The 72089-nt window shown below is 35.6% G+C and overlaps 2 protein-coding genes, 1 long non-coding RNA gene and 1 pseudogene across 3 annotated transcripts; 1 reads left to right on the forward strand and 3 right to left on the reverse strand.

Moving 5' to 3' along the window:
* The first annotated feature begins 10740 nt into the window (after positions 1–10740).
* Positions 10741–12256, forward strand: LOC141828909 (uncharacterized). The gene is made up of 3 exons (XR_012601857.1): positions 10741–10798; positions 11031–11416; positions 12149–12256. It is a non-coding gene; the product is annotated as an uncharacterized LOC141828909 (long non-coding RNA).
* Positions 12257–17497: 5241 nt separating this feature from the next.
* Positions 17498–41746, reverse strand: LOC141829289 (putative gamma-aminobutyrate transaminase 3, mitochondrial). Its single transcript, XM_074716731.1, has 19 exons — positions 41687–41746; positions 35438–35568; positions 35252–35336; positions 33300–33372; positions 33030–33127; positions 32647–32739; positions 26896–26969; positions 26756–26794; positions 20508–20596; positions 20354–20430; positions 20193–20267; positions 19222–19269; positions 19008–19091; positions 18832–18919; positions 18645–18723; positions 18177–18267; positions 17968–18046; positions 17767–17882; positions 17498–17662 (listed from the first exon to the last, which is right to left on the reverse strand). The coding sequence occupies exons 1-19, from the start codon at positions 41720–41722 to the stop codon at positions 17585–17587; spliced, it is 1533 nt and encodes a 510-aa protein (XP_074572832.1). The 5' UTR covers positions 41723–41746; the 3' UTR covers positions 17498–17584.
* Positions 41747–42580: 834 nt separating this feature from the next.
* LOC141829883 (uncharacterized) lies at positions 42581–51443 on the reverse strand (annotated as a pseudogene).
* A 14804-nt stretch (positions 51444–66247) lies between these two features.
* On the reverse strand, positions 66248–66778 carry LOC141830106 (uncharacterized). The gene is made up of 2 exons (XM_074717594.1): positions 66665–66778; positions 66248–66590 (listed from the first exon to the last, which is right to left on the reverse strand). The coding sequence occupies exons 1-2, from the start codon at positions 66776–66778 to the stop codon at positions 66294–66296; spliced, it is 411 nt and encodes a 136-aa protein (XP_074573695.1). The 3' UTR covers positions 66248–66293.
* Between the last annotated feature and the right edge of the window lie 5311 nt (positions 66779–72089).

Here is a 72089-nt window from a genome sequence, read left to right on the forward strand (position 1 = left end):
CTATGCTTCAACCAAGTGACTCCAATAAACCCGGAACTCAACCTTACAAGCCAGCAAATCCTTACAATCGTGGTTGTAATCCCATTAGTCATTGTAGAATTGGATGAACAAGGGTTTTCCATTATCAAAGATTAAATAAATGTTTTAATCCAAATTTTATTGGATTAAATACCTATTAAGGATTTAAATTAATTTACCATGCATATTTATTAATGTTGTTTGGATTGTTGTTATGAAGACAAGTTTCTTCAGATAAATAAAATATACATTAACATAAAATAAAAAGTGGATACATAAGAGAGAGTATATTTTTATTTTCTGATTGCCAATGTGAAATATTATAGTCACACTTCATTTTTTTTCTTTTGGATCAAATAGAAAAAAAATTACCACGCATATAAAAGATTTTGTGTGGTATTTGAGTTTAATGCACCTTTTTCCCTCTCTTCTCTCTCTAAACATCTAAATTTTTACAATACTTAAATTAATTGTGACTTCTCCTCCTTAACCTATAAGATTATAAGAAACTCAAGTCAATTAAGACTGAAGATTATGCAATGAAATGCATTAAAAATAATATATTTATATGTTTTTAATTCATAAAAATATATACTAGTTCTTATCAACCATGATATACTTGACTGTCATAATAAATTATTTACTATGCATAATAATAACTATTTTTTAATACCTTAACTACACTTTGTAGTAAGACATGAATAAAGGTTGTATGAATAATTCAATTGTACAATATCATACTTACACATGATAAAAATTTACTACTTATCCATTAAGATTTTTATTTTTCTTAATTATATGTACAAATGATTTATATATATCTTATATCGACCAAGTTATATATTGACAATAATACAAGAATTAGATTTTTTTCAATGGTAAAGTGCTATTTTTTTATAGATAGAACCTTGCTGCCTTATTTTTTAACACAAGTTTCTTTGTCCAAATGTATCCAAAATTTTCCTTGTTAGCTATCTATATATTTGATAGAATTTTTAGTACTTATCAATATAGTATTATATAAATGTAGAAATTAACTCGATATTGTACACTTCTCCTTTGTTTTTTAAAAGCTTATAAGAATTGAGCGAACTAGAGGGAGTGAATAGTTCTGATTCACATCGATGGAAGATTTTGCACAACGGAAGATTTTAACACGCAATCGCTAACTTACTTGATTTTACTTGATTGGCTGCCTCCCAAGCTTTTTCAGTGCATGTCTCGTTGTTGTTTTATCTATCCTGTTGCAGCTTCTGTTGTTTCACATTGTTGATAGTTGATACCTTTGATAAACATTACTTGATACTTACCTGTTGACTTCCATTATGATCTGTTGCTATTCCGTGGCTACTCCTGCTATCTTGCTAGATAACAAATTGATACTTTTGTTAATTATGTCAGTTACTCTGTTGATACTAGTGTTAGATGTTGTTTGACACACGTTATCTGATCCTGATATATTTAAATCGGATTGAATCAACATTGGCTCCCCAAGAATCAAATTCACTATCTGACTAGATCTTGTGTCATGATCCCAGGGGAGCTAATAGAAAAACTATCATGGCTAGACAAATTAATGGTTATGTTTTATTTTTTAAAGTTAGATTGAACCTAGGCTAGATAAGGATAAAAGCTTGACTGACACTTGCCCAACCTAGTACTAGAGTGAGGCGAGATGATAATATGTTAAGAAAACTTGGTCTAGGTAGCCAAATAGGGTAAAGAGTACCCTACTTAGTTTGCTTACCTAAGTGGAATTAACTAACGATACCTTGCCAAACCCTAAAATAGTTAGACCAAAGTTTTTCATTAGGTTAACTAAGTATATAATTTCATGAATTAACTTTGTCTTAAAAAGTAGTTGTTGCTCCAACACCCAAGAAGGCCTTTGTGCCTCCCTACAACTTGGAAGCTAAAATCTTAAATGTATACTTATTTGATCAAAGGTCAAACTTGAAGCTGGTTTTCGGCAACAACTTATTCTAAGTGCCTCATTCCGGTCCTAAGTAACTTTATCTTTAATAGTCTTATGAGTTTTATTGGATCAAGTTTGCATTTGAGACTCAACAACCCCTCAAACTCGATTAGTTGAAGGTTGTTGAGTGCTTTGGCAATCGGGAGCACAACTGCTAAGTGGTTTAGCGTGACTATCAAGTCATGTTGAATGGTTTCGACAAAAGGATGTCGAATGGTTTTGGCACGAGGATACCAAATGAGAGTCAGGATGATGATGTCGAGTCAGACTCAGCTAATAGAACTCGAGTTTCGACTTAAGAGTTGGCAAATCTCACTCAAAATCAACATGCATAACTAGAACTCAGGATGACGAGTAAATTCAACAAAACTAGTACATAACTAACATACTGAGTGATTGTTCGTAGAACAACTCGGACTCAGTTGGCTTGCGAAGTTGGCATTGTCCACAAATTGAGTGACTCTGGTATACCAAGTAGGTACTCGGACTTAGTTAACAACGTAACTTCGGTTTGCTGTGTGGGAACGCTGGCTGAGTCATCTGAGATGTACTACCAAGTCAGGATGTTAGTCGAGTTGTTTGAGATGTACCAACTCGGATTCAACTTCGACTTCAGGAGTCTATTTTTGATCGAACTTGGGCAAACGAAGTACAGTGACGTTCGAGATGCTCGGGAGGAGTTGGTTACACTCGAACCACTCGAGATTCAGCTTCCAGAGTAAATGGTCGATTGGTCAATCAATTGAGTTATCATCAGTTGACTGGTCCAGTGTACCAATCGACTGAAGCTCCTAAAATCAAAAAAAATATTATTCTTGATTGCTTATGTGTTCTGTGTGTTAGTTCTATGCATATTTTGAATTAGAATGAGCTTGTTTTGTTACTAGTTAGTCGATTTTGTACTGACTTTATTGATTTCAATTATAGATGGCTCGGATGATATGTACTATGACTCATCATGATGTGTTGCGAAATAAGCTGAGGGAGACTATCGAGAAAATAATATATGATCCTACTAATGGAGTCAGAGAACACATTGGGAGGTTTGATAAATTATTCTGGAGACTCGAGTAATAGGATTTTTCTATCTTGAATAATTATCGGATCTGGGCTCTGGTTCAATCACTGCTGAAACACCTCAATGAAGTAATACACCATATATTAGAGTGTTATGAAGGGTGCATCATATATGTAGAGATGAAAAAAGAGCTACTTCATCATCTAGTCCATGTGGATAGTTATGGACCACCTACCCAAGAAGATCCTGAAGAAATTGAGGTGGATCCTGAAATGGATCCAAATGTGAATTCAAAGAATCAAGAAGTCGATTTGTTTGAGAATGTCCTAGCTGAGTCTAGAAAGATAGGGATTGTGTTGATTACTATTGCGCTAGTGTCTGTCCTAATGGTAACAGTAGTAACCTATCTAGTTTCTTACAATTGTTTATGTTATGTACTAACATAGAAATGTGACTATGAAAAAGTATGTAATGTGTTGACAAATTTGAAAACAGAATGTTATGTGTTAACAATATATTCATTATGAATGATTTGTTCATTTAGTTTTGAGTTCATTTAATGATTAGTTTATGTGATGGGATGTGTATAATATGATTGATTAATATTTATTAGATTAAACCATACAAATGATGAATGAAAATATAGTTATCACTTGATTTGATATACCAACTCAGATTTATATTAAGTCAATAAAAAATTATATATATATGATTTACACTAAATAACTAAATAATGAGTTTATTTATAGTATATTATGGCAACTAAAAATATCATAGTTGAATTCAATAAAGAAGATAAATTAAATGAGGACGATTACAAAATATGACATCTCAAGATACAATATGTTCTTGAGGAACAAGGAGTTTTAGAGACTGTCAATCAAGTTATGACAAAACATATTGATGATCTGGCAATACAGAACAGATGTGATATTGATGCTTATGAGGTATGGAAGAAAAAGAACTCTATTGCTAAAGGTATATTAATTAGTTCAATGGTAAATGAGCTGATTTCCCTCTACTCATGCTATCTAGGTTGCCCTTATAGAAAAGTAAAGTGGAGTAAGTCTTAGTAAGCTTTGTTAGCTGACAATTAAATTTGACAATTACAAAAATACCTGAATGTCTCCATGGCCCAATATATAAAGGAAATGGCTAATATAATTCAGAAGCTAAAGATGGTCATGACTTAACTGATGAACAACAAGTTCAGGCAGTAATCTGTTCCCTTCTTGATTCTTGGGAGACGATGAAATAGAATCTAATACACAGTAAAAGTATCAAGACTTTTGCTGATGTCTCACACCATGTTAAACTAGAGGCAGAGAGAATTGAATCCGCAAGGATTTTTGGATAAGCTTTTGTAACTGAAGGTTCTGTAGAACATCTAGATCTAAGAATAAAAAGAAATTGTTCAAGAAGGGAAAGGAAAAAGAAGTTAGTGCTACTGTTACTATGTTGGACCCAAACAAGAAGCAATTTAAAGAGAATAAACATGGAAACAAACCTAAAAGAAAATTGACTTGTTTTAACTATGGCAAGAAGGGCTACTTCGCTCGAGAATGTACTGAGCAGAAAAAGGTATATCCATGTTTATCTTCCATTCATGAGTATTATGTTGCTAGTACAATGTTGTTAACTGATTCTTATCCTTTGTGTATTATAGATTCAGGAGCAACAAACAATGTACCTCGTGAGCGAGCTACATTTATAGAGTATTGTCAGGTACTAACTGGCAACAAATGGATATATGTAGGAAACAATGTAAAGATTGAAGCCAAAGGAGTTGGCACTTGCAAACTCAACTTATGTGGTGGGCTTACCTTGCTTCTACATGATGTCCTTTATGCTCTTGAGATTAGACGGAATTTAGTTTATGTTAATTGTCTTCTTGGATTGAGATATTGTATTAACTTTTATAGTTGATGTGTGAAACTTTGAATTAACTCTGTATTAATAGGATATGATGTTTTTAACGAATGATTTTATGGTTCTTGATGTAGAACCAAATACTGATTATGCAATTGATGGTTGTTTTTAAAATATTATTCTTACTAGTGATATTGATATTATTGATGAAGTTTGGCATGCTAGATTAGGGCATATTAGACAAGAACAAATGAATACATTAGCTAAAGAGGGCCTACTAGGCATTCATGCTAAGATAAACTTATCTATGTATGAACATTGTCTAGTTGGAAAAATCAACTAGGATACCATTTGATAAAGCTATTAAAGCATAATTACCATTGTAATTAATTCATTCGGATATTTGCGATCCGATGAATGTGAAAACTAGATATGGAGCTTCCTATTTCATTACATTTATCGATGGCTTCACACGTTTTGGTCATGTGTATTTGATTTCTCATTAATATGAAGCATTAGATTGCTTCAGACGTTATATGAATAGATTAGCTAAAGAGGGTCTACTAAGCACTCATGCTAAAATAAACTTATCTATGTATGAGCACTGTCTTGTTGGAAAATCAACTAGGAAACTATTTGATAAAGTTATTAGAGCTTAATCACCATTGCAATTAATTCATTCGAATATTTGTAGTCCGATGAATATGAAAGTTAGACATGAAGCTTCTTATTTCATTACATTATTGATGACATCATTTGTTTTGATCATGTGTATTTGCTTTCTCATTAATGTGAAGCATTAGATTGATTCAAACATTATATGAATGAAGTTGAGAATCAATTTGGTCGTAAGGTTAAAACCACATGCACTGACCGTAGAGGTTAATATTTGACTGATCAATTCAAGACGGTATGTAATGATAAAGGGATTATTGGACAACTAATGATCCTAGGAACTCCACAATAAAATGGAATTGCTGAAAGAAGACATTGAACTCTTCTAGATATGATTAGGTTTATGATGGCTCAAATTAATTTGTCAATTTCCTATTGGGGAGATGCATTATTAACAGCAACCTATATACTTAACTGAGTATCTTCTAAATATATTCCCTCTACCCTATATGAACATTGGATAGGAAGAAAACTAGATTTGAGTAATCTGAAATCTTGGGGTTAGCTACTTATGTTCATGATCATGCTTATAAATATGGAAAACTAAGACCTAGGGGTATGAAGTGCATCTTTATAAGGTATTCTGAAACTTCCAAACGTTATATTTTCATTGGTGAGTAACAAGATGGAACCATTTCCAAATTAGAATCGAGAGATATAACTTTTCTTAAAACTAAGTTCCCAACAAAAGGCGACGTTGATAAACTATTCTACTTTTTGAAGAGGATGATCCTTTGTCAACAATAGAGGTATCACAAGAGATGCTTGAAGCTAGTCAACCTATAGGAAGTGATTTGTTAATTAATGAGATGATTTCTCAACAGTTTAATCTATTAAGTATTCGTAAGATTATTCTCGAAAAGGTTTGATATTGAGAATGAGGCATAAATAATTCTCTCAGTTGACGATGAAGATCCTTAAATTATTGTGGAAATATTGAGATACCCAATTAGAGAAAAATAAAAAGTTGCAATGGATGAAGAAATGGAGTCAATGAAAAAGAATCAAGTTTGAAAATTAGTCAATCTTCCTCCATGCCAAAGGGCTATTAGGAATAAGTGAATTCTCAAAATTAAGAGGAAAGTAGATGGATCGATTAATAGATGCAAAGCTTGTCTAGTTGTAAAAGGATATACCCAACAAGAGAGTATTGATTTTGAAGAGATATTTTCTCCTATTACAAAATTTATATTAATATAGGTTATTTTAGCTATTGTAATAAATTTTGATTTGGAATTATATCAGATGAATATAAAAATAATTTTTTCTTAATGGTGAGCTTAATGAGGAAATCTATATGGCACGGCTAGAAGGTTATATTGCTGAAGACCAAAAGAATAAAGTATGTAGACTTAAAAAGTCTATATATGGTCTAAAGTAAGCGTCAAGACAATAGATCATAAAATTTAATGAAGTCATTTTATCTTATGATTTCGAAATGATCAATGAAAATCATTGTATTTTCTTGAGAAAGAAAGAATAAAAGTTTATCATTTTATCATTATATGTTGATGATATATTAGTAATTGAAAATAACATAAAGTTTGTGATAGAAGTCAAAACATGACTTCCATCATAATTTGATATAATAGATATAGGAAAAGCTAAGTACATCTTAAGAGTAAAGATCATAGGAGATTGATTAAAAGGACTTTTGAATTTGTCTCAAGAGGCTTATATCACTAAAATGCTACACCATTTCAGCATATCAAATCGTAACATTGAACAGATATCTATAGCAAAAGTTATTGTTCTGAGCAAGAGTATGTGTCCCAAGACTCTAAAAGAAATAGCCGAGATGAAGAAAAAATTACATGTCAATGTCATTGATAGTTTAATGTTTACTATGTTGTGTCTGTACTAATATCAATTATGTTGTTGGTTTGATTAGTTGTTTTCAATCAAACATAGGATCGAGACACTAGAAAACGGTTAAGAGAATATTCAGATATCTTAAAGGGGCAACATATTATTATCTCTATTTTCAATGATCTAATATGAGCTTAAAAGGCTACATAAATGCAAATTGGGTAGGGGACCTTAATGATATAGAATTCACATCTGATTATACCTTCTTGCTGAATGGTGACGTCATCTCATGGAACAGCAAAAAATACACTTGTGTAGTGTTGTCGACAATGGAAGCTAAGTATATGACTTATTTAATGGTTATGTAAGAAGTCATCTAGTTAAAAAGGTTCCTAAAACATTTGAAGATTACTAAGAACGGTGAGAGTCCTGTTAAGTGTATTGTAACAATCAAGCTGCTATAGCTTTTTCTAAGGATCTCAAATATCACAGCAAGGACAAGCACATAGCTATAAAGTATAACTTTGTAAGGAATCTAATTGTTAAAAAAAATAATTCTTGAGTATATATCTATACGTGTTATGTTTGCAAATCCTTTCACTAAGATATTGACTAAAGAGTCATTTCAAGAACATATGAAGTCTTTGAGACTTCGTAGAATATAACATGTTGTACGATAATTAAATAATGTAAGATGATTGTTTATAAAATGTCCAGATCTATTCAGTCTATATGTCTTTGTTACACTTAAATAAAGTCTCGATGAATATGTTGGTAGGTTGAGATTGACCCTCTCACATGGACAATCATCTCTATTTGTTAAGTATAAATAGAGGTAAGACTATTACTTATGAGACATCTAATAAATCTATGAATGAAGATATACTTGTAAATTAGAGTCGTCTTGATAGTTGTATCAAAATGATATCATTTGTGAATTAATAATGATTGGAGTAAACACCATTTACTATATCTGCAAGAAGTTAGATTATAATTCATGAATTGAATTCAAGATTAGACATTATGAATGTCTAGATTGAAATTTATATGACGTTTGAAAATAACATGCGCTCTTTATTAGTAAAAAGAATAACATCATAACATGTGATTCTTACCACATGTGTTATAGAGACAATAAAGGTAGTAGGAGAATGAATCCCTACTTCTCTACTATATGAGATCCTTGAGATTATAAGTTAATCTCAGTTTTACCCTAAGTGACTATTTAGCTATTTACATGAAATTTTAATTAGAGATTGCTAGTTTAACATGTATCCTATTAACTATAGATGATTCGGTTTATAGAACATGACTAGGAAAGCGACTAATTAACATGAATAGATTCTAGCTAAAAAAGAAGATTGAAATAGATTTACATCTTTAACATTTATTCAATAGTCGGCTAATTATATTTTTTGTTAAATACCTAAAATGTGATTGTGAATAATTATATTGATCGAAGATATTGAATATACTCTCGATATAATAGTGATTATGAAGGATTAGAGATATTCATATTAATGTAAATAATTTAATCTAAGGTAAATGCAAGATGTTAATGTCTCCAATTTATTTGAAAGAACGGATATGCAAGGTGTAATAACTTTCTTAGCATTAATCGCTCAGAATGTTTGCTGTCGTATGAATTATTTTTTCTTATATATGAATTGGACGTTCTATTTAGTCTTTGTGACTAATTGGTCTTCATGGCTTAACTTAGATGAGTGAGAGATGTTGGTAGTGGGAGATGTGGGCAGTTACCAAAATTATCCACTTACCCCATGACTTATCCCAATAATCTCTCTTCTATTAAAAGAATGCATCCAAGTGAAGCGAGATGATGAAGGCTAAGATTTCCGCGAAAAAAGAACATCTAATATCGAGAGGAATTTTGTTCGTGTAATCTGGAGGGTTGTTCGATTTCGTAATGTCCTTCAAACGACAAGCATGAGGATCATCTGTTGGACACGAAAAGTAAGATCAAGTTTGTAAGACATCAATCACTGTAAGTGTTTAATTATTTTTTATAATATACAAATATTCGTTCATACATATCGATCTATCTACAAGGTCATATTATGCATCATGCCATTATATATTCCTACCTTGATAAGTTGCACATCTTTTACTCATATATTGTGACAAAATAAAAAAAAAGTGAGACCAACTCAATGCTTGTATGGATGGTGATGAGATTGTTAAGAACACATCAGCAAAAATGAAAGGAAGTAAACATTATTTCATGAAGTCTCATAGGATTGATTTTATGGAGTCTCTTATCATAGGATTAATAAATCATGCAATAGTACCTATTTGTAAGTTTACTACATATACATTGTTTTCTATTTTCATAATTGTATGAATTCAAAAATATTTTCATAACTATAGTTTACTAACTATAGTTTTAAGTTGATTGTAAATATGTAACATAATAAGTTGTTAGTAACTAGCCCTTTGGTGTGATAAAACTTTGTTAAGTTATTTTAATACACTACAACAAATATAACTTTCCGCAGCGCGTCATCAACGGCGCACAATTAAAGTGTGCTGTTAATAATAGCTTTTACAGCGCGCCTAATTAAGTGCGCTGCGAAAAATATTTCATATTTTACAATTAACAGCGCATAAATAATAGTGCGCTGTAAATATTATTTTTTACAGCGTACAAAAATTATATGCTGTTAAAAGGCTATTAAAAAAATATTATTAATAGCGCGTATTAATGTACGCTGTTAAAAGTCTGAAAAAACTTAATATTGACAGCGCGTAAAGGTATTTCGCTGTTAAAAAAAAATCTGACCCCCTTTTTCCTCTGCTCGCTCGCGGCCGCGGACGTATTTTCGCCCCTCCTCCCGCTCGCAGCTTTTCCTCCCGCTCGCAGTCGCGAAACCCTTCTCCTCCCGGCTCCCGCTCGCGAATCGGCGCTCCTCTCCACCGGCTCAGGCGACTCGGCAACCTCCCGCTCTCGAACCCTTCTCCTCCCGCTCGCGAACCCTTCTCCTCCCGCTCGCGAATCGGCAACCTCTCCACCGTCGCGAGGCGAATCGGCGTTCCTTCTCCTCCCGCTCGCGACCCGCGACTCTTCTCCTCTCGCTCGCAGTCGCGAATCCCTTCTCCTCCCGCTCGCGAATCGGCGTTCCTCTCCACCGGCTCAGGCGAATCGGCAACCTCTCCTCCTGCTCGCGAATCCCTTCTCCTCCCGCGTGGGAATCGGCAACCTCACCTCCCGTTCTTCTCCACCGTCGCCAGCGGAATCACAGCAGGTATTCTGCTTTTAGGGTTTTAAGTTGAGAAATTAGTGTTTAAGGTTGCATGCTGATCATGTTTTTGTTGTACATTAGAAAGCAACAAACATGAAGGCAAATGACAAGTATGTTTTTGTCATGCCCTTCTTCCTATTCGGCGTTGGCGTTTCGGTCGCTTTGGTCTTTAAGGTGCGCAAGGGGGGATTACCATTTTTTATGCTCTAATTCACTGCTTCTTTATAAGTCCCTGCGGTTCCTACCTACTTAGTCGGGTGTTTGTTAATTCCTCCTAGTTTTACTTGCCTGATTGCCCCGTTCAACTTTTCTCGGTGTCAATTGTTGTCTCATGCATTTGCTGGACTATTATAATTGTTTTGATTCTCTCCAAAGAGTTACTAATCAGTGCTAAGGATGTAAGCAGAGAACTCCAAGCAAGGTGGCTGCCACGAAGAAAGTTCTGTTGAGGACGACTAATCTCTTCCTCTTGGGTTTCCTGCTGCAGGGTGCATCAAACTTCCTAATCTGACTATCAGTTTACCATGCACATTCTTCATCCTATATTGCATTTGCACGTTACTGCTTACCGCGCACGTAGTTACATTTCTGTAGCAGTCCTTTTAGTTTTGCCCAAGTTGTAGCATCTCTGTTTCCTCCTTCCTATTCATGTAGCAACTACTCATATATGCTTCTTTGTAATTTTTTTTTCTTATTCACATGCTTTTGATTTAAGGTGGATATTTCCATGGCCGTAATAATTTGACATATGGAGTCGACTTAGATCGAATACGCTGGTTGGGCATATTGCAGGTAAATACAGAGAAAGGCATTGTGGTTACAGTAAGTTTCAGATTGCTTATGCTTGTGTCTAATAGTTTTTTTTTCGAACATTTTTTTTGTTATTTGAGTTACAAAAGTTGTATGATTTAGTTAGATATTATTGGAATATGGTATAAATGTTTAAGATATTTTGTTTTATTTAGTTTTTTAACCTTTCTTTTTCAAACATATGTATGTGTTGCTAACATGTGAAATTTTCTATCAAAGGTGATTATGCTAGTTTTGCCAATACAGTTACTTCCTTAAAAAATCAATTACCACGATTAAAAAATATCCACAAAGATATTGTTCATTGCAGTTTTTTTCTGGAAATAATACAGTTCCCACCTTCATCCTGTAATAGTTCTAGATTCTAGAGGTTAAATTGGTTAAGCTGAGTTGGGAATATGCTGTAATAGTTCCTTAAAGTTTGTTAAAGATCCATAGCATTTTTTTTTCAAATTTATCTGTGTGCTTTAACCTTGTTGAGAATATGCTGAGCCAATGTATTTGATTAAAAGAAAGATTGTTCTTAATGCTTTCCTTTGCACAAACTGGAAGTGAAATTCACATTTGAGAACACCCTTTGACGTTCTTATAGTAGGCAGTTGAGATGATATACTACTTTCTACATTAGTGGTTAATTGTTAGCATTTTGTGTCAAATTTTACATTTTTGTTGCATGCAAACTTTCTGATTTTGTTTTTTTTAAAAATTTTTTAGAGGATATCTATTGCATATCTCTTAGCAGCATTGTGTGAGGTCTGGCTGGTTAGCGACGTTTCTGTGGATTCCACAGTGTCATATGTGAAGAAATATTACATAGAATGGTCAGTTATTTGTAGTCCTTTTATAGTACTTAACATTTGTATTCTGAGACATTTTGGATGCTTAGTAACGTAGAATGGACAGTGTCATATGTGAAGAAATATTACATAGAATGGACAGTGTTAGCAACTCTTGAGTAAGTTTATATTTTTTGCACGAACAATGTTTTCTTCACAAAATCAACTGCTGCAGGGATTAGGTAGCTAAGATTTGTACACGTACATGAAGGCAAATGACAAGTATGTGTACATGCCATCATCATCATGTTTTCAGATTGGAATGCTCTAATTAGTGTCACTTTACAAATCAGACAAAACACATGCATGTAGCTATACTTATTGGGTCATTTACTTGCTTTCCATACTTGCTTTTTTATATCAGTTGGAAAATTTATCTGATATTGGGTCATTTACTTGCTTTCCATACTTGCTTTTTTATATCAGTTGGAAAATTTATCTGATATTGGTTTGTAAAATTAGGTTGGTAGTGGTGGCATTGGTAGCGGTATTGGAAATTCTATTGGTGGTGATAGCAATGTTGCACCTCAGGTAACTATCTTACTACAATATTATACTCCTATTTTATTATTTATAACATGCTTTATTATAAAAATTTGTTTAATCATTAATTATTTTTTATTGTTATACAGTCAAAACTAAAGAATGTGATTGCTGGAAATATCAATGTTAATGCTAGATGTAAGCTGCTTCATTGGTCTGTTGATGGAGCTGTTGCAGAAGGTCGAATTGCATCCACGGATCCAAAAGCAAAAGTCTTGGTGGATCTTATTGGAAAGTTTGGATTGATAGAGTTTTCGTCGAGAAGGTGGAGCTAATTCGACCAAACGAAGAGATGTTTTTCCTTGAGGATGCAATAGGAAGCACAGTCGCTTGGGCATCAATGTTTATAGTTTTGTCTGACTGATATAGAGACTATTGATTTGATCTTATACTTTTTGTAGTAAAGATGAATTTTTGTTACTCTGATATATATTATAATTGTTTGAGCTCTCATTTTATAATTGTGAATGTGATATTGTATGTAGTATTTGTCTGTTGGATTATAAATGTTAGAGATATGATTTTATAATTATTTGTATTTTTATTATATTTGTGTATATAGAAATATTTAGTAGCCTGCAAAAAATGCGTATGCATTTTTCCGCAGCGCGCGAGCACATGCTGCAGATGCACTTTTTCGCAGCTTGCATCGGCGCGCTGCGAATGTACTTTTCCGCAGCTTGCACCCACGCGCTGTTGAAAAGCGCAACCGCAGCGTGCGCCTGTGCGCTGTGGAAAAGTGCATCCGCAGCGCGCGGGTGCGAGCTGCGGAAAAGAGCATCCGCAGCGCGCAGGCGCGCGCTGCGAAAAGTGCTTGACTTTCAACAGCTTGGAGTTATGCAGCATGCAAGGTGCGCTGCGGATAGACTTTTTGTGCGCTGCGAAAAGTCATATTTGTTGTAGTGAAAGGAGGTTGTCTAGTTTGTTTGTGATAATTATTATTTTCTTACATTTTGTGATTGTAGTCACTCATGCTGCTACAACAAACCAATTTGAGTCCAAGGTTAATCATCGCTTCCTCAAACTTGGATTTGGAAATGGCGTCCTTCAACCACTTGACCCCAATAAACTCGAAACTCATCCTTACAATTGTGGTTGTAATCCCATTAATCATTGCAGAATTGGATAAATAAGATTTTTCATCGTTTATAAATCAAATAAGTGCTTTAATCCATTTTTTATAATGGATTAATATACCTGTTAATGATTTAAACAAATTTGTCATTCACTTTTATTGATGTTGATTGGATTATTGTGTTAAATTTATTGTGTTTTAGATAAACAAACATATGTATAGGCATAAACTAAAGTGAGTGCATATGCAAGGGCAAACTGTGCTATCTTGTTGTTAATGTGGATTATTAGTCACTCCTATGTTTTCTCTCTTGGAACAAATGAAAAAAAGATCACATACACATGTACAAAAGAGCACTGTTTTTTATTCATATTTTCCAAAGAGCCCCCCTCTTTCAAAACTTATCAAAATAATACCCTACCCATAATTTGATACCATAAATACCCTTATACACTCTAACTTATAGTTGTTTTGTGCAAAGTAACTCCTAGGATTATCAAACCGTAGTTCATATTTCTACGGTTAGACTAATAAAAAAACAAAAGGGCATTTTGGATATGAAATAAAAGTTTGGGTGCCCTTTTAATAAATTTTGAAAGAGGGGCATTTTTTTGATGATATGGATAAAAAAAAGGAAGGGGAGCCTTGGCGCAACGGTAAGGTTGCTGCCATGTGACCTAGAGGTCACGGGTTCAAATCCTAAACAGCCTCTTGCCAAAGGTAAGGTAAGGCTGCGTACAATGGATCCTTTCCCCGGACCCTGCATGGCTGGAGCTTCGTGCACCGGGTTGCCCTTTTTTTATGGATAAAAAAAGAGCACCCTTGATTTTCTAACAAAATTGTATAGGGTAGTGTGGCTCTAATACACCCTTTCCCTCTCTTTATCTCTTCAAACATCTAAATTTTTTACATTACTTAAAACTAACTGTAACTTCTTATCCCTAAGCTACTAGCTTGCAAGACAGTCAAGACAATTATAAAACAAGATTACACAATGAAAGGTCTTGAAAATAATGATATTTATATGTAGTTTATTCATCAATAATACTAGTTCTACTCACCAAGAATACTATATGAGATTCTCCTAACAAATTGTTCAGATATCTTATATTGATCATGTTATATATTGAAAACATTAAAAGAATTAGACTTTTTAATAGTAAAGGTATTTTTTCTACAACTACACTATAAATAATTTTATTGTGCAAATAATTCAAAATTGCCCCTATCATCTTCTGCAAAGGTGGATCCGCCACCTTAGCGGCCCCACACGGTCGGCCCCACGACCATCTATGAGGAGGTAAATCGAGAAAGTGCAGTTGGTTACGACGCAGGAGGGCCCTATCATCTATTCTATATATATATATATGTGATGCAATTGTTGGATCTTATTTGATCCTAAGAAAATATGATGTTGAGCTGGTTGCTAGTGTGGAGGGTGAGATGGGTTCCAGGTCAACCGAATGTACATAGCTGATTGCAAGACCAGTACTAAGGTAGAGGAATGATCTGAACTGCACACATAAAGGAAACATCAGATCGTGTTTTTGAGGTTGTCTCTGATAAGGCCCTTCCAATAGTTAAATCATTACATGTAGTGAAAAAGGAGAAAGTAGAAGAATGGATAGAATTCAAAAAATCTAGAGTATAAAGGGTTCACATACCTTAGTATTTATAAGAGAAATCTCTATGAAAATTTGCACACAACAATCTCCCAAGAAATTTAAAATTGTTGTTTGTTGTAACTGTCGATCTCAATGAAACTATCATTTATAGCGTCAATTACTCAACTGTTACAAGCAACATATAAGGATGTGGAGGGACCATCATTTGAATTGTGGTCATGCCAACTAGATGATTGTTAGGGTAATGGTTCAACCTAGATGAACCCGTGGATGAGTTTCAAATGTAGCTTGCTAAGTTTGAGCCTTGGAATCTAGGAGTTTGATCCATAAGGAAGCTCAGGGTGCTTGAACTGATTAGAAATTCTAGTGTTGAGTCAGTCACACAAGGATCTCAAAAAGCCAAGTCGCATAGGGAACTCGATTGACTAAGTGAAGTTTGGTGTTGACTCGCATGGGAACTTGGAAAGTCAAGTTGTATGAGAAACGACAAAGGCTAAATTGTGAGGGGAATTCAAGAAGTCGAGCTATATTGAGAACTCAAAAACCCCCCTAAACCCACAATGGAGCACATAAGACTTATCTGATGATCTAGAATGTATCATTATCAAATAAAAGTTATGCAAATTGAGTGCGAATGTAGAAATTAACTATGCACTTCTTATTTCATTACTATTTTTGTAAAAGTAAGATGGAGAAGGCAAAATTGGCATGGAATAACAAAAGACATTGTCTTTTTTCCTTCATGGAGATGATTTTCCTATTGCTCTTTGTCAACATTGTCATGCTTGTTGCTAGCGAACTTGAGTCGAGTTAGGTTGTTGCTTCCTCAAATGTGGTTTTAAATAAACCATTCCTTATCAACATAACCCATTTAAATGTGAAATTTGTTCATCCAAGCCATGTGTGTTTGATGATTTTGGATGATTTGCTATTTTTTGAAATTAATATTTGTATTGAATAAATAAACATAGACATGACGTAAACTTAGCATAAATAGATGCAAACATACAAAGTCTTATATACAGGCTTAACTAATCTTGTACATTTATGTGATTCTATTACATTGTGTACTTTTCTCTCTCTCTCTCTTCTTGATAATAGATAGATGATTTTTTCTCTGATTTGCCTATCAAATAAATCTAGAGTACAATTTATATACTCTCAGAAGTCGAATACTAACATATTTATTCCTAGTGTGATTCAAAATATTTTTAAGAAATAAGAAATAAATCACATCCACTTATAAATGAATTTATATTAATGTTCTTTTAATTCATCCTTTGCACTATATTGCACTCTCTCTCTTCACCCCTTCACACTCTAACACTTAAGTTAATTCATAAACCTTAACTTTCCTTCCCAAGCCACCATTTTGGAGTATATTCATGAAAATTAAGATACAAGTAAAAAATTATTTGTAGAACATTAATCATCAAAATATTAAAACTCATTACAAAAAATATTATATGAGACTTTCCTTACAAAATGTTCATTATGAATATCAACTGTCTATATAGATTGGAATAAGATGAAAATTTATGCTTTGGTTGAAGGCTTTGTAAGTTTTTCTAGAAATTTAGTTTAGAAAGGAGGAAAGACAACCTCTTGACCATGTGTTAAATTTATATTTGTAGTAGAGCAATCTCTCATTTTGTGAAGCCAAAGTTTTGAACTCAAAATCTTGGTTTTGGATTGGCCGTGCTTTTCCAATTTTGCCTATAAACATTAATTTATGGTGTTTGCAATCCCATTAATCAGTTCATAATTGAATGAAAAACAAAGATGTCTGAACTCGTTGTTTGCAATAATCCAATTTGTATATATGACAATATGCATTTATAAACTTCAAATATCAATCAATTAAGGAGATAAATTTTACTGCCTATCTGTTATGAAGAGTAAATCTTTGTTCTTATTTAGAGATGCTTGATGCATATGCAATTTCGACAACAAAAAAATCACAATATTCTTTGTCTAATAGCAATATTCTTTGTGCAGAATATTTTTCATAATCAACAACTCACGGAGAGATCTATGCTACTCCATCCAACTACACACTAGAGATGATTGCCTAACAAGTTACCTTAGATTTCAATTTTGCTACCTTCTCCTCTGTGCTCTTCAGAGCTTCTCCATAGATGTAGATCAACTAAAACAATGGAATAGTTAAATTAAACAAGATCGAAATTGCTTAAATTAATGAAGACCGAACGGTGGATGGAGTGGGCATTTAGCTTGAAAGGAATAACTTACTTTATCTATCTCATCTGGAGTAATAATATAGGGAGGGGACATCATTATGCTGTCCCCAGCAACTCTAATTAGCATTCCGCGCTTTTCACATTCTGATCCAAAGATCGCACCTACACCTGAAATCAGCAGAAAACTTATTGCAAAAATAGGTCACAAGGCATCTAAAACAGATGAAAATTGTAAACTAGACATTTAACATACCCCACTCTGCAGGAAATGGTTCATTAGGTAACTTGTTGTCAGTGAACTCAGTTCCAAGAATCAAACCAATCCCGCGTATCTACAGAAAAATAGTTGTCTCCACAAAATCTAAAATGGAAACTTAAAAACAAGCAAGAATAGACACCAATGTCGATAGGATTGGTGATTCAAGGATAATATAGCCACAGGGTTCCTACTAAAATTTGTACCTCCCCAATGACGGGGCTATCTGAAAAAGCTTTGATGCCCTCTTGGAACTTTGGAGCAATGGCTTGCACTATCTCAGTAATGTTTCTTTCCCTGCAAAATATGAGACTATATCAAATTTCTGAAATAATCAAAATATGATCAGTAGTATCATCTCCAGTTGTAATTATTTTTCCAGTACATAAAGATTTCCCTTCAACTTATTATATATTACCTTTAGTTCACTATTAGCTGCCAACATTATACAGCATTTTTCAGTTAGTATCAGCATTATGAGATCAGATGAGAGATATTAGAGAAAGGTTATTAGAAAATACACAGTTGGATTAGAAGCTCTTAGTTTAGATTCTGATATAACCTGGGAAGTGAAATGGAAGAAAACATTCGCTAAAGCCATTTCCAATTATTAGGAAACTATGACTAAATGATGCATCAGTCACCAATTGAAGATGGAAAAAGAGAATCCATACTTATAAATCTTAAGAGTTTCTAAAGCAACAGCGCAGGAGACTGGATGGCCCGAATATGTGAATCCATGAGAAAATGAACCTAAAAAAGACCAATAATGTTTAAAATGTGAAAATCATTGGATTTTAGCTGGTAATCAGTAATAAATTATGACACAATCTATTTCAATCTGATTGGTTATAATCATACCAAGTTTGTTACTTTGAGAATATATAACATCTACAATTTCTGGGCTAACAAGTATTGCACCTATTGGCAAGTATGCTGATGAAAGAGCCTGCAATATAAAGAAACTTTATGCTTGTAACTGGACATTGAATTGATTATACTTCAGAACTAAAAGGAAGATTATAGTTTAAACTCACTTTAGCAATGGAGACAAGATCAGGCTTGATATTGTATTTGTCACATCCAAACATTGTCCCTAACCTTCCAAAAGCAGTAATGACCTGAACATATATAAAACAATTAAATTGTTTTGGAGTGTTTAATGTCTTTTCTCAATGAAAAATCTTCCATTGTTTTCATTAGATAGGAACGAGTACATAAATTTTCTCAAAAAAGTTAGGAATTAAGAACCTCATCAGCAATAAATAATATATCATACTTCTTCAGAACAGCTTGAACCTATGGAAAGATCAAAAAGGAAAAGATGTGCATCAAATCAAAAGACAGCAAGAGAAATATACAGCATAGTTGTGTCTACATTGTAAAAGAAACAGAAGAAAAAATTATGAATCTCAGACAATGGATATATACTACGAAGCTAATATGGATTAACCCATAAAACTAGTAGCAAGTGGCTAAACCCATTGAAAGTAAATATATTATCCATTATTTCCGCAAGTGTATGCAGCAGAATCAGTGTACACTTAAGATCTAAGCAAAAGAAGAAGATGGGAACCTTATGCTTCTTTTCTGAAAAGGCTTTTATCTTTGCTGAGAATAATGCAAGAAAACAAAAAAATTGAAGAAAAACTATAAACCATTGCAAAAAACAGTTAGCAACATAGCTACAGCAGTTAGAATCCTAACCTCCTACACATGGATACATTGTCGGATGAAAAAAAAAGGTAGAATTTAGTAGTCTGGAGATCATGGGAAACTAATTCTCAGATGATGCAATGACAGCATAAGGTTGAAATCCAATTCAAGTTATTTAATTTTCACAAAGGGGAAATTTTAAGTTATAGACAAGTGTCCGACAAAAGTGTTAAGAGTAGAAGAATTTCTAACAATCTAGGAATCTAGCTTCTATTCTAGAATACTCTAAAAGAAACTCAATCAACAAATAAAAAATTCATTAAACAACTATGTGATAGGCATTTGGAAGCTGTAGGAAATGATATGATGAAGAGATGACAAGAAAAATCCCTAATTGTAGGAACAGGAAAATCCACATGAAAAAATCCTTCAAAATGTGAAGGATTTCATTATCTTGCTTGCTTCTTTGCAGGAATTCTACATGTTATATTTTGATATAAAATGATAAATAAGTAAAAGATAAGCAGAATGCTGAGCAAACTAAATTGTGATCCAACAACACTGACCTTTTCGAAGTATGTCTTTGGAGGAAGGATAACACCTCCAGCCCCCATAACTGGTTCAGCAATAAATGCAGCTATCTGAGAATAAAATGTGATAATGAGCACACTCGTCTTCAATAACAATTAAAGCTTCCACCTAGCCAGTGAGAAAAAGAATTCTTTACTGTGTCTGGCCCTTCTTTTAGAATAAGATTCTCCAAGTTATTAGCTAATCGAGTTGAAAATTCCTCCTCTGTCTCACCTAATATTCAATTTGCAAAACTAAATAAATAAACAACTAGAATTTCACCATAGACATTCTTCACATAAGATAGATACCAGGAAGATGGAAGCGCCAGTAATGAGGACAATCAGTGTGCAAAACAAACGGTGCTGGGAGATCGAACTTCTGGTGCAATGCTGGAAGTCTGTAAATGAAGCAATAAAAAAACAAATGTCAAAGTGCATCTATTGCTACAAAAGAGAGAATTTATAATGTAGAATTTGGGAATAGAAAAAATATTGTATTCTTTACAATAAGTGCAAATGTACCACATGTATATATATGTTAATTATAAAATTCTTTAATTTAGAACTACTAATGTGTGACTATCAATACCTAATAAACTCAATAATTGGGAACACCCTAAAATTGGAGAATAACTACTATTTATCCAACTTGTTACATAATTAGAAAGACAACTTGGTTAAAAATGATAAAACAACATAAAATTCATTTAAATATAAATGAGTATATAGGAGAAGATTGAGCTCAATGATGTATGATATTTGAGATAAAAAAAACAGAATACCTTTTATTAAAAGATGACGTATATTTATATACAAGACTAGAAATCTATCTTAGAGAACTAATTATGTTGGTTAATGTTAATAGATATATACTGCTATATATATACAACTAATATGGTATATATATACGTCTAATACTCTCCTTCAAATTGGAGCATATATATTAATCATGCCCAACTTGTTACAAAAATAATCAATCTGAATTACATTTAAAGCTTTTGTGAATATGTCCCCTAGTTATTTACCAGTCTTCATATATTATGTAGAAATCAAGTTTTGTTGAATTTTTTTACGAACAAAATGATAATCAATTTCAATGTGCTTAGTTTGCTCATGAAACACAAGATTCGATACAATATGAACAGCAGCTTAATTATTACACTATAGTTTTGATAGTATTGAAGGCTTAAGTCCTACTTCAATCAAGAATTGATATATTCACATTATTTCACACACAAACTATGTCATAGCCCTATATTCCGACTCTATATTGGATCATGACACAACATTTTGCTTTTTTACTCTTCCATGAGACTAAATTTCCTTCAACAAAGATACAATAACATGAAGTAGATTTTCTATCCATTTTGGAACCTGTCCAATCTATATATGAAAAACATTCAATATGAGTATGTACATGATTTGCATACATGATATCTCGTCCAAGTGCTGCTTTCAAGTAATACAAAATTTGTTCTACCACTGTCTAATAATAAACTGTTGAAGAGAACATAAACTGACTTACAACACTAATCGAATATGCAATATTTAGATGAGTTACAGTATGGTAATTCAATTTCCCAACCAATATCTCTCAGGATATTCGAATAGTTCCTCGTCTCCTGTGAGATGCATGTTCTGAGTCATCAAAGCACTACAAGGCTTTGCTTCCAATTTTTCTGTCTCAGTTATTAGGTCGAAGATATATTTTTTCTAAGATAGAAATATACCTTTTTAATCTTTGTAACTTCAACACCCAAGAAATAGTTTAGCACCCCCAAGTCATTCGTGTGAAATTGAGTATAAATAAAAGACTTAAAAGATGAGATTCCCATAGCATGGCTTCCAATAATAATAATATCATCCACATACACAACTAACAGAATGATACCAGCTCCTAATTGCTTATAGAACACAAAATGGTTAGTGGTTAGATTTGTTTTTCATCATATTAAAATTTTCAACCTGACTAAATTTTCTAAACCAAGCATGATGACTCTATTTCAAACCATACAAAGACTTTTAAAGACGACGAACTCGCCCTAACTCCTGAGTAATAAAACCAGGAAATTGTTTTATATATACTTCTTCCTGAAGATTTCCATGAAGAAAAGCATTCTTGATATCAGGTTGATGTAAAGGCCAATAATGAGTAGCAGTCATTGAAATAAACAATCAAATAGATATCAATTTTGCAACATGAGAAAACGTGTCAGAATAGTCCAAATCATAGATCTGAGCAAAGCCCTTTGCGATAATACAGGCTTTCAATCTGGCAACTGACTCATCTGGGTTGATTTTAACTACAAACACCCATTTGCATCCAATAGTCCATTTTGCTGAAGATAAATCGACCAAGTCCCAAGTATCATCGTCATCTAAAGCATTCATCTCATCTATCATTGCATCACACCAACCAAGATGAGATATAGCTTCACGAATAGTTTTAGAAATAGAAATAGAGTCAAGTGAAGTAATAAAAGAACAAGAGGAAGACGATAAATCATTATAAGAAACAAAAGAAGTAGGATAGGTACACTTATGTTTATCTTTGCGCAACACAATAGGAAGATCTCACACGGGACTAGATTTGCTGACGAAGGAGGTGCAGGACCTGAATCAAGAGGTCATCGCCTAGAGTAGACTTGAATAATAGGAGGCTTAACAAGATCTGATTCCGAGATTGGTGCGGAGGATTTGACAGGATATATCAACAAATCATCATCCTCTCCCTGACGAGTCATAATAGATGAAGATCGAAAATAAGGTGTGTTTTCTATGAAGGTAACATTAATTGAAACAAGATATTTGTTAATACTAAGACAATAATACCTATATCCTTTCTGAAGACAAAAATAACCAAGGAAGACACACTTCAAAGACTTAGGGTATAATTTAGTGATATGCAAGAGAACATCTTGAACAAAATAGATGATACCAAATATCCTAGGGCTAATAAAAAATAATGACTTATTTTGAAAGGGATCTTATCATGAAGAACAAAGGATGGCATGCGGTTAATGAGAAAACATGCTATAAAAATTGTATCAGCCCAAAATGCTTTGGGAACATTCATTTGAAATAAAAGGGTCCGTGTAGTTTCAAGAAGATATTTGTTTTTACATTCTGCTACTCTATTTTGGGATGGAGTATTAACACAAGAAGTTTCATGAAGCATGTCATTCTGACCCATATAAGATTGGAATAAATCGGGCATATATTCTTTGACATTATCACTTCGCAAGGTACAAATGGACACATCAAACTGAGTTTTAATCTCAACACAAAATGCACAAAATAGAGAAATAACTCAGAACAACTTTTTATTAAATATAATCAAATTACACGAGAATAATCATTTACAAAAGTAACAAAATACCTAAATCTAAATTTAGACAAAATAGGATAAGGATCTCAAATATCAGAATGAACTAATTCGAAAGGAATAGTAACACGTTTATTTACTCTAGGACTCGAACTAAGACGGTAATGTTTTGTAAATTGACACGACTCATAATCTAATGAAGATACCTTACTATATTGTGGATAAAGCTTCTTGAGCAAAGGGAGAGATGGATGACCCAACCTATAATGAGTCTTGAAAGGAGAAGTAACACTCGAGCATTTAATGATAAAACAATATAAAATTCATTTAAATATAAATGAGTATATAGGAGAAGATTGAGCTTAATGGTGTAGAAGGATTCATATAGCTAACCACACTTAGTGGGAAAATGTTTGGTTGTTGTTACATAACTAAAAAAGTTTTCATAAACATCAGAGGATATCACCAATGAAGATCATGAATATGAAAATTAAAGTCACAATTAAGCAAAGCTATAGAAATTTTGATGGAGTTGTAACTAAATATCCCTTGTACACAACCAACGATGTCTTTAACATCAAATCAGCAAAACAACAAAGAAAAGAGGACATAAACAGAAAGGAAGAACTAGAACAAGAATGAAAAGATTTCAAGAACTAATCCTCAAGTGGACTTCTTCCTAAAGTGATGATTTCATTAGCATATAATAGACACCATGGGAGAAGGAAAACACTCACGAGTCATAGAGGAAAAGAAAAGCAATCAAGGTCTTGGAGGAAGGAAAGCACAACTCCACCCTTTAGTAGACTTAATAATAAGAGAGAAGGCATTTTCTCTATTCAAGACTGCATGGGAGATAAGCTCAGGTTGACCCTTTGCTGGATATAGTAACATGAAAAAAAAGACATTTTCTATCAGGTTTTTGGTGCAGGAGGATTCAAAGTTTTTATTATTATTTTTGATAATTTTTATTTTTAGCAATTTTCAGGGTTTTAGTATTTTAGAGTAGTTTTAGAAATTTTTATTTTTTATATTTTAGAATTTTAAGTCCGTTTAGGATTTTTAGGATTTCGAATCTGTTAAGAATTTTTCCATTCTGTTAGGATTTCTTTCCTTTCTTTACAAGTTAGGGTTTGGGTCTATATAAACCATTGTCTAGTTAATATTAGAAGAAAGTTTTTGGTTTAATAATATTTTCAACAGTGCCATTTATTTCCCTATCTCGTAGTATTCTTCCGAATTAATAGATTTTAGAAGATTGATTTTCGACGTTCGCAGTCGATCAACGGAATCAATATTACCCCTGGATAATCGTTATCCCGCCCGACATCAGTTTTCAATGGAGATGGATAGTACAGCTTAACACTTTGCTAGACAAGAACTAGAGGTTTTCTTTGTTGCGCATATGCAACACACAAATAGGATAGCAAAGGAAATGATGAAACGTGAAGAAGGAAGAACAAAATAAACGCTAACCGATATTTATGGAAAGAAGAAAAAAGGAGATAAATGCCATAGGCTCCTTCACGAAGAAAACAAACATTGAGAAATATAGAGAGAAGAAGCTGAAGCCAATATTTGGAGTAGAACTACGAGAACAAAAAATATAAATATAAAACCCATCATTAAAAAAAATAAACAAAGTAACCAATTTATTTGATTTGGAATCTAGAACATAGGGAAATAAATAAAAATCCAGAATATCTCAGTGAAGAAGGAACAATCCATAAATAAAGAAATCTCTCAAGCAAGACCAACATAATCCTATCCAAAGTTCAAAATCTCAAGTATTGCTAGGTTTCAATTTTCGAATGAACGATATTATTTCAGTATCATGTTGATGTTACAATTTATGGTGTCAATGGCAAATTCAAGGTAGAAGGACAAAGGAAGTAAAGGAAAAAAAAAAAAAGAGAAGAAGATAAACAACTATATACTTAATTCAGACTTTGTGTTTCATCTTAAATAATTCAATTTTGACATTATCTTGTATAAATGCAAGCTATAAGAAAAATAATAGCATTGTCTCAAGTCATCTTTACCTGTGTTGTAGCATGCCAAGACGTGCCAAGTGTACGATACAATATTCATCAATAAGATTAACATAGAGAATAGAGACATAAAAAACATTATGTGTTAAGTAGTATTGAATTTCTATAATTAATCGGAACTATAATTTTAACTATGCCAAGCAACACAAAACACGATTTCAAACCATAATTCTATTATAAGGAATTGACATTTTTGGTTATCATCAACTAAAGAGTTAGATTTCACTACCTTTAGTTTATGGTAAGAATCTAAGTTCTTGTCGGGTATCCATCGCAAGGTGTCATATCAATGAGCCCCCCCCCCCCCCCCCCCCAAACTTCACCTCAATCTCCTAAAAGAGGGATTGTTTTATCCTCATTGTTCTTCATTAGTCACAAAGAGGAAGAAGAACCACAACATGGAGAAGGTGGTAATTTAGGAACTAAAGATCTTGAAGTGCAATCCACTAAGATCAAGAATCAATGATCTAAATTTGGGCTAGCTTGTCTTGAAAGTAGTCATTAGGATGGGACCATTAGAGTTTTAGGAGTTGGGCCTAGATGTGGCGCCTCCAACAATAGAAGTAGCAATTCCTTTTGTTGGTTGTGAAGGGTCATTTGTTGGGATAGCTCATAGCTTTCAGTCACTTCCTAATGTTTTGATGTGCAAAGATTGCAATGCAAAGAAGGGAGGGGAGAGCTCATTGTTGATCCCTTCTTCATTTGGAATCCTTACCAAATAGGCTGGTGGAGGTCAATACACTCACAAATGTGGAGGCTACACAACTAATGATCAGCTAAGGTCACATGGCTACCAAACAATGGAGGAAGAGACGGGAGAAGAATTGCTAAGAAAAGAAGAGGTCGATAAGGAGAGTAGCCCTTAGGGGAATTCTTCATTGAAAGCCTAACCCTGATAAGGGGCTTAGATACCAACTTAGGATTTGAGGATAGGGAAAAAAATGTATTGCTCATTATGTTTGGAGATAATTATAGGAAGAAACCCACTACACCAATAAGCAATACCTAATAGACTCAATACCTTTAACATATAACTTACCAATGAGTATGAAGAGAAACTAGAAAGTATAATGCATCATTTATATAAATTTTAATAACATAGATCATAGTAAAGTTAATAATCTGTAATTCTATGCTAGAAGATATCTCCTACAAGAAAACTTAAACTGGTTAGTAAGTACCCAGAAAGACTAGCAGCTACCAATGTTGATCCGTGATACCTGCATAAACACAATGATTAAAGCTTCAAATCTCTTCAAGATCAGTTGGACTTCACTAGTACAATCTGCATGTCAGAAGTACTACAAAAATCACATCATACGATTTATAGCGTGCTATAATTTTCTTCTTGTTTGGCCTGCCCAATGCATTGTTATAGTACCAAACCAGCTTTACCTGAGGAAGGAATTCCCAGTCAAGCAATAGAAACTACTACATCATTATCTTGCATGTAACTAGTTTGAAGTTTGACCCACACATGGTAAAATAGAGATTGCATTTGCAAGGATCAAATAATTGAGATATTTTAGTAAATTTCAGAGCATAATTATTAGAAACAGTTAGCTTGCAGGTAGTTAAACTTTAAAATATGAGAAAAAAAAAAGAGACAAGAAAAGCATAATGTTTAAGAATGAAAAGAGAGGCATTGTGATGGAGACAAGTGGCATTCTCCATTAAAAGTTTATAAATGCAAAAATAAAGATTCTAAAGAACAACTTTTAATTTGGCATACCTTAGAAGATGATAAAACTACTTGGGAAATAATATAAAGTTCATCAATTTCAAAGGGGTGAAGCCAAAGTTTCAAAAGTCAAAATCAGTCATAAATGTCCAACAATTCCAATATGTTTCTAAGTTCCAACGCGTGAAAAATCGTAGCATCTTTATGAGTCCTTTGTGCTTCCTATGCAAGCCTTTATGAGTCCTTTATGTTCTCTATGAGTCTTTATGAGTCCTTTGTGTTTTCTATGAGTTCATCTACTAGTATAAATATGTATGATGTTGTAACTATGGGATATGGAATAGATATTAAGTTTTGAGAATTTTTTAGGTTGTGTGATGCAAAGTCCCTATGGTGTGATGCCTAGGAACCCATAGATGTGGTATCTAAGGTTTCAAATTTCGAGTCATATTGGAGTTTTGATTTATGATCGGAATGATATAGTTTTATCAAATCGTGCCGTGCCGAAATGATTTTAATGTTTTTTAATGTAAAATATAGTATATGATTAAGAATAATCTAGTTCAAAATTTAATTAAAATAATAATATATTTTATAAAATTAATTTTATTTATTTATTTATTTTTAATCTTTATGGAGAAAATTCTTAGTCTAAAAAGGAAAAGAAAAGCTCCTTGTAAATTAGGGGAAATAAAAAGGAACATAAATAAAAAAATTAATAAATGAAAGAGGAAATGAAGAAAACATAAAATAAAGAAAAAGGAGAAAAATAGTGAAAGAGAAAAAAAGGAAAAAATTAGTAGAAAAGGAAAAGAATTAGTAGAAAAGAAAATAAATATGAAAAGAGAAAGTAATCAACTAGTAGGAGAGAAAAAGAAAAAAATAAAGCAAAAAGGGAAAGGGAAAAAAGAAACAAAGCAAAAAAGAAAAAGGAAAAAAGGAAGGGGGGAATTAGCAAGAAAGGAAAGTAATTAATAGCAAATAAAATAAATGGAATTAAAAAAGAAAGAAGGAAGAGAAAAAAAATGGATCACATTGCAGGCTCTCCGCGAGTTGCAACAGCCTCGTTGCTAAGCGAGCAGTCACAAAGCCACCACGGCCTCACTTGACCTCCGCGAGGCTGCTGCGGCCTCGCGAAGGCCTCACGGCCTCACTTGGCCATCGCAAAGCCGCTGCAGGCTTGCGGAGGCCTCAAGCTTCCTACACAACCACATCCCCAAATATACAAGGTTAGATAGATAGATAACACATCTATTCCGATAACACAACGCTGCCTTGTTTCTCTTTGTTATGAAAATTATAGTGACTCTATTTGGTGCGAGATTATCCCTATTAAAGTAACTCATATACTTCTTGAGAGACCTTGGTTGTATGATCGAGATGTACATTATTGTGGCAAGGATAGCGCATACACTTTCATGTTCAACAACAAGAAAGTATTTAAAACCAATGCCAAAGCTTCCTTAGTTCATCCAAAAATCACTATGTTATTGAATGAATTTTCTGATGTGTCTCCAAAAGAATTACCTAATAAGCTTTCACCGATGCATAAGATCCAGCATGTTATTGGTTTTGTGCCAAGTTCACAACTACCCAATCTACCCGCCTATCAAATGAATCCAAGTGGTCATGTAGAATTGAAATTGCGAGTGGATGAATTGTTGTCCAAGGGTTTCATTTGGAAAAGTCAAGCCCATGTGTTGTCCCTGCATTGTTAACACCAAAGAAAGATGATCGTTGGCGTATGTATATTGACAGTCGTGTTATCAATAAGATCATTGTCAAATATCGATTCCCAATTCCCTGCATTGATGATATACTAGCTGGTTCTTGTATCTTTTCAAAAATTGATTTGAAAAGTGGCTATCATCAAATATGCATAAGGCTCGGAAATGAATGGAAGACAACTTTCAAACTCAAGATGACCTTTATGAATGGCTTGTCATGCCTTTTGATCTTTCCAACACTCCTAGCACATTTATACACTTTATGAATCAAGTACTATAACAATTTATTGAAAGTTTCTTGTTGTTTATTTCAATGATCTCTTAATTTACAACAAGAGTAAAGAAGATCATCTTAACCATTTACAACAAGTCATGAGAGTTCTTCGTAGAGAGAAGTTCTATATAAATTTAAAGAAATGCTCCTGATTCCCTCTGTGATATCCTTGGATTTTGTGATGTCATCCAGAGGATTAGAGGCAAATCCTGATAGTAAAAGTCATCCAAGAGTGGACGTTGCCTAGTACACTACTAGAAGTTAGAAGTTTTCATAGCCTAACAATATGTTATTGGTGTTTCATCAAAAATTTCAGTATTGTTATGGCCCCTAAACTAATTATATGAAAAAAAAAAGATCAATTTGTTTGGAATAACACAACTTCACAAGCTTTTCAAAAAGTAAGAAAAAGATTGATTGAAGCACCTATTCTTCGACTACTAGAGTTTTTAAAGTTCTTTGAAGTGGCATATGATGCATCTAATGTTGAAATCGAAGGCACATTAAGTCAAAAAGGGCATGCTATAGCATATTTTAGTGAGAAATTAAATGAGGCGAAACAATGGTATTCCACTTATGATAAAGAATTTTATGCAATATTTCAAGTTTTGTGGCATTGGCGACACCACCTCCTTTCACAAGAGTTTGTTTTATATTCTGATCACCAAGCTCTTCAATACATCGACTCTCAACGAAAATTATGCAATCGACATGGGAAATGGGTCTCTTTGTTGCAAGAATATACCTTCATGACCATACACAAATCCGGTGTTGAAAATAAAGCAACTGATGCACATAGCAAATAATGTATATTCTTTCTTCTATGGTTGTACAAGTAGTGGAATTTGAGCTACCCAAGAAAGACTATCCTTTTGCAAAGATTTCAACAATATATTTGTTACTTTAATTGCTGGACAGCATGGAAAATTCTCAGATTTTTCACTACATAATGATTATCTCTTTAAGGGAACCTAACTTTGTTTGCCTAATACTTCTCTTTGTGAACAAGTGGTATGGGAGTTACATGTTGGAGGGGCAACAGGTCATTTTGGAAGGGATAAAACTATGGTTGAAGATCATTTCTATTGGCCTTAAGAAGGATGTGGCCAAAATTGTCACTCAGTGTTGCACATGCTAATCATCTAAAGGAAGAAAGAAAAATACTTGTTTATATATATATGCCATTACCTGTGCCACACAAACCATGGTAGGATCTAAGCATGGATTTTGTGCTTGGTTTGCCTATAACCATTAGAGTCCATGCCTCTATATTTGTTGTAGTATATCGATTTTCAAAAATGGTGCACTTTTATCCCATGCTCAAAGACTTCAGATGTTCACATTGCTAAACTTTTCTTCAAGGAAGTTGTTCATCTTCATGGGTTACCATTAACAATTGCTTCAGACTGAGATGTGAAGTCACAAGCTACTTTTAGCGAACCTTATGGAAATTGAAGTTTTCTTCTTCTTTCCACCCTCAAACAGATGGACAAGACAGAGGTAGTCAATAGAAGTTTAGGTGATTTACTTCACTGCCTGGTTGGAGATAATATTACCACATGAGATCAAATTCTTCCTATGGCTGAGTTTGCATATAATAGTTCAATGAATAGATCCAATGGATGCAGCCCATTTGTTACAAATATCCTTCCTAGAAAGCCAATGATTTGGTTCTTTTACCATTGGAGGCAAGACCAAGTGCTGAAGCTGACGCTTTTAGCAAGCACATACAAGATATACATGATGATGTCAAATGGAAAATTGCTCTGAGCAATGAAAGATATAAATCACATGATGATTTGAAAAGAAAGTTTGTTGAATTTAAGGAAGGTGATATTGATTATGGTTCGTATAAAGGCAAAAAGATATCCAAGAGGATTTTATAAGAAACTTCATTCAAGGAATGTTGGTCCCTATAAAGTTCTGAAAAAAAAAGTTCTAATGCTTATGTCCTTGATCTACTAGCAGACATGGGAATTAGCAACATCTTCAACATTGAGGATCTCACCTTATATTCTGAATATGAAGATATTATGATAAGTAATGAACATAATGCTCATCTTCCATCAGTTCAAACATTGAAAGAAGAAATCGAAAATGTAATTGATCACCAGATTGTTAGAAAAAGGTGGCGGCTATCAAAAGTATCTTGTCAAATGGAAGGCACAACCCCTTTTTGAATGCAAATGGATTACTGATGATCTTTATGAAAGATTCCATGCTTTTAATTCGCCAGGGACGATTTTTCTAACCCAGGAAGAGTTGATGGAGACAAGTGGCAATCTCCATTAAAAGTTTATAAATGCAGAAATAAAGATTCTAAAGAACAACTATTAATTTGGCATACCTTGGAAGATGATAAACCTACTTGGGAAATGATATAAAGTTCATCAATTTCAAAGGGGATGAAGTCAAGTCAGCCATAAATGTCCAACAACTCCAATATGTTTCTATGTTTGGATGCGTGGAAAATTATTGCGTCTTTATAAGTCCTTTATGCTTACTATGCAAGTCTTTATAAGTCCTTTATGTTCCCTATGAGTCCTTTATGCTCCCCATGAGTTTTCTAAGTCCTTTGTGTTTTCTATGAATTCATCTACTAGTATAAATATGTATGCTGTTGTAATGCAGGGATATGAAATAGATATCATGTTTTGAGAGTTCTCTTAGGTTGTGTGATGCAATCTCCCTATGGTGTGATGCCTAGGAACCCTTAGGTGTGATACCTAAATTTCTACAATCCCTTACCACTTCATTCCAGATTTCTACTCCCCAAACCTCCCAATACTGAATGTCTTCTTGTGCTACATCACATTGCTTAAGGTTTTTGACTCTCTTGTGCTTTAGATGCTATTTGGGCATCTCCATGCCCATCCAGACCCAACATGGTTGATTACAAATGAGATTAAAATAAGGTGACTTTGGTTGACAACAAAGGGCTTCCCAGGCTACAGCCTAGATGTAATGGCGATCTACTGCAAGTTAATAAAAGTTATAAATATCACAATAATTAATTTATCCTGTATGCAATTGCATTCTATTCATACAAAAAAAAAAAGGAAAGAATTGTTTTCATTTTTGTTATTCATGGTAGTCATCAAGAAATATCAATACGAAAAGCAAAGAATATAATTCTTTTTGTTGGATAATCTCTAAAAGGATGAGAACCATCAAAATAATAAGGATTGTTATGCTTGTTAAACAGAGTTCTAGTTCTCAGAGAAAACATAATGGTAGGACAAGTTATGTTAATAGTTGTACTCAATACAAATTTTCAGACAGAATATACAAGGAAGTTGCAATATAATATAAAGGAAATTGAAATGGTTGCTGTGTTATTCAAGCAAAATCTTAAATCAGTGCCATTAAATACTAATCTGTACACTGAACCTGGGAATCATTGGCTTCAGAACCACTATTGGTGAAGAAGACCTTCCCCATTTTTCTTGATGTGAAGATGTCAAGAATCTCCTTTGCAAGATCCTAATCAAAAGCAACATAATTTTGAAGTTCACAAAACCAAATTTTGTAAATTTAAAAACTTGAGAAAAACTTGCTGTAAGAGTGGGACAAAAATCTCAGTTAAACATAGCCATTATGCTTGCAACCATAGGAGACAACAAAAAAGTAAGCGAATGAAGTTACTTATTTTGGCAAAGTTAATAAGTTTATAACAATACAATGTATCAAGGGTATAAATCAATTGACAATTAATCCACAGAGTATATTTGAGAAAATCTTGAAAATTTTACTTGAAAGAAATTAATTCATACCAAGGATGGTTTTGTTTTACGATTCCAAAAGGAATGATAGAATGGCAACTCATTTAATTGTGAGGTTGCAGCAGCTACAAGACGAGGTTCATTTCCACCTACAAAAATTTTAGTAGATATTTCAAGCACAAGAGGCACTTTAATATATTTCTATCAAACTAGTATGATTTTATATCAGATTAAATGCAAATATACATACAAAGAACAAAAATAAAAAGTAAGAACTTCAAGCAATGCTTTTGAACAAAAAATGTAAAAGCTTCAAAGTACCTAAAGATGTACTCCATAATCCAGCAAGAGCATCAAGATATTTCTTCCCATTGATATCATATACAAAAGATCCCTACAATATTAGAAAAATCATCTAGCAATAGTATGCAACTATTATGCAAACTGAAGCATTTAATATCAACCATCAAGATAAGTATCAAGTAATGTATTTATTATAATATAAGGGAGGATTTTAATATCATTATCATCCAGCTACAAAATGACTGAAAATAATGAGGCTAATAACCAGCAATAGAAATTGATTTAAATCTTAGCTTACTCTTTTCAAGAAGAGTACAAAAAAATGTAGAATTTTATAATAAAATTAAGGATTTCCTTGGGCATGACCCTTTTGTCTTCATACAGATTCATTGTATCGAACAAATGCATAATCTAGATATTATGAACACTAATGATCAATTAAACACTATTTATTATTCTGTATTAACAGAAGAACAGAAATACACAAAGTATATCCATACTCAGAAGTCAAAAGATTACATAAAGTTTGTTTGTAGTGCAAATCCTGGTTAGCCAAGTCACAAGGTCAGGTGCCATTTTGTTAGGAACATACTGTATTGCCATCTCAAGGTTTAGAAATTTATTTATTGATATAGTGTCGATTTATATAAATGTCTATATTTGTAATAGTGCAAACCTTATATTTCCTATGATCAAATAGCAATGGAATAATCTTTCCAGTAGATAATAAGGCATTAAAATATCCTGAAATAGCTGGGTACCTTGCATTGCAGATGAAAAATGGCAGTTTATTGACTGTTCATTATGAACAAATGCCAACATTTTCTACCCTGTGCATGATTGCTCAAGAAGCTTTGCAGCTAAAGTCTCAGTATTTCATGACGTATTTCCTAGTCCTAGGCCAATAAGATGGGAATACAAATCCATTCCGTTGACGAGATTGGAACTTTTGGAATGAGATAAGAGGGATTCCACATTTCATGTGTGTAGATAGCACCACAAGAGTTTTGTTCACCAACTGTTTCCTTACCATCAAGGACTTGGGTAATGGTCCACATGAATGCAAATAACTATTGGCATATGACATAATCCTCAATGTATGACCATACAACCACGCTTGATTCTTCTTATGTTGTCTTAACCATTGTTCAAACTCCTATTAGTTATGAAAAATCAAATTCAAAATCTGATTGTGCTTGCTTGAATATTCTTACCTACCTATTGGTGAAAGATCGAGATGGCAATGGAGCGGGGCATATTTTAAAATATTGCATACCCACCCTGCTTAATTCAAGTCTTGCTCATTACCCACCCAACATTGAGTTCCCCTGCCTGCATGAGACTCATTCCCCCACCCACCCACCCCTCTAAAAAATAATAATAATAGTATCACAGATGTGTATATATATGTGAGATCAATTAATCAATAAATATGACAAAAACTCTAACAATTAAAAGTTTTATATAGATAATTTGAAACCATATACATATGGCAAAAAAATTAAAAGGGAAGTACACAAATTGAAAATTTTATAAAACTAGTGTGGGTCGAGATGAATATGGCAATCAAAGCATATCAAGACACGCCGCTCGGTCATCTCGTCAGTCCCTACCCCAACCCGCATGGTAAATTTTCTAATCCATACACCCACTTCCCTCCTCTAATCCATATACATCCCACTTTAGAGTCATGGCAAGTAAATATAGTTTTCGATTGGGATAGATTTTGTTGTCATCCAATGAAAATTTTCATAAGGTTTGCTTTTGCTTGAGTTAGGATTAATGTTGCATACTTGTGTGAAATTATACCTAGTGGTTATTCACCAAAGCCACTTCCTTCAAAATTAAGCTAGTAAGAACACATTTTCTCTTAAGATGGATTGTATGTAGTCTCTGTATTATTTAACTTGATATTCAGTCACAAAGACTCATGTGGCAAGCAAAAAGCATTACAGTATTGAGCTAACTACCTCTGACTTCTTAATAACTAGGGGATGCAAGTCAGTGCTCTGCCATCCAGCAGTGAATGGAGCTAACATATCATGCCCCTTGAACCTAACAGAATTAAAGTTGAGAGTTATAAACCACTAAAAACAATGGATTAGCATTATGAAGATCTAAATTTCTGCAAGATGTGAGAAAAGTTAGTCTTGTACTCTTTTTCTTCAGTTGTCCCAGACTGAAGAGATGCTTCTGAACTCATCATCCTTGCAGCTGTTGAAGTTGCAAATGGTGCACACTTTTGAAATCTTGCATCAGTTGCAACATGCCTGATGAGTACGCCAGCCTATATATATACATACAGAAAAAACAAGGTGATTCAAAGCAAAATATTGGCAATTGGTAGCCATATAGGAATTCATTGAAATAAATAATCACCGAAAGTTGATCTTAAAATCAACCTTGAGCGACCAAAATATCCTTTAAGATACATGAACATATGATGGAGCAAAAACTATGATGACAGTCTATGGTCCACTTATGACACAAGAAATGAACCAACCAAGCGCCATGATTCAAAGCAGAGAATTGATGAGAAATAAAAGGCATTAAAAGTTGTGTCTATGTGATTAATTATTTTTATCAAATGTAGTTGATGTGAACAAGATTTGATTGAAAACTAAAGGAAAAAAATCTAATGACAAAGCAACATAAACATTCTAAGATAAACTTGGTCACATAAACTTGATTGTGCCTTTTCTTGTTTACAAAGTCTTGAAATTTGCTTATATAAACACAATGTCTGTACCCATTGATAAATAATGAAATAGATACAAAATACATACCCAAACTTCTATCTGATTACTGTATTAGAGCTTGTTGATCCAATCCTCCAATAACCAAGGAATTTCTAATCAAGATATCATCCCCTCCATCAATTTTTTTCCGTCAAAACAAGTTGTTATGTTGAGCGCTACATGGAATCCATCATATTCCTTGTTCCCATTATGAGTGCCACAGCAAATAGTAACTACAACATCAGACCAACCTATTGCCCATAACCATAACTGCCTCCCAACAGCCAACTAGAGCTAACATCTCCTCTGCCAATGACGCTTTGCCAACATAAAGGTCTCCTCATGCATAGGATAGGCACCAAAACCTTCCAATCATAGCTTATCAACAACCTAACCAAGGCCATCTCTAAAACTGCAACACATCATTCACAAGCATTGGCCTTGCTACCCCTATCTATGTTTGCAGTGAGAAGATCAGGACCTAATTGAAACCTAATCCCAATCCTTTATTTGTCATTTTTGGGGAGGTTTAAAAAAGGAGAGATAAATCAAAGAAAAGGTAGAAGATATTGTTAGTGCAATCGACCTCCACAGTTTTGATGTTTGTTTAACAATATATTTAATAAAGTCAAGTCAAGGTTAATCTAGTCAAGAAAGAAATTTAATCAGGTCAAAATTGACCGGATGACTAGCAAAAGGAAAAGTTCAATCAGGTCAAGGTTGACCAGATGACTAGTAAAAGGAAAAGTCCAGTCAAGTCAAGGTTGACAGAATGATTGACAAATGGAAAAATTCAAGTAGGTCAAGGGTGACCGGATACTTGATAAAAGGAAAACCCCTAAGAGAGTGAACCTTAGGTAATAAGAAGTCTTGAAGCAGTGAACTCCAAGCAAAAGGAAAATCATGATCGACCGGACCAGCATATTTGATCGATCAAAGTACAATGTTTTGCACTACTACTTCTATCAGATTGAAAGGGCAGTGAGGATGTATACCAGTTGGGACAAAACACTTAGCCAATGGTCCGACTAAGAAACCAACTCAAAGTTCTAAATTAAGACCAGACAGTCTAACTGTCAGATAATCCATGCATATATCTATATGTTTCTAACTCTGTTCCACAGGACTTCTACTTTGTATATTGTGCTAACTTTGTTTTACAAACAAAATAAAATTCTCCGGAATTTAAGAGTTCGATTGATCGAACCTAGTGGTTCAGTCGACCGATCTAAGAAGATGAGCACAAATCAGAGCGGTATCTAGCAAAGAAGGAAACACATGTTCAGTCGACTGATCAGGAGGATCAGTCGACCGAACAACTACGGAAAATGCAGATTAAATGAGATCAAATCAAACAACGAAGGAAACCATGGGGATCAATCGCCTGATCAGGTGGATCAGTCGACTGAACGTGCGGATTTTACGGATTGAGCTGATCGAATCGGAGCACACAAGGAAAGAGAAAGTTCAGTCACCTGATAGGTTCAGTCGACTGAACCCCTGAGTCGACTGGATGGAACCTATAAAAGAAGTTTGGGATCTGAGACTTTGGATCTAATTCAATTCTTCATTCAACGATTTCAGTTTCTCTGTTGCTTCGACCGTGCAAGTATTGCTACTACGCCGAGAGGTTCTCTGACAACCTATACAGATCTCTACTTCTCCGCTGTCAGTATCTTTTTATTACTTGCATTCTCATTAAAGGAATATAGTAGCTTGTTACTATCATCCTCATTTTTTGTACGAGTTTTCCTCCTTTGGAGAGAACTTTAGTGGATTGCCCAATTGAAAACGGTCTAAGAGATCGTATGCCTTGGAGTAGTAGTCTCTGAACTGTGAACCAAGTAAAAAGAATTGTGTTCTTGTGATTGTTCTTATCTTTATTATTTCCGTTGTGTCTCTATGTTTGATTTACGAAAAGAAAAGAAATTTTTAAACATGATATTCACCCCCCCCCTCTATCGTCTATTTCGGTCCTACAGATATTCCTAGACTTTTTTAGCACCATCCTTGACGGAACTAATTACCTCTTTGGTCTAATCGAATGATGGCCTACTTAAAAGGCCAAGTTTTTTGGAAATGTATTGCAAGGGAGAACACCAGACCAATAAAGGATTCCAGATAGCAAGATTATCACATTGATTTGAAACACAAACAGTCCTTATTGCATTGGAACTATGTGACTTCACTACCGCCAAAGAAGTATTAGGCCATCTTGCTAGAAGATATGTAGTACACAATCGTACTTGCCTCTAGAAATTAAATCAAGAACATCTCCTCAAATAGAAGCCAGGTCAATCCATATCAGAATTGTATTTGAAGATGACAACTATATGGCAGCATATAGACCAGATAAACCCCTCCTTCGATACACTAATAATAGTCATATTTAATAGGTATCAAGATTCTAAGAAACTAATTCAACTGTTTATGGCATTAACTCCAAACTGAATTGATTCGCGCTACCTCAGAATTCACCTTTGACATAATCCACTCTGATGTATTGGACCCTTACAAAGAACCAACAAATGGAGGTGCTCAATACTATACCTTGTTTGTTGATGACTTCAACCACTTTACATGGGTCTTCCTTCTCACAACTCGCTCTGAAGTTTTCTCTATCTATCAAAACTTACTACATAAATGATTTCCACCATATTCTCTACTGTAATCAAATTCTTGCACACAGATTCAGGAAGAGAATATCTTTCAAATGAATTTAGAAGTTTTCTCAAAAAATCAAGGCGCTATGACTCAACTTTTGTGTCCTCACACACAATAACAAAGCGTAGTAGTCAAACACAAATAGAAACATCTTGTTGACATAGCACGAACCATGCTTCTCTCTATAGACCTTCTCAAAAGCTTTTGAGGAGAAAGTATTCTCCTGATTGTCTATCTTCTTAATAAGTACCATCGTTAACACTTGACTTGGGCATTCTAAAAAAATTGTACAATGGAAACTCAACATACTCTCATCTCTGACCATCTGGACGTACTTGATTTATCTACCTTTCTTTCTCAACAAGAAAGAGCCAAATTCTCATTTTGTGCTTTTTTAGGATATAGCATAGAACAAAAAGGTTGTCATTTCTAGAACCCGTAACTGAATGTTTTACATATCTCGCCACGTGTACTATGGGGAGGGAGCAAACTCCACTTACCAAAATATTAACTCTCGAAAAACAAAGTATACCACCAATGTCGCCCACCCAACCCACCCCATCCCACCCCAACCCTTCGGAAATACATTACATCAACAATTTTCTTGATAAGGTTGAATAGCCTACACTTCCAACATCATAAATAATTGACAGCAACCCCTATAACTCTCTTGTGAACATATTCCAGTACCATCACCATCCATAAACCACCCAATCCTATTGTGGACTTTTTTGGTCTTAAGGGTATGAAACTTCTCTTTTTCTACTTCAAATGAACATCATAAGCCACTTTATTTAAAGGACTTCTAGAAATCTTATCTAGCAAAAGGCAATTGTTGAATACTTGGATGCTCTTAACAAAAGCCACAAACAGGACCTTGTTATTTACCTCCAAAAAACCATGATTAGATGCAAGTGGATATTCAAAATCAGAAATCTAAAGTAGATTTTGAAGAAACATTTGCCTCAATGGTTAGACTCAGCTATCAAGGTTTAAAATTTTGAGTCATGCCGAAGTTTCAGTCTCGAACCAGAGCAATACCGTTTCAGTACCATATCGTGCAGTGTCAATATAGTTTCAGTATTTTTTAAATATAAATATATTAACTAAAAATAAAAAATTTAATCTAAATATTTAAAAATAATAAAATAATTATATATATATATATTAAATTAATGGAATAATTTTATTAGACTTTAATTAAATCTATTTAAATTATCCCATCATAGCTAGGAGTTGATTAAAACTATTAACCTAAGTTATTTATTAAAAATTGAAGTTTATTACCTGTTTTGTTGCCCACTGTTCAGTCGGCCGCCCTGTTCCATGCTTTTCCGCACGACCGCAGGCACACCTACACGACACTTCCGGAGGCGTTGCCGAGCTCGAGCAACGCTTCCGGACATGCATTGCTCGAGCAAGCACGAAGCTCAAGCGATGCTTCCAAACGTGTTGCCCAGTTCGGGCAACGCTTCCTAGGGCATCACCAGGCTCGGGCAACGCCTCCAGAGGCGTCTCCAGTCCCACACGACGCTTCCGGAGGCATTGTCCATCCCACACGACAGCTCCGGAGGCGTCGCCAATCCCGCACGACGTCTCCGGACGGTATTCTAGTCGAAACCACTTGTGTCAGTGTCGATCTATTGGCAGAACGAGATGTTTCGCCAGTATCGGGTGGAACGAGATGTTTCGCCAGTATCGTATCGAACTAAACGGGTCAAGATTTTAATCCATGTCAGCTATACATATCCTCCTTCCAACTGCCCTTGTTGGTAGTCTCCTCTTCAACTATATCTAAAAAATACATTCCTCAATAATGATATCTCTAATAAAAAGTATATATGCATCCACCCTGTAAGTATCTCACCATCTTACCATGGGTGGATTTATAACTTGCTGAACTCCCTCCAATTTTTTATTGATGACATTGACTTATTCTCAAAGTAAGCTTAAGCTAAGTACATATTACTGATCTAAGAGAGCCTCAATCTTTGACAACATAGGTTATGAGCATACTAATTCATTTTGATTGCTAAAATGAAATCCTTTTACTTATCGCTTCCCATTCATTGTTTTCCTGAGAAGTAATATTTTTCAACAGTTATTAATGATTTTCCTTTGAGATCTAATGATTTGATCTATGAAGTGTCAAGTCTTTGCATAATCTGAAATTGTTCTAGCTCCTTTAATTTGACATGCCTTCTAAATTCCCAGCAATATTTCTCTAATTGTCTTTCTATGTGTCAATGTGACAAGACTTATTCTTCTTCACGGTTAGTAGGTATCAACTCATCCTTTCCTTTGTCAACTTTGTGTCTTGACATTATAAAATTTTCTTCTTTTATGTGATTGTTAACATTGCAATTTAAATTTCTTCTACCTTCGACTTTGTGTCACTTCTATCATGTAATATAAAATTCATTCATTTTTTCTTCTTTTATAATAATTTCAGTTTAATTGCTAATATATTAGGTATATTTAATTACTCAATGGGTCAGGCTTACTTTTACTTGGTTAAATTTAATTTTTAGTAGGTTTTCTTTCGAGTAAAAAAAGAAAAGCAAGATTCATATAGAATTCTATTCTATCACACTGAATCGTTACAATTCTTTTCATTTCAAATTCATATATAAGAATTGTGAATAAGTGAATCACATAACGATGAGAATCGTGAATCGTAGGATTCTCACAACCATACGTCAGAGTGTCATACGAGTAGTACGCGGCGCATTTATTTTAGGCGAAAATATCATCAAAATCCGAAATACACTGAACCAAAAAAATAACATCCAAAAGCAGATGATCTATGCGCAAGTACCCAAGTTTAACTCGGAGAAGAACACATTTTTCGTTCCTTTTCCCTTCACTAACCCTCGGAGAAGGAAAAACCCTGATACTCGATTTAACACAAACAGCAAACACAAGTAAAAAAAATCAACAGCAGTACACACTTGAATTTTGATCGAATGTTACAGAGGATTTTAGGGATTAAGCACTACCGACCTTGGATAACTCGCCCCGAAGAAGAATTCTCGCCATGATCTCGAATCAAACCGCGCTCCGATTCCGAGTGAAAAACAAAATACTAGCCTTGGAGCTATTATATATTCCCCTGAAAAGTTGGTGGAGTTTCTCGTCAGAAATGGAGCCCGCGTCGTGGCGAACTCGGTCAGGTGGGTCCATCTCATGAATGATGAGGGGTACAAATGTGGGTACTTTTCATGCGGTCACGTAACTTCAGTGGAAGACATGCATAGTGACGCCTTTTCGGCTGCGTACTTTTGGCCGTCTCCGACTCAGCGATTTTTTTTTCTTTATTTTATTCTGCAAAATATATTATTGGGTGGAGATGTTTAACGGTGGGTGAGTGTATATATATATATACCTTAACTTTGGGCATAATGCAGCATTAACATTCAAATACTCCGCGCTGTGGAAGTCTCTTGCTCTTCCTGTATTATACGCAATGTTCTATTAAGTGAGGAAAAGATGTTGAGGGATGGCAATTAAACTTCAGGGACGGTGGGCCATAATTCACCCCTTTTTTTTTTTTTATGTTAACGACAAAATCAAACCTGAGTGGTGGTCGACCATCTTGGTCTCCTCAAACAACGACCATTAACATGGCAGTGGTTTAAAATGCGCATTAACGCAATTTTGATGATTAATCAGTCACTTACTTGCTCATGATTGTGATACCTACATGAGTAAATAATAGATAATTTAATTTGAGTGGTCGTTTAGACCAATATTATGTCTATCTATCATTTCCTTGGCCTTATAGCAACACTTGATCTCTCACTCCTCTAGTCTTCTGCCATAAGACTTACAGTAACACTTGCATACACGATGTCACCCTTTCACCAACTCTTCACATCAAACATCCCAAGACTCAGCCTATAGCTTCTCTGTTGCATCTTCAGGCCCCTTGAACTTGCACAAACAGCAGCATTAACATTCAAATACTTGTGAAGTCTCTTGCATCAAGGGTTCATCCGTATGCTTGTGTCTTTCATACTAACTTTCATGCTATCTATCATTACTCTTAGCATCGTGCCATCTTTTCGCCAACTCTCCCCATCAAACACCCCAAACTTAGCATTCCCTATCACATCCTCAAACACCTTGAACTCCCGACTGCCCTCTTCTCCCTGTGCTTATCAAGTCACTTCTATTAATCTTCAACCTTATTTGATAAATGATATTTATCGAGACTATGGGATCCAACATATGAACACTAGGATCCAACATATGATGGTCGTGGGACCGACTAGTCCACCTGAAGGCTGAAGGCTAAAAATATGAGATGTATGGATTTGAAAAAGGAATATAGTAATTTGGAATAGGATATAACTAAGGAAAATTTTATCCTTCTACATTTTAAGAAACAACTTGGCTTATATAGTATTATAAAAGAGGTCCAAAAGACTAAATTCAAATAACTATATTAAACAAGTCATTACATTTTTTAAACAACTTAATATAGTCAAATTCCAAGACAACTTAATTAAACATTAACTACAAGAATAATGCTCTTTAAGAGTACAAATAAATGCCTTTATAGTATACTTTTAGTGATATTAAAGTTGTGATGACATCACCGATAAATATCTTATAAAGTGATATCGTCTTAAGCCCTCTAGCATTCTTGATATTTTTATAATGTCATTATAAAATCTCAATGCTAATTTCAAAAGTATCTCAATTTAGGGATATAATGACATTCTGAAATGTCAGGAAAGAATCATGTTTCAAGGACATTTATATATACCTTATTATTATTATAATAAGGACAAATTTAAATATAACCTAAACTAATTTATATTGACAATTATAAGTGTCTTATATTTTTATATAAGGACAATAATATTAGGACCTTACGAGCTAAAAGGGATGAATAACTTTGATCGTTTTATCTTGATCTTGTGTTCGTCTACAAATCGTTAGTACACAACGGAAACAAAATACAATAAATCAATGTAAACACATGCACAACAACTGATTTTTACTTGGTTCGTCGCTTTCCAAGACGACTACTCCAAGACCTAGTCCTAGCAATCTACCATCATTATCCTTCTGCTTCTCAGATACCTTCTGGAGGCAAAAAAACTTCTTACAACACTTGTTGTTACCAAGCAACACAAAATTGAAATATAAAGTAAATATGCAAACACAAATGAAAGTTATAACTTTACTTTGGATCATTATTTGTCGCTTTGGATTATCTTTTAATGATAGAAAATATAGCAGTACTTCACCTTTAACCTCTCAAGAACCGGTTACTTAAAAACACCTCAAAAACTTCTTTTATAAGGTTGCTGTTTGAGCTAATTTTCACCTAGCAGTCGATTGATCTTACCCATCAATCGACTGTCATATCGAATCTGACCGTTTAAACCTACAGAACAACTCTTTCCTAACATGTTTGACCATCATTAGTCTACTGCTAAAGCATATAGTAGACTGATCACAAACAGTCGAATTCCACAGTCAAGTTCTAAACTCTATGTTCGTTCGAACAATGACATCAATTGACTAATACACTCTATCAATCGATTGATCATAATCAGTCGAGTTTTAAAGTTTCTTGCTACAGTGCCCATAAGTCGATTGATAATGTAGCAATTCACTATAGCAAATTACTATTTATCATACTGTAGCAATACTGTAACAGTACTGTAACAAACGCTAAACCTCAAATCCTAATTTTATGATTTAAAGTTCATCGGTCAATCGATACATTCTATCAATCGATTAATACTATTCATGTTTCAACCTTACGAAGGCTAAATTTTTATCTTTTTTGATATCTGATTGACCTCAATATACTAGGACTTCCTTTGTTTAACATCGAGTCAACTTGACTTGTTGAGACTTCTCATTGGCTAGCATCCGGTCAACCTTGATCTATAAGAATTTCATTGTTGTCTAGCATCGAGTCAACCTTGACCTGCTAAGACTTTACCCTCATACCAATTCTCTATTGGACTTCTAATCACCAAGTGTCCGATCAACTGTGAGCCACTTTCCGTCTCGTGACAACTTCATGTTGGACTTCTAACTGTAAGTGTCTGATTAACCATGACTCACTTGGACTTTTCCACCGTCAAATATCTAAACAATCTTAACCTACTTGACTCTTCTACAACCAACTAACATATTGATCAACTGTCAAGTATCTAGTCAACCTTGACCTACTTAATAGCTCACTCGACCAACTAATATATTAATCAAATATCAAAACCCCAACTCAAGTCAACTTGAGCTTGGTTAAATCTTGACTAATGGTCTATTACATCAGCAAATAAAAGTTGTCACTAATGATAATTTATAAGGTCGATCATTTTAAAATGTCACCTTAACTAATCTATAAATATCATTTATAATGATATTAAAAATTATCACTGATATTTATTCAGAATATATAATCGTAATTCAAAATTTACATATATCATCATAATTCATCCAACACATCGAATAGAAAAAAATTTAAAATACAATTTAAAGAGCTAACAGATAATTTTTTATTCATCTAGCAATCATTTGAGTCAAATTTACAAATGCAACATTAATGATAAGTTTTTTACATCCAAAACTAGTTATACACTAATAAAATGCACTCAAAATATTAAGTTTTAGAACTAACAAACTCTTGTAAAATAAAAACTCAACTAATTTACTATGGATCATTTTCAACCATCATATTGTAAGCAAAATTTAAGTACTTGTCACCTACAAATACAATGCATATATTTGTATAAGTACAATAAAAAAATAAAAATAATTTAAAAGATTGAATATCATACCAAATGAGAAATGGATAAAGTATTATTCTATATGCACCTAATAGTAGTCTTCACTTACTGTCAACAGAAAGTATATTTCATATATGTTTAAAATTTTAATAACATGATAAATATAAAAAATTAATAATATTTTACTAAAAGGTTAAAATCATACCAAATGATAAGGCCAAGCTATCATTCCTCCAAGTGTATTTTCAAGCCTTTATAAAAGATCATAAGGTCTAATTAAACTCTCTTCTTGTTCTAGGATAACTTGTACTTCACACCAATTTGGTCCTAGTGTCTGTCTCTCACTTTAGTATTTGGATTCATGCTATGGAGCACTCCTTTTGTCATAATTTTTGTTGAATCAAATAAACTTTGATCAAGATAGAACATCCAATCTATATGAAAGTGCAAAAGAGAACAAAAGTTTGAAGATGTATGGAACAAATAATAAAAAAGAAATTAAACAAACCTTACTCGTAAAGATGGCCGAGGTGGAATAGAAATTTGTGATTACTACTTGATGATGTGTGTTGACTATTATTGCAATTTGAAAGAAGATTTTGGTTTGGTTAATCAGAAATCTTTGCTTCTAACATTGCAACATGTTTTACCTTTTAAATTGCTCATCAATCTTTTCTAACTTTGTCTTTCGTTCCACCATAACTAGGAACTACTCCCCATAAATTAGATCGGCTAACACCATCACCAAGCATACGTACTAGTTCAAGTCTACCCGGTCCGATGATTTGAGCAAATACATTATTCTGACTCACTTGATCATTAGAATCTTCAGGAAGTTTATTTACTAGTTCTTTCATTACAGTCTTTACTGATATATTATCTATTTATACTTATTTAATACATAATGATAATTAAAATAAATCACTTTTAATTAATATAATTGAAGAGTATAAAGTAGCTTACCAATCTTTCTTCTATAACATTGCTTGAGGAACTTCCATTGGCATGAGTAAAGTCGGCATGAAATAATTTAACTCATGTTAGAGGGTGCCCCTTTTCTTTTTCTTGAAAATATATTTGGTTACTAGTTTATACATTCAAATGCACACAAAATTATAATATGAATAAGAAATATTATCAATTTTTGTTACAATGCAAAAGATGTCCTTCCAGTAGTTTGATTCATTATCTTTTGCTTTCTAACAATTTTTTCACTTCTTTCCTAATATATTAAATTACTTGTTATGGGTGTTATAGCCCCCCATCTAGGATTAGGCCCACTCGGCCCATTCGGTGTTCAGCCCACTTGGCAGTCCCCTGCCATTCAGTTCGGTTCGGCAGCCCACTTCAATCAGTTCGGCTCGGCAGTCAGTTCGGCTCGGCAGTCCTCACTGCCCTTCAGTTCGGCTCGGCAGTCCTCACTGCCATTCGGCTCGGCAGTCCTCACTGCCCTTCAGTTCGGCAGCTCAACTCTGCCAGTTTCAGTAAGCCCACTCGGCACTCAGGCTAGCTCCCACTCAGCTTACTCAGCCTATGTGACATCAGAAATGGTCTTCCCAAGACCATGTCTTATCATAAAAGCTCTCATGACAACTTGGATTTGACCCGTCATAATTGCTCTCTTTCTCTCTAATAGTCAACTTTGGCAAGCATTAATGGTGGATATGACTTGTCAACAAAGGTCTCCTCAAGGACCATGCCTTGTCAGCAAATGTCTTATCAAGGTCAATATCTTCTTAAGGACCATGCTTTGTCAGCAAACGTCCTATCAAGAGGAGAACTCTTCTCCGATCATGAAAAAGAGAAGCTCCTGAAGTATAAAAAGGGAGGAAGGAGGTAAACTAAAGGGTTCCGGGCTCTCTCTGGCTCCTCTCTCTCTCTCTCTCTCTCTCAGATTTCTTATATTTTTGGGCTGAGCATTTCATTACAGTTTTTTCTATTTTACTGTACTTCTTCTTCCTCCTGACTGGGCTGACTTGAGCGTCGGAGTGGCCGTCCGGGGGCTCCCCGGCGCCAGGATGACCTTTTTCTTCGGTGATGTTTCAGGGCCTCCAGGTAGCTGATCTTCTCTCCTTCCTCGGTGTGGAGGCCCTCTCCGGCGGTGACACCCCCCTCTCTTCCCCTGCGTGCTGACTGGTCCGGCGACGCGTCCGGAAGCCGATCTCAACAGGAACATATTTTGGCGCCGTCTGTGGGAACACAAACTGCCCTGTCTTGAGACGTGCTGGGAGACAACCTCGTCGGACCTGCTCACACATCACTTTAACCCAAGAGGGATATCACCGCCTCATGGCTGCCGCTGTCGCAGCCTCGCAAAACCAGCCCTTCGCTCCAGCCTGGCCCTTCACAAAATCCGCCCCGTCCGAGCTCCTCAGCGTTTCGGCGGCCCTCCTTACTATGTCGCTGAGCTCCTCAGCCTCTCAATTAACCTCTCAGCGGCTCGACCTACTGCTCGCCAGTCTTCTCGACTCGGTGGCTTTGTCGATGTCAAAAGGAGCAATCCTGGTACACATGACTACATTGTATTCTGATCCTGACGCATATGCTTTTTACAGGGCATCTCTCTACCGCAATCTCAACCTCCCCTGCGCTCCTGCAGCCGGGGTCGAGCTAAACTCTGGTGATCTCGGATCACTAGCTCCATCGACAATACTCCCTTCGGCTCGGACATAGCCAAGGTCGAGCTAAACTCTGGTGATCTCGGATCACTAGCTCCATCGACAATACTCCCTTCGGCTCTGATATAGCCAAGGTTGAGCTAAACTCTGGTGGTCTCGGACCACTAGCTCTATCGCCAATACTCCCTTCGGCTCTGACATAGCCAAGGTTGAGCTAAACTCTGGTGGTCTCGGACCACTAGCTCCATCGCCAATACTCCCTTCGGCTTGGACATAGCCAAGGTCGAGCTCAATTCTGGTGGTCTCGGACCACTAGCTCCATCAGCAAATGTCCTTTTCAGGGCTCAACCTCCCCTCATAGTCAGGGTCGAGCTTACTCCCGGTGGTCACGGACCACTAGCGCCCGCCACATCAAAGTCTGGTAAATTTTATAACACTTGCTATCTTTTCATGCTTAACTCCCCCGCGCTTCGCACAGCCGGGGTCGAGTCGAATCGCGGAATCGGGCCCACTACAGCGTCCGTCACCGCCATCTACTACAATTCCCAAACTCCCCCGCGCTCCTGCAGCCGGGGTCGAGCTCGCCTTGGCAACCGAGTCGTACTACCGACGTGGGGTCAACTCAGGTGGTTCTCTTGTTAAGCGGTTTTCATCTAGATTTTCATTTAGGCTCCTCAGCCATTCATCCCAGGCTTCTCAGCCCTTCATCTAGGCTTTCAGCCATTCGTCCGGGCTTCTCAGCCATCCAATTGGACTTCCTCTGCTCAGTCAGTCGGTCATTCTGCCCAGTCAGCTCAGCCGGTAGAACTCTCGCTGACTCCCTCTGCCCAGTCAGCTCAGCCGGTAGAACACTCACTGACTCCCTCAACTCCCACTGACTCATTTAGCTCAGTCATGACTCTCTCTGACCTGCTCAATTCAGTTAGTACTCTAAGGCTCACTCAGAGCATCCTGCAGCCCTCTCGGTTGTGCCTATTCTACAGATTACTCAGAGCTCTCGGCTTCACCTATCTTACAGCTCAGTTGTATCTCAGCTTTTCACACACTTTCTGGCTCAGAATCTCAAACAGTCAGCCTTTCGGTGGCCCTCTTGGCCTCAGTCATTCAGTGGCTCAGCTCAATTTTCCGAGCCTATCTATTAGCGGAATTCAATATCTCCTGAATCATATATTTTACTAGTCCTGGGTCTGCCGGGCTTAATATCTCTGGAGCTGTATATTCTCGGTTCCCGAGCCGTATAGTTCCCAGATCCTGGGTCAGCGAGTTATCACCTCTTATCGGGGTTAAATCTTTCCCGGATTATATATATTTTTCTGGTCTTGGAGCAGCGGACATTTTTTCAAAGAAGAATTCCTGCCTTGCATGTGGAGTTTGCATTGCAATGATCTCACTTCGGATTATTATCGCCTCTATTTTCTCGGACTCCAGGTGCCGCTTCCTGCCTCAGTTCAACTATGTTGCTTTCGTATTAGTTGACAAGGATAAGGATAACTCGACTAGATATTTTCTAGTTTTTTATATACAAAACTCTACGACACACAATATAGTTACTCCCCTCTCTTCACCGACTTAGGCAACTCAGCCCACACCCTCCCAAATCCGATAAGATGTCGGGAGGAATCAGTCCAGGCTGATATGACTGCTTCAAGTCACTTCGCAACCATACTGAATCATATTGGTGGTCGAGCATATCTTGAAACTCACCTAAAAGTCATTCTTCCTTCCAAAACTGTTCATATATCCTACTTATCGTGTTTGGAAACCTCTTTCTCTGAACTGGCTAGCTCCTCTGGTCTCTCATTGATCGCTCTATGGTGGCGGCGGCTTCCCGATCTCCATTGCCGAGCTCCCAAGTACACTCCAACTCCCCCTGTCAGTTCACGCGGGGAACTCTACTAGTAAGTCCGACTCCTCAGGCTGAATCCTCGATCAACGTCCCGCCTTACTTCCTGAACGGGAAAATAAGATACAGTCTATCGCTACTACTTGGTCTAGTCAGTCGACTTTCGCTCCTTCGACTAGACTAGCGGGGAGGCTTGTGTTATGGGTGTTATAGCCCCCCATCTAGGATTAGGCCCACTCGGCCCATTCGGTGTTCAGCCCACTTGGCAGTCCCCTGCCATTCAGTTCGGTTCGGCAGCCCACTTCAATCAGTTCGGCTCGGCAGTCAGTTCGGCTCGGCAGTCCTCACTGCCCTTCAGTTCGGCTCGGCAGTCCTCACTGCCATTCGGCTCGGCAGTCCTCACTGCCCTTCAGTTCGGCAGCTCGACTCTGCCAGTTTCAGTAAGCCCACTCGGCACTCAGGCTAGCTCCCACTCAGCTTACTCAGCCCCTGTGACATCAGAAATGGTCTTCCCAAGACCATGTCTTATCATAAAAGCTCTCATGACAACTTGGATTTGACCCGTCATAATTGCTCTTTTTCTCTCTAATAGCCAACTTTGGCAAGCATTAATGGTGGATATGACTTGTCAACAAAGGTCTCCTCAAGGACCATGCCTTGTCAGCACATGTCTTATCAAGGTCAATATCTTCTTAAGGACCATGCTTTGTCAGCGAACGTCCTATCAAGAGGAGAACTCTTCTCCGATCATGAAAAAGAGAAGCTCCTGAAGTATAAAAAGGGAGGAAGGAGGTAAACTAAAGGGTTCCGGGCTCTCTCCGATGGCTCCTCTCTCTCTCTCTCTCTCTCTCTCTCAGACACTTCTTATATTTTTGGGCTGAGTATTTCATGACAGTTTTTTCTATTTTTACTGTACTTCTTCTTCCTCCTGATTGGGCTGACTTGAGCGTCGGAGTGGCCGTCCGGGGTATCTCCGGCGCCAGGATGACCTTTTTCTTCGGTGATGTTTCAGGGACTCCAGGTAGCTGATCCTCTCTCCTTCCTCGGTATGGAGGCCCTCTCCGGCGGTGACACCCCCCTCTCTTCCCCTGCGTGCTGACTGGTCCAACGACGCGTCCGGAAGCCGATCTCAACAGGAACATTACTCATAATACACAAAATAAAAGTGTACATAACATTTGAATCAAATTGATTCTACATAAAGAAAATATTATCTATCTTTGATTTTTCCATGTTCCAAAAAGCAACTAGTCTCACATATTGTTCTACATGAGCTCTTTCATATCTTTATTGTAAAATAACTGAAATGACAATTCAGGATCATAGTACTTTTTTAGTTTGGACTTTCAATTTCTCCAATTTTTTTTTGCTATTGAGTGTAGCGTCCAATTTTTTATTCTGGAGGAAGGTCATACTTTTCCTACAAAAAATATTTAGACAAATTATCATTGCATAAATTAAAAGTCTTAAACACTAAAATTATACAAAAGCATATCAATTACCTTTATAACATTTAACATGTCTTTCTTTTTGTCTGTTGACATTTTATGTCAATCTTCCACATCAATTAGACAATACTTACCATTCCTTGCTAAAGAACCCAAGAGATTAGTAAATTTATTTCTTTTTGTTCCTATAGGACATCTCATATTATCACATAGAATCTTAATACGTGGTAGTATACTAGGTTGATGATGTGCGTAGGATGTATACATGTATTTATGCTTTATTTGCACATCTTTCTGGGTTTATTGTTTAATTCTTGTGTACATTGCATCCCATATTCATGCATTTAGGCACATATCTTACATTTCCTAGTTCGGAGATCTGCTCGTGTTTTTATATGTTTCAGGGTGGAAAATGGAGTAAAAACGGGTAAAAACGGAGTACCCATCGAAGACAAGGCAAGACAGGGCCGTGCCTCATAGGCACGGCCGTGTAGGCACGGCCGTGTCTCTCAGCTTCCAGGCCGTGCTTCAAAGGGCACGGGCGTGTGCATCAACAGAATACCATCAAGTCCAGGCCGTGCCTCACAGGCACGGCCGTGCCAACACCTCCCCACAGCAGCAGCCAGAGGCCGTGTCTCACAGACATGGCCATGCTTCAAAACAGAATCCAGCCAAGTCATGGCCGTGCCTCACAGGCACGGCCGTGTCTCCATCCAGAAGGAAGCCACTGCTGTTGGCCGTGCCCACCAGGCACGGCCGTGTGCCAAAACAGAAGGGTCCAAGCAGCTGGCCGTGTCTCAAACACACGGCCGTGTCCAGCAAATGAAGAGAAGACAGGCTTAGGCCGTGCCTCATTATTATAATGTTATTTCCATTTTTTTTTTAATCTAGTACATACAAAAATAAAAATTTATTCATTTCCAAATAGTTTTTTTATTTGATTCTATCCAAATCCAATTGAAAATTGGATTTGGATAGAAAAGGATAATACATTTACACATTTACCAAAGATAATCTTTTTTTGCACCTAAAAAGATTCTGTGAATTTCTTTCTAGATTGAATTGATACACAAGTAAACTCATCCAAGAACATTTTTGTCTACTCTGTGGGAACATTCTGATATGGAAACATCCCTGTGTGCTCTTCAGGAACATCTCTGTTCGAGAACATCCCACCGTGCATCCTTTGGGAACATCCTGTCCAAAAACATTCTACTGTAGATTCTGTTGGATATTTGGGCCTTAAAGGATCAATACAGTTTTGTGAAAAAATTGTAGTGTCATCAATTGATGAAAGTGAAAATTGATTTCAAAATCGAAATCTACGTTTCACATAGATCTAGACTATTAATTTGTTCAAAATCGATTAAGGGTGAATGAGAAATTAATTGTTCAAATCAGCCCAAATAATATTAATTGTGAATTAATGTTATATAAGGAAGTGTACGGGGAATAATCCCACATCGAAAAATTTGATGGGTTTCCTTTCCTTATTAATATTGTTGTATTAATAGAGTTAACACAAAAATTTATGGGCCCTCTTCTCACGAGCGAGCAGGTGCTCGCACTTGTGAGCCTGTGGCCCACCACCCACCACGCATGCAATAGGCGCTTTGTTAGCGCACTTTATACTTAAATTTATGCTCCAGAGGATGTGGCATTGCCTGACTAGGCGAACGGATGACAACCACGAATCAAAGGGTTGTATGGATCGCATGTGATGTGATCTGGAGCATTGAATCGCGAAGAGTCGAGATCTGACCGCTAGTGATGATGCTTGATTTGAAACATCAGATCGAATGGATCTTTGGATCCAAATCTGGCGGTTGATGACAAAAGAGAATTTGAAGGATCACAACCCTCTAAATCTGATGGATAAGATTAAATGTTGATCTGAAGGGTTACAACCTCAAGATCGATTCTGTCCAAAGGTTACAGCCACTCACTAATGGGTATTCTATCTCTTTTCTTTGTATAAATAGATCTCTCCAGATGTTGAAAATTTCATTGAATCATCAATTCATCAATTCTTCTCATCCATGGAAGCATACATCTCATCTTGTGCATTCAGAATCCAAAAAACTTACGAAAAAAGTTCGTTAGTCTCGAAATTTGAAGTGTTACTATTCTAAGACGTCGTCATTGTATCTTGCGAAATGAATTACTGTTATCCATAAGCACCTGTAGTGGAGCAATATCATTTTACGAAGATAGTATTGAATACTAACCTCGACGATCCGATATCACTTTACATCCTCCCGAACAGCCACCGACCAACAGATCCTCATATGCACTCTTTGGTAACACCCTTGCCACGCATCTTTACATCTTTTGGGAACATTCCCACTCGGCAAATATGGCCGCGTGCCATGCATCTTTTGAGAACTTCCTGTTAGGAAACATTCCGCCACACATCCCCACCATTTGTCCTTTAGAAACGTCTTCGCCGTGCATCCTTACATCCTTTGGCCATCCAAAAATATCTCCGTCACACATCCTAGCCATGTGCCCTTTAGGGTGTTCTGCCATGGGAACGCCTCATGCCATGTTAAATTTCTAATAAATAACATTGGTTGCTATGGGACAACGTCCTTGGGTATTATAACAAGGAAAAAGGCATGAAACAGAACATAACAAGCTTACTATTAGGGTTAAACTATGATAATTCCTCTTAATTAAATTTGTTACCTGACTCATTCTTGGACAACCTCTCGTGACCTTTTCTTCGGTGGTGGCTCACAGAAGTCAGTTGTGGTTGGAGGTTATTCTCCAACTGCTCGCGATGGGAAAGAATGAAGAGTGTCAGTCTATGGTGCATCGGGGGAGGAGGAAAACAAACTGTGAGAGACATGGTAGTCTCAATCAATTTCGAGGCCCTAGGCAAAAAAAATATTTAGACCTTTATTTTTTTAAAAAAATTAATACAATTTTATAAAATAAATTTTTATATAAAATCTTGTTTTCTAACTTTTGAGTTTTGAGATACAAAATTACTAATTAAAATTTTATATTCAAATTTTGATAATAAATCTTTCTTGAGACATTATTACACGTAAAGATTTTCTGAATGTTAATTTTTAAAAAAAATTTGTAAAGCTATGCTAACATATAAATAGTATCTTATAAATTATCTATGCATTAAAAAAAATATTTATTTTTATAAAATTTAGTATCTCAGGTATTATTTTTAATTTTAAATTTATTAGTTCTTTTGAAATTTTTAATTATGAAAATTAAACTATCAATAATTTGTCATATTTTAAAAAGTTTTTAAATTTTAATATTTTTTTTTAGAAAATCATCATCAAATAATTTTAACTTTTCTACATTGTAGAAAAAATTAAAAATTATTTAAATTATTTAAACGTACTTTTGAAATGAAAAATGGCATAATCAATAATATAATTAAAATAATTAATTTTAAAAGAATCTTCAAGTGGAAATTTCACCTCATTAATTTTATTCTCATCAAATTATTTATTTCTTTTAATTATATATTTTTTATGAAATTTTGATTCATTTGCAATCTCTAAAATGAAAATCACAACAAATATGAATATATTTTCTTTATAATCATTAAAATTGGTCTAATGTAATAATTGAAAATTTTAATATTTACTAATAGTATTTTCTTTATATTATTGTAAATATTTACTAATAGTATTAATTGAAAGTGATCATTTTTTAGTTTATGTAATAAAAAAAGAAAATTTTAATGCTTAAAAAATTAGCATATTACTTTGTGTTGAATGAATGAGGAACTTTACCTTTTATTCTTTTCTTTGAAAAGGACGAAAAATCAGAGAAGAGAGATCACTGATGAGGGAAGAAAAAGATAATTCTTGAGAATATTATCGACGAGGGAGCAAAAAGACACGAAGTCACTATGTGAGGAAGGAAAGGGCATAGGAACAACATCGAGAGAGGGAAAGGGCATGAGATCACTAACAATTACGAGGGCATAAATTTTAAGAAATCAATACGAAAAGGAAGAATCGATTAGGATTTTAAAAAATAAAAAATATAATTAAAAAATCTACAATAAATAAAATTAAAATAATTTAAAATTAAAAATAGACATTTTAAAAATAATTAAAAATTAAAAATAAACTTTTTCATAAAATTTTTAATATAATTAATATTAAAAAATTAAAATTTAAGGGTCGTAATTTTGTGTTGGGCCCTAGGCATATGCCTTAATGGCTATGCCTTGAGCCGATACTAATGTTGGATGGTAAATTGTTTGCGACAGTGGGTGATGATTGTCGTCGAAGGAATCAGACAGCAATGATGTTAGAGGCGCTCCCTGACATGGCTTGATTGAGCGGCTCATGGGCACAGGCAGGACATCGATGGTGGGATGAGTGGGCATGCGCGATAAGGCGACAATGATGGTTTCGGGCAAGGACAACAACCAAGGACAACAGCATATGTGCGGATGATGGTTTAATCAAAACTTAGGTTTTGATAAACAAACATAAACATAGGTTTGTAACCCCAATTAACTGCAACTTCTCAATTTACCTCCTCACAGATGGTCGTGGGATTGACTGTGTGGGGCTGTTAGGGCGACGTATTCTACATTTTGCTCAAATAATCCCAATTAACTTGTAACTTAAATAGAATAGTTTAAATAAACTTTTCCAAAGCCTAACTAATTTATCCCATTAAAATATAATAAACATTCATTTTAAATTTTAGAAAAATCTAATAAATTCTATATAATTATATAAATTTATTTTCTTATTAATTATATTATTATTTTCCTAAATAATTCAATTTAGCTAAATGTTAATTAGTTTTAATCATTACTATCCTAGATATGTATATAACAGAAGGATTAGGATACAATTGTTTATCATTTATTTTATTGTGTTGTTTAGTGTTTTAGGTACATCCTCAAACTATTAATACATCATTAAATATTCAATATATTCTCATTATCATGATTCTTAAATTATTAGTAGTCTAAATATAAATTATAAATTTAAAGATCTAATTATGAATAAATAATAGTTTATTATGTGAGTTTTTAAAAAATTTATGAGTCAAAATTTTCATTATATTTTTCTCATTATGTGATTATTGTAGGACAATTATATAATGATGTATTATTTTTTTTATAGTTTCATGTATTTTATTTTTTATTACTAATGTAATTTATACATTTATTTAAATAAATTTATTATTTTTTGATTTTTCAACTGTTCTTGCGTATCGTGAATCCCGTCATGCATCCTTACAGTTTGTTTGGGAGGAGGTGAGGGAAGGGGAGAGAAAGGTAAGGGAAGGAAAAGAGAATTTTTACCCTTGTTTGGGATGGAGTGAGTTAAGGAGAGGAAGGGAAGAGAAGGATAAGCTTTTCCCTTGCATGCCTATGAGTTGACATAATTTCTTACACCCCAAATCGGAGTGTAAGGAAGGGGAAGGAAAACTTATAAAACATTTATTTCAATTATATCCCTATGTTAAAATATTAATTATTAAAATAACTGATCTATTAGATTTTTACACCGTTACTCCTCATCACATAACTCAACCGTCACAGGATCTCATCGCTCGCACTCTTCGACGTCGACCTTCATCGTAAATTTCTTCGAAGATAAAATTCAATAAAATATATTTTTATAAAAATATATGTAAAAATATTGATTTATTCTTTATCGTATCAAAATGTACAGATTTTGTATTTCGCATATTTATTATATATTTTTTAATTTTTTTATTTATTTAAGATTAATTTTTGTTGGTTTCATAAGTTATATATATTTTTTCACATATAGATTTATTTTAAAAGTAAGGATATTTTTATAATTTTATATATTTAACCTTCATTTTCTTTCCTTTCTTTCCAAATAAAATAACACATGTTACTTAATGAATCTTCCTTTCCTTCCAAACAAGGTGAATATAAATACTTCTCTTCCCTTCCTTTTCTTTCCTTCTCCTCCCTTTCCCTTCCGTTAATGAACCTTCTCTCACCCCATCCAAACAGGCCATTACATCCTTTGCGAACATTTCCACTCGAAAATATCCCCACCGTACATCCTTTGGAAATATCCCCATTCAAAAATATCCCTATCGCACAATCTCTGTCATGCATCCTTTGTGAGCATTTCCACCCCGGAACATCCCTAATACATCCCTCAATACTTGGCGGATGCTTAGACAGTTAGTTTCACTCAAATACGTAATTAAGTGGTAACATCTGCCTTAATGAAAGAACAGTTACAGTTGCACGGACAGTTTACAGAAGGACGACAACAAGGGTAGTTAATGGAAGGACGATGTGAGCAATTACATAGGTAGCCAATGGAGGTAGGGATAGTTATGGCTGCATGGATAGTAAATGGATGGAGGGGGAGCTAGAGTTGCAGGATAAATAGAAGGTAAGGATGGAGTATGCGTTCTAACACATTCTTTTATACTTTCACTTCCTTAGCAATCCGCTAACTTAAGCATCGGAGGGGTTTACTGGCCACCATCGACACCCTCTAAAATGTGTTAACTGTACAAGAAAAGGATAGCAGGATAACTAGCTACCGGACAAACCCTACTTCATATATTTTGAGTTCTCAGAACAAACATCTAATTGTATCTATTCGATAAAAAGAGAACATTTAAGAAGATAACATTAATAAAAAAATAAGTGATTGAGATGAAAAGGAGCATGTGGAATCTTGTGTGATCATTATGCATGCTTTTTTTGCCCTTTAGGCTATAAAAAAAATTATATGACTGAAACAACTTGCATTTGCAAGATAAAATAACAAGAAAAGATTAGGAATATTTTTAAAGTTCTTGGCCAATTCTCTGAACATACATATAATCTAATTACTATAGATTATTTTAATTAATAATGAGAGAATAATTACTTTTTTTTTCTAGTGATCAATAATAGTCATTAGAATCCACTCACCTAAATCTAACAGTGAGAGTTTCATCTATAATAAGGAAGGAGAAAGATGTTACTCGAAGTTGAAAGTAGAGAGGTGACTTAGTGTTTGATTTGAATTCACAATTGAATTCAAAGTGATTCAATCTAGCATAATCTTTTTCTTAAGCTTAGTGTCCATATGCATGGGTCAACCCGACCAACCGATCACTTGTGCATCCTTACATTCATTGGGAACTTCCTTATCCAAAAATATTCCTGTCACGTATCCTTTGAGAACATCTCCATTCAGAAACATCCTTATCCATCCTTTGGGAACATTCTCATCTAGGAAAATTTTAATACGCTCTTTAGGAACATCTCAGTCCAGGAACATCCCACTGTGCATCCTTTAGGAACATCTAGTTCAAAAACATGCCACCGCACATTCCAGCTATGCGCCCTTTGAAAACATCTCCGTTTAGGAATATCTCCACCACACACCATTACATCTTTTGGGAACATCCTCACCTAGGAAAATTCCTATGCACCCTTTGGGAAAATTCCCATGTGTCGTTTAGGAACATATCCGTCTAGGAACATCCCTCTATGTATCCTTTAGGAACATCCAGTCTAGAAACATCCCGCCGCACATCCCACACTATGTGTCCTTTGAAAACATCTTCGCTTAGGAATATCTCCGCCACACATCCTTACATCTTTTGGAAACATCCTCATTTAGGAACATCCCTATTATACATCATTTGGGAACATTCTCATTTGGAAATACCCTACCAAACGCCCCCACCATACACCCTTATCTAGTTGAGATCAAGAGATGTGATGACTCCTTGAGGGATCAGAGTAGAGTACCACAAATAGGTTGGATGCAAGTCGAGTTGCTGCTGATGGAGTGCCTCTTTGTCAGATTGGCTCTTATCAGGTTGGTAGTTAATTGGGTTGGTGAGTAGTCGGGAAGCGTTTAGATCGAGTAATTAGAAACAAGGGTCATCAATTGTCAACCTAGGGTGGAGAAGAATGACCACCACATATACATTTGGTTTTGACACAAATCAGGGTAAATGGCGACCATTCGATCCTGACTGGATTGGTAATTAGTTGGGAAGTGTTTAGATCGAGTAATTAGAAACAAGGGTCATCAATTATCGACCTAGGATGGAGAAGAATGATCACCACATGTACATTTGATTTTGGCACAAATTAGGGTAAATGGTGACCATCCGGTCCTGACTCCATAACTTTATCCATGACCAACAGGCAGGTTGGGGTACTACAAACACCGAGTATAGTTAGAAAGGAGGCCAAAACGGATCTTGACGAAACTCCTCCGATGCTAAAGTCAGGCACATGGAAGTAGGAAAAAGAAAATAAATCGAAGTGGCTAGCTAATAGAAAAATAGTCCCACCTACCATCACCCACCTATACGAGCACTCTTTTATACTATCCTGAGAGTGTGGGAGAGATCCTTACTGTGTTGTCAACGCACTTTCCACACATTAACCAACGTACTCAAAATGTGTCTGCACTACTCCTCCCACTCGTCCATTCGCCTAGCTAAGTACCCTATCAGGCTCAGTTCAGGTCGGGTTGTAGTTATATGACCCCACCATTAGGTATGCAGATTAGACACTGAGCTCAGTGTCAAATCAAGTCGACATGACTTCATTTTGACCAAGTCTTGCGCTTACTCATGGCCCATGCAGTCTCCGCCACATCACACCCTTTAGAAACATCTCCATTAGGAACATCTCCATCATGCATCCTTACATCTATAAGGAATATCCCTATCTGAAAATATCTCTGTCGTGGATGCTTTAGGAATATTTCCATCTAAAAATATCTCCGCTGCACATCCCAGCCATGCGCCCTTTAGAAACATCCCCAGTAGTAACATCTCTGTCGTGCATCCTTACATCCTTTGGGAACATCGTCTCTACCCAAAAACATCCTCGTTGTGCATCCTTTGGGAACATCTTGCCGCACATCCTCGCCATATGACATTTAGGAATATCCTCGTCATGCATCCTTTGGGAACATCAACACCCGAAAACATCCCTGTCATGCATCCTTTGAGAACATTCCCGTCTGAAAATATCTCGTTGCACATCCGCATCGTGCACCCTTTATGAACATCCCCATCCAAGAACACATTCTTAACGCATCCCTTCTTAGTAGGTGGATGCCTAAACAATTTCACTCCAATACATAATTGGTAACAACGATCTTAATGGAAGAATGATTATGGAGGCACAGGAAGACCGTTATGGTTCCACGGGCAATTAATGGAAGGACGATGACATGGATATATATATAGTTAATGGAAGGACGACGACATGGATAGTTAATGGCTTGAACAGTTAGCTAGTAAATGGTGAGGTAGCAAGGGGGCAGTTATGGCTGCATGGATAGTAAATGGACAATGTGGGTGATTATAATGGATGAGCTAGAGTTGAAGGATAAATAGGGCCACAAGGTAGGGACAGAGGTATGCATTCTAAGTCTTCTATATACTTTCACTTCTTCGTCAATCCGCTAACTTAAGCATCGGAGGGTTTGTCGGCCACCATCGACATTCTCTAACATGTGTAATTACCGTGCAGAAATGGAAAAGTAGGGCAACTAGCTCTACCAAACAAAATCCACATGGAGGACAGCAACGCGGACTAGGAAGAATCCGCTGAAACACATATATTTTGAGTTCTAAGAATAAATATCTTCGATCTATTCGATAAAAAGAGAACATTTATTATGAAGATAGCATTAATAAGGTTAAAAAAACGGTGGTTGAGACGAAAAGGAGCTTGTGGAATCTTGTGTGATCATTGTGCTTTGCCCTTTAGGCTATAAAAAAAATTATATGGCTGTGAAACAAACAAGAAACGATTAGGAATGTTTGAAAAGTTCCCAATATTGGCCAATTCTTTTAACATATAACTTAATTACTATAGATTATTTTAATTAATAATGAGAGAATAATTACTTTTTTTTCTAATGATCATGATAGCATAGTCATTATAAGAATCCACTCACAAATATAATAAGGAAGGAGAAGGATGTAAGGTAGAGATTCATCTATCATAAGAAAGGAGAAGGATGTTGTTGGATATTGGAGTCTTAATGGACTAATACGATTTTATGAAAAAATTGGAATGTCATCAATTGATGAAAGTTGTAATTAACTTCAAAATCGAAATCTACATTTCACGTAGATAGATTTAGACTAGCTATTAATTTGCTCAAAACTGATTAAGGGTGAATGAAAAATTAATTATTTAAAGACAAGTCCAGAACAACATTAATTGTTAATTAATGTTATATAAGGAAGTGGATAGGGAATAGTCTCACATCAAAAATTTTTGATGGATTTCCTTTCTTTATTAATGATGTTGTGTTAATGGAATTAATACAAAAAGACTATGTGCTCTCTTCTCAGGGGCGAGCAAGTGCTCGCACCTGTGAGCCCGCCATCCGCCACCTGCGCACGTGTGCAATGGGCGCTTTGTCGGCGCACTTTGCATTTTACACTTTGCGTCATCGCGAGAAGCATTGAGGAGCTTAAATTTATGCTCCAGATGACATTGCAGTGCCTACATGGCACTCGGGTGACGTGTCAGACTCGTATGCGACATGGCAATGCCTATGTGGCATCCACGTGGGGGAAGAAGAGATGACTGGATTGTTGATTGGGCGAACGGATGACAATCGTTGATCAAAGAGATGTGATGGATCGCAAGTGATGTGATCTGGAACGTTGGATCGCGAAGAGTCATGATCTGACTGCTTAGGATGAGACTTGATCTAAAGCGTCAGATCGAATGGATCATTAGATCCAGATCCGACGGCTGATGACAAGAGGAGAGATTTGAGGGTCACAACCCTTCAGATCTGATGGATGATATTAAAGTGGGCTATGTGAAGGGTTACAACCCTCCAGATTGGACGATCCAGATCGATCCAGCCCAAAGAACACATCCTCTCACCCAAAGGGCATTCAACCTCTTCATTTGGTATAAATAGATCCCTCCAGATGCTGGAAAGATCATCGAATTTATCGATTTTCCTCGTTCTTTGAGCATTCATCTCATATTTTGCATTCGGAGTCCAAAAAGCCTACGAGTAGGTTCGTTGGTCTCAAAATTTGAAGTGCTACTATTCTGAGACATTTGTCGTTGTATCTTGGGAACGAATTGCTGCTATCCGTAAGCACCATAGCGGAGCAATATCGTTTATGGAGATAGTGTTGAACACAAGCCTCGACGAGTCATATCAATTTGCATTCTCTGGAGCTACCTGGACCAATAGATGTTACTTGAAGTTAAAGGTAGAGAGGTGACTTACTGTGTGATGTGAATTTTGTTGGTACCGATGGATTCAAAATATCTCTACAATGGTATGATATTATCCGCTTTGGGCCTAAGCCCTCATGACTTTATTTTTGGGCTTTCCCCAAAAGGTCTTTCATCCTTTTAAATACATGATCTTTTTCATGTGTTTTAGATGTGGGACTATGTTTGCACCCCAATCTCCCCCTCAAACAAAGGACCACAGGCCCCCCTTAAACGGAAAGTCTCCATTTGATGTCTGAATCCTCGATCCATCAGGACTTTTTGCCCCTCGGTCCACCCGACCTACTAGGACTTTCCACCTAGCTACAACTAGGACTTTTTGCCCCTCGGTCCACCCGACCTACTAGGACTTCTCACCTAGCCGTAATCAGGACTTTTTACCCCTCGGTCCATCCGACCTACTAGGACTTCTCACCTAGCCGCAACTAGAACTTTTTGCCCCTTGGTCCACCCGACCTACTAGGACTTCTCACCTGGTGTCTGGTCCTCTTGATTCAGACACGGGAGCACTCACTTCCTTTGTTTTTAAGGTTCAACCCACATGGTTAGATCTGGATCATGGCTTTTCCGGCGGTTAGTTCGGTGAAGAACGGTCTTGCTCTGATACCAATTGTTGGTACCGATGGATTCAAAATATCTCCACAATGATATGATATTGTCCACTTTGGGCCTAAGCCATCATGACTTTGTTCTTGGGCTTTCCCCAAAAGGCCTCATACCAATGGAGATATTTTTCATCTTTTTAAATCCATGATCTTTTTCATGTGTTTTAGATGTGGGACTATGTTTGCACCCTTGCAATCCAACAAATTTGATTCGAAGTGATTCAATCAAGCCTAATCTTTTTCTTTCTTTTGTTTTTTGATAATCTAGATTCCGGGCGCACACAATTTAGCTCGATCTTTTTGATAATTCAGGTGTCCATACTCTTACATACTCAATAATTTGGCTTAATCTTTTTGATAATCTAGTAGGAGATGGACGATCCTCCTCCTAGTAGCCCATCAAATAAAGTGTAAGTGACTCATCGTCTAACCGTCAACGTCCTAGATTATTCATTCTATTGGAGAAAAATATCTTACAATGGATTCGAACCGTAAATGCTTGATTAATCTGCTGAGTGTTTGGTTGTTGCATCATGCTCGAGGGCAATCTAGCCCAATCTTGAATGTTACATAGGTAAGACATTTTTCATTGGGTTGTGTCTCTTAGGTTGTACTTGTTGGACGAAATATAGACTTCAGATCAAATAGAAAATTATAATAAAAATAGAATACATATATAATTATATTACAAAAATAGAGTTTTTGTGCGGTGCTAACTCCTAGATTAGATATATATCTAAAGCAGATGAATAAAGACGCATGTCTTCAACTACTTTAATTCCATGCCAGACAGAGACCTGCATAAACAATATTATGAAGTCAATAATCAAATATAATGGTGCACAAATAAATATTTGACACAAACATAAGATATGACAAAGACAGTAAAATTTATCTTGTCAATACAAATACACTACACTTTATAAAATGATGCTCTCTCATTTGTTAAGGCTCAAAATTAACAATCACATAGGTCCATAGTAACTAATTAAGCATTACTAAATCTTTTTGCCCTCATCCTCTAATTTACATATGCTTAAACCAAAAAGAAAGTCCACATTGTAATAGCCATTGACATCATCTTGCAAAATCAAGCAAGAAACATAAAAAAAATAGAGCTCAAGACTAGCCAAGCCTGCGGTCGGGACTGAGCTCACGCCCAATCGAGCTCGCAGTTAGGGTGAGCTCACTGTCAGATGAGCTCGCCATAAGGGCTGAGCTTGTGGTGGGGCGAGCTCACAATAGGAGCTGAGCATGCGGCTAGCCTCGATTGTAGGCTATGATGGTGCTCGAGCCCTGATTGTGGTAGTGCTCGCGGTCGGTTCACGGTCGACGCTTGTGGTCGGCTCTTGCGAGCGACCTAACAGTCGGCGCTCGACGGGCGGCCTCGAGGCTAGCGCTCATGGACAGCTTCACCCCCAAAGCTGTGGCGGCGAGAGGTCGTGCCTGGCTGACTAAGGAGCTAGATAGCCATCGTGCCTCGTCGCGTCCAGATCAGGCCGGACAACATAGGGGAAAGGAGAAGAGGAGAGAATTGATAATTACCGACGGTTGATCACGTGCTTCGCAAGTTGGAGAGAATCGGCAACAACGTGTGTGTGGGAGAGTTGCGGCGACCAATGTGATTTAGGGTAGGGAATCCCTAAATCATGAATTTATAGACGAAAATGAACTCATCGCTAAATTTGTCATTGAACTAGTGATGAATCATTCGTAGTTCGATTCATTGATCAATATTTCGTCGCTGAATCAGTTGAATTAATTCATTTGATTCAACGATGAATCCTAGGTTTCGTCATTGATTCAGCGACGAACCCAAGATTCATAGCTAAACTTAAAAATAGATCCCTAAGTTGTGACGAATTAAACATTCATCATTAATTTACAACGAATTTTGTGACAATAATATTTTGCACACGGATTTTGTGACAAAACTTTTGCATTGTTAATTTTACGATGAAATTTATTTTTGTTGCTAATTTCATTGTTATGTTGCGATGAATCTATTTTCGTCTCTATTATTATTGCTGATTTACGATAAACTATTTTTTCGCTAAAATTCATCCCTAAATATATATTTTTCTATAGTGGATATTATTTTAATGATATGATTCAACATAAATTAATCTATTTTTATTTTTTTTTCAATATGGGACTATTCCACATTTCTATTGGAGTCGCTTTTCATCTATTTTTATTCACAATTCCAACAATCTACAAATGAATGGAAATTTATTGATATACAAAGAGATATAAGTGAAATGTTCACAACTGAATTTTACACAAGATAGGTAGCTTTTATCTTTTGAAACTTTCCTTGTAAAAATCTATTTATTTTATTGATTTCTAGTTGACGCAATATCCATGGACTGTTCTCTAGTGTTGCTAAGTGAAGATGCATTTTCTTCAATGAGGTCCAAGTCGAGGGCTCGACATTCTACATTAGAGTTATCATAAGCCTTTATTCTTATTGTCTCAGTCCTGATTTTGGTTACAAGGATGATCTTGATTTCGTTTACCTAGTTGAGCAAGGTCTGTCTCGTGGTGGTCCTTAGCATAGTGCGATAGAACCACAGTATGCTAGGTAGCTCATCTACTCAATTGCTCCTAATGCGGTTGAGCCTATGTTGATGACTTTGACTTGGCCATTGTTGCCATTGACTAGATTTTAAATTCCTTGGCCATTGCTTTGCAGATAGGCCATTGCTTAAGAGAAGAAGACTTGCTAGATTTTAAATTCCTTTTATCAGGTTTAAATATCTTCTTACTACTACTTTATGCCTTGAGGCCATTTGAATGCGCTTAATTCTATTCACCTTAATCCACTTAACTTCAAAAGCAACTTTGCCTTGCCTCGTAGGGAACCTCCACTTCAATCTCTATATATATAAACTAAAACCTATTCAATTTGTTTTCTTTAGACTTCCCTGTGGCTGTTTAAAAGGACACGCACGAACATTTCTGAAACAGAACACAGACATTCCATCATACATCTTATTGATCTTCAGATACTCATGCATGGATGGCTACTCCAACAGTCAATTAATAATCAAATGACAGAAAGATCAAAACAGTACATGGAAGAAGACTCCATCAATTTCAGACTCCTTTAGAGGGCTCCTCCTCCTCCTGCTCCTTCACTCCGCTGTCGGAACCCTCATGGCCTTCGTTATTGCTAACGGGAGCAGGGTACTTGATGCCATTGAGTTTGATCTTCCTGAGGGCAGCCTTGCCCAGGTCCACCCCACACATGTCTGATAACCTCACAAGGTAGAGCAGCACATCGGAGAGCTCCTCCCCCAGGTGCTGCTTCTCCTCTTCCTCCCAGTCTGGGATTCCCCTCGCCACCTCACCTTTCCATTGAAAGATCTCTGCCAGCTCTCCAACCTCCCCAACCTACGTACACAAACATAATTAAACAGAGAATTAAGCAATATTGGTACGTTACACTTGATCAGATTCATACATACCAAAGCCAGGACGAGATTTCTCGGTGTGTGGTGTCGTTCCCAGTTTCTCACCCTCCCAAAATCTTCCAATTTCTTCCTTAACTCCTCCAGGGTCACACCTCCCCCTTCCGCCATGGCTGAGGGACTGAGGGCGAGCAGAAGGGGAGAGAATTCCTTTGATTAAGTTCAGGAGTGGGTTTGCTTCGCAGCGTTTATAGGGATGCGGAAGAACGTTGGTTTAGGAAAGTTTTTAATTATAATAATTTTATATTTTCCAAAAAATTATTATTTTAAAACAACTGTTAGTTTTGTAGCTTACGTAATTAAATGATGCTAAGAAATAAATGAAAGTATTTGAAATTATGATAATAAATGAAAGAAAATTAAGAAGGTCGATCAATAATGGATTTAAAAAGAAAATGGAAACGAGATAATTATGGTATATAATTAAGTGTAATTTGGTAAAATATGGATGCAAATTTTTAGAAATAATTTCTCTGCATTTAAAGAAAAATTTTTAATATAGGAAATTATTATTATCGTTATTATTATTATTATTATTATTATTATTATTATTATAAGGAAACGTAACTGAATTAAATTATGGTTTTATTTTTATTATACACATAAATACATCACTATTAATTTAGACAAGAATTAAAAAATAGGCTTAATTGGATTTTTTTTTAATCAGATGTATTAGATTAAGGAAGGTCGATTGGTTCATGATAAATTTTATATATTTCACATATTTAAATAATAAAAATTTGAACTACAAAATACCAGCGACTTTATTACAAAAAAAAAACAAACACAATTTAGTAGAAAAAATTTCGAAATATTCAAATCATGTACGAGATTTCAAAATTCCAAAATCATATATCATTTTTTTTTCATCTGAATAAAAAAAATCTGAATTACTTTTATATTTTTATATTATATTTGAATGGGGTGAGTGAAGATTCGTTAACGGAAGAAGAAGGGAAGGAAAAGAAGGAAAAGATAAAGAAAATAAAATATTTATGTTCCCCTTATTTAGAAGGGATGGAAGATTTATTAATATAACATGTGTTAGTTTATTTAAGAGGAAAGGAAGGAGAATGAAGATTAAATATATAAAATTATAAAAATATGTTCGCTTCTTAGAAAGACAATGTATCTAAAGTACAGATGAGAAACTGTAAAATTTTATTAATATTGAATATAAAAATTGGGATATAAAAGGTCTTAAAATAAATAATGTACGTTGTTTGGATAAGTCTCTGTCATTGAAGGAGAAGAAAAGATTAGGATTACCTGTCTCTATCTTTTTTATTTTTATCCTTGAAAAGATTTACGATGAGAGTCGACGTCGACATCGTGGAATGTGAGCGGTTAGATATTGGATGGTGACGACATGCATTATGTGAGGAGCGATGTCGATACAAAAATAAGACATCTAAATAGATGAATTAAGTTAATAATTAATATTTTAAAATAGAAATAAAATTAAAATAAAATATTTTTAAATTTTTTTTCTGTTTTTTACATTTTAAATTGGAGTGTAAGAAATGTATTTATAAATATGAAAAGGGAAAACTATCCTTAATTCATTCTTTTTCTCCTTATTTGCCCTCTCCTTCGCTTCCCTCCTCTCCATGGCCGTCAGAGAAGGCGCTGCTGCACCGCCATCGGAGGAGTGGAATTCAAAGAAGTTCCCGCCATTGACGCTGCCTCATGCCTCCAGCCCCTCGGCGGCGTCATGGAGGCCTGTTGCCTCCAACCCATCGATGTGATCAAGATCCGACTCCAGCTCAATTGCACCGGAGTTTACCGAGGCATCGTGAACTCCGTCGACGGAGGGTGTACGCATACTATGGAAAGGACTCACCCCCTTCGCTATGCACCTCACGCTCAAGTATGTTCTCCGCATGGATTCCAACGCCCTCCTCCAGTCAGCCTTCAAGGACGCCGCCATCGGCGATCGACCTCACCAACCGCGGAAGGATCGGCGCCGTTGCATTCGAAGATGGCGTCCTCGAAGCCCTCCTCATAGTTACCCCCTTCGAGGTGAGTCGCCCCACTGGTAATTCCATTACCTAGATCCCAATCTTTGCGCTGTCGCTGTGATTGCTTCAGTTGCTATTTGATTGATAGCTTACAATTGTGATGCCTGATAATTAATATTTTAACATATTATTGAATGTTCATGTTCTTAATTTTTTTCGTATATTTAAAAGTTAATTTTTATCATATTTTACGAGTTTGATTTTATTTTTAATTTTAATGTAATTATTTCTATATTTATGGTACTACGTCTCAAAATGTAAACTTTATTTTGTAGGAGATCAAAAGGAGCCACAGAGGATCGAACCAATTTTAGATGTTAATTAAGAGTAACTAGTTCATCGGATGTGAACTGTTATGAAACTTCATGTGATTCTATATATATCTATGAAGATCTCATTGCATCTCGAATGTAAGTTTCTTTCGACTTGACGTATTCAAATCATCTTGGTTATGGAGACTTATACTTTGACATCTTAAGCAAATGTCTCTTCGAAAGTATAGCCCCAGGATGATTGGATATAAGTCAAAATGTTCGAAGGTGATTGAGTAGCTCATAGAAGATTCACCACTCCTTTTATTAGAAGAAGTATACCCTATAACCACTTGTCTGGATTGTTACTCGTAAATCTTTGATCAAAACAGAAATACATCAAGAGGACAGTCCTCTTAGACAGATGTTTGAGTAATTTGAATCCCCAGGACAAGGAACTACTGCTTAGGCTAGGTGTAACATAGTCAGCCTAGTGAGGACTAATACATAGATCATATCCTAAACTAACCAAGTATATAAGATGAATGAAAGGAACAAACACACAAACAACTATATGTTAGGATCAGCCTAGTGCGTTGTACGTGTTTATACGTTTCACAAATATACGCAATGGAAGAAATAAAATAATAATTAAACTTAATTATTACAACATTCACAACACACTCATACAAATAACAACAGGTATATGACATAACTTAAATTTAAAATTTTTTAATAATAATAAATATTCTACGTGTACCTAATAGATGTCGTGGAATAGAATTGGTATCAATCGAGTGGCTCTATCAAAGCTCCGCCTCTATCGATGATCCACGCCAAGTTTTCATCTGGACGACTTCTAAAGTCACGAGTCGCATCACCGTCTTCGATACTAGCCGACGATCGACAACGACCGATACAAGAGAAAAACCTTAATAATCAAAACAAGCAACAACATTTATCGTGATAGATTTTCAAGATTTTTTAACTATCACCGGCAATCGTATTCCTGATGTAATTTTCGATGGTCAACCTTTAACTGTCGATTCGAGGCAAATGGTTAGAACTCTTTCGATGAAGATGGATTGTTCTCCGATAGCTTCACAAGCTTCTAGCGGCAAACCCCAACTGTAATCTAGCAGCAACTCTAGCAATTTGGCACTCCGACAGCAACCCCTAACGCTCTGGCAAAGACTCCAATCAGGGATAACAAGGTCGGGTGTGCTTCACAAGATTTCGACCGTGATCTCGTCAGCGGGCAGTGAACAAGGAGACGCAGCTGGGATCCTTTCTTCCATTGGTTAGCGACGAGAGTCGCAGCCACCAAGGCACGCTTTGGTTTTTCGATTGGGGAGAACACTTCTCACGGAAAATGATGCCTCTCGGAGAAAGTCGTGATTGGGGAGTCAACTGCGAGTTAGATCTTTCTCCACCGGAAGATGCCAATAGGGAATCCTCGCGATCGGGTAGATGCAGCGATCAGGGAAGGAACTCGTGGCGCTCCGGAGGGAAAAACACAATTCCAAAATTCTCATTTGGAAATCACGATTAGGGATTTTCCCTTTGTCGATGGCTAAAGGAAGCAGCTGTTAGTATCTAATGGGACATTTGTATAATTAATGAATATATATGGTCATCAAATAAATTAAGTCAATTTTGTGATCTAAATTTTATTTGAAATTTGACTTAAGGGCATATTTATTATGAATTATAAATATGGATACCATTTGTAGTATTTCTAATTTGATGAGCTAGGGCCAAATTAGAAATATGTCAATCCTTATAAGGGGTTATGGTCCACAAAAGGCAGAGCGATAGAATTGTTTCGCTGAATCCCCATCGTTAGAGAAACCTAAGGAACTCTGCACCTTTTGGAAGATCATTCTCGGCTGCTAGAGATGGATTCCGGTACGCTTCCGAATTTTTACTTCTTGTTGTTTCTTAAGAATTGGATAGACGATGCATGCGTTGAGATTTCTCGACATTAGGGCAAATGCAAAACTCCAACAATTGATATCAGAGCTAAGTTTATCTCAGTTCTTAAGAAATTCTACTATACTGTTCGGTTTTCTTTCTGGTTTTCACGATTTCTCTGCCCGAACACGGATTTTCCTCAATTTCTCTGCGTGTTTGGCTGACGACGAACATGGCAGCACACTGGCGCTGTCTGCGTGCGAGAGATCCCTGTGACGCTGGCGAAGTAAGAAACGGCGGCCTGGTGCAGGCGCCGGGAAGGCAAGCGCCGGCGGCAGGCGAACTGCAGCGCGCAGGCGGGCGAAACTGCAGCGCACGGCGTGTGGGTTAGGGCAAGGAAACGTGGTTTTTTTATTAAGTTAATTAAAAAAAACCACCACAAAGTGCATGCATCGGTTTTGGCAACGTGGTTTTCTTAATAACGTTATTAATTTACTTAATAACGATGTGGAGTCGTGGCGTCAGTTTCAAAGGACATTTTCTGTTTTTGGCAACGTGCTTAATAATGTTATTAATTAACTTAATAACTAAATGCACGTTATTAAGTTAATAATAATAATAATAATAATAAAAGAACCTGCGCGTGAATAAACAGACGCGCATGATTAAACAGACGTGCATGTAATCCATTCAATTTAATTAGTTAAATAAAATAATTTAATTAAATTATTTTGATAAAATAATTTAATTAACTTATTTTATAATATAGATTTAAATTTTAAATGGATTATATGGCTTTCATTAATATTGAGATATTATTATAGTATGCCGTAAGGTGTAAATGTATTATTTACATATATATATTACATGAATTACTTAGTTCAGTGTAAAAAGTTCTTCAACTCTTTAACCTTCATTTTTTTTAATCTTGTTCTTTAATTAGCATTTAGTTCTTTATTCAAATTAAATAAGTTGAATTATGAAGTTGCCAAAGTGACCTCTCTAATTTGGTTTATTTAATTTTGAATTTTGAATGTTTGTAATTATGTATTTCCATGTGATCATTTGATCTGCCCAAAGGACGGTCAATGATTGACCGGAGTACATAAATTACCTGTGATAGAAAACACGTAACGATTATAAGGATTTCACATGAGAATAGCAAATCAATCCAAAGAGGGGTTTGTTATTTGTCGTGCTTTATTGTTAGTGTTTGATTATTACAATAAGGAT

This window comes from Curcuma longa, chromosome 5, assembly GCF_044706935.1.
Source record: "Curcuma longa cultivar G26 ecotype Majalengka, Jawa Barat chromosome 5, ITB_CL_G26_1.1, whole genome shotgun sequence".
Lineage (NCBI taxonomy): Eukaryota > Viridiplantae > Streptophyta > Magnoliopsida > Zingiberales > Zingiberaceae > Curcuma > Curcuma longa.

What these genes read in the sequence shown, in the direction of transcription:
- LOC141829289 (XM_074716731.1), bottom strand. Translation starts at nt 41,722, where the DNA reads ATGGCGAGAATTCTTCTTCGGGGCGAGTTATCCAAG. An exon ending in GTAAAACAAAACCATCCTTG is followed by an intron (nt 32,740 to 33,029) that starts GTATGAATTAAT and finishes GCTTTTGATTAG; the next exon opens with GATCTTGCAAAGGAGATTCT. An exon ending in CTCCAGATGAGATAGATAAA is followed by an intron (nt 17,663 to 17,766) that starts GTAAGTTATTCC and finishes CCATTGTTTTAG; the next exon opens with TTGATCTACATCTATGGAGA.
- LOC141830106 (XM_074717594.1), bottom strand. Translation starts at nt 66,778, where the DNA reads ATGGCGGAAGGGGGAGGTGTGACCCTGGAGGAGTTAAGGAAGAAATTG. An exon ending in GAAATCTCGTCCTGGCTTTG is followed by an intron (nt 66,591 to 66,664) that starts GTATGTATGAAT and finishes TTGTGTACGTAG; the next exon opens with GTTGGGGAGGTTGGAGAGCT.